Consider the following 72089-nt stretch of genomic DNA (forward strand, 5'->3'; position numbering starts at 1 on the left):
TAATCCTATTTTTTATGTTTGCAAATATATCAATTAGTAAGAATAAAAATATAAAAACACCACAAAGTAAATGCATATCCTATTGTCAGCATTTATTTTTTATTTTTTATATTTTATGCTTGCAAATATGAAAATCATCAGATTTCATTATTGAATTTAGAGAGAAATTGAGATGGGGAAGAGAGTGGAGTGAAAGGTGTGAAATGAAGTAAAAAATTTGGTGATATATATAGAAGAAAATAAAAAAAAAATTTGAAAAATGTGCGCATAGTCTAGCCTATAGTCCGCCCTCCCTGCAATGGAGCGGACTATAGGCCGGACTATGCAAAAATGTGTGCATAGTCCGCGGACTAAGGAGTGGGCTTAGGGCAGGGTGCTACAATGGCGGACTAAGGGGCGGACAATGCATCGTCCGTTCATCGTGGATGGCCTTAAGAATTATAAGCATCGTTAAATAAAATTCTATATTGAGTTTGGTTCAAAGATTAGATATCAAATTACACAATATTTTGAAAAATGATGAGGTAAAAGAACTCATTTTTATTTTGGGAGGTTGTATTAAAAATTTTGTTAATGTCGCTTTTAACTAGAAATTAAAATAGTACTCCATCCATCCCATTGAAGATGATCCATTTTTTTTTTGGTTTGTCCCAATTAAGATGACTCATTATTTAAAATGGAAACCCATTTATCTCTATTTTATCCCTCTCTCTTACTTTATTCTCTCCACTTAACACACAAAATAAAATTGCAAAAATCTCGTGCCGTCCAAGAAAGAGGTCACCTTTCTTGGGATGGAGGAAGTAATTGTAAAACAAGGTGGGCATGGAAGTGAGTAAAATCTCGCCGTTCAAGAAATGGGTCATCTTCTCTTCTTGGGCATGAGTTAAAAACGATACGACATTGCAAAGATCAGCGCTCTCAGTTTTCTTTTCAAATACGGGATGTCAATTTTCATTTCACATCAACGATCACATGGGGTGTTGATGGACTGCTGTCTCAATTAATGCCATGTGACGCACAATTTCTGTCTCGTTTCCAAAATTCTCAAATTAAGTAGTCCCTCATTCCATCGATTCAATATATTCATATTTTTGCGTGGGCATGGGATTCCGGAAGGAAATTGTAAGTGGAAAATTAGAAATAAAAATTACTCCGTTCATCCCTAAAAATTTGCCATTTATTTTTATTTCGTCTGTCTCTAAAAATTTGTCACCTTTCATTTTTTACCATTTTTGATAATAGATCCTCATTTCATTAACTCATTCTCTCTTACATTTTATTTTAAAACTAATATATAAAAATAAGATCCACGTGCCACTAACTTTTTCAATCCACTTTCTATTACATTTCTTAAAACCCAGTGCTGGATTTAATGGTGCCAAATTTTTAGGGACGAAGGGAGTAAATATTTTAGTAGGAGAGAGATAAATTTTTATTTTTAAATATAAAAAATAGACATATTAAGTGGGACAACTAAAAAAAGAGATTGACATTTTGAATGAGACGGAGAGAGTAATTACTATTCCCTCCGTGCCACAAAAGATGTTACAATTGTGGAACAGCACGAGATTTTAGAAGGTTTTGTTGTGCGTGCAGTGACAGATCTATGGGGCAGGAGGGGGCGGTCGCCCCCTCCGTGCGACTAATTTCTTCTTATCCGGACGTAAAGTTATCATGTCCGCCCCCTCCATTTGCTTCGACGTCGCCCCGAAAATCGAAAAAAATTATCATTTTCGCCCTAAACCAACCTAATAATATATATTTCGCTCCCTCCGTTTATCAATCCTGGATCCGCCACTGTTTGCGTGGTAAGTAGAGAGAGAAAATATAATTTTTATATTAATGTAAGATGAAACTTTTTCCAAAAATGAAAATGTGATATCTTTTATGGGACAAACTAAAAAGGAAAGTGTGACATCTATTATGAGACAGATGGAGTATCTTACTTTACTCATTTTTTCTCATTTATCACTTACTCCATCTGTCCCCAAAGAATAAGCAATTTGAGTTCGGCACGAGTTTTAATGTAAATTGATAAAGTAAGAGAGACGTAGAGAGAAAAAGTAATTAAAGTATTGTTAGTAGAGAATGGTCTCATTTCAATAGAAAGAAAACTTTTCAAAATTAGAAAGTACATATTCTTGGGGACCGGACTAAAAAAGAAATAGAGTATATTCTTGCAGGACGGAGAGAGTACTTTATCTATTTTTTTATTAAATCGTGTGATTCACAGATAAGACTATTTTTTATGAACGTAAGGAGTATCGTAAGATCCATAATTGACGTAATAAGATAAAAAGAAGAGGTCAATCAATTTACTAAAAATGGAGATAATAAAGTTAATTTTAAATGAGTGATAAGTGATAGTGCTTCAATACAAAGAAAACTGCAAAGCATATTCTAATAATATCCCTTTAACCGAATCACATGGTCGGTATCCCTTTCACAAATTGCAAGTAGCAAGCTTTAAGTATAATAATAGTATAGAATCAAGAAAAAGATGAGTTCATATTTTTGACTAAAATAGTTCACTGATGCACATTTCGCACAGCTAAGCATCATCCTTAATGTCAGGAGAATCTCAACTGCAAATAAATTTTAAATAAATAATATTCAAACATCGAATAACAAAAAGTAAGAAGAATTGTATAGCATACTATAGAAGTCCATTATTTCTCAAGATGCTTATCAACCTGCAATTTCACCTATACGAATTTGTCCAACTTAAGATTTACTAGTTCTTCATTTGTACGGCAAATATCACTTTTCGTTCACTTTTTCTTAATTTTCCATCTAATTTCTATACAGGGATAGGCAATAGTATTTCACTATAAAGTTACTTGAGCAAAATATAAGAGCATCTCCAATGGTGCATAGGCCAGCAATAGGCTAGCCATTCTCTCCCCTACCACGTCAGCAACACTAAAAAATGCACCTGCCATATCAGATTTAGGCCAGCCATAGGCCAGTCGCAATAAAAATAATTCAAAATATACTACATTTACGGAATTAAAATTACGATTAAAATACGAAATTAAATTTACGACATATATACGGGAAAATTAATCCATTCCATTAAAAAAAAGTACAAAGATTTTTAAAAAAAAGTACATGATTTTTTTTTTAAAAAAAGGGCTTCAACACACGAGCCCCGCCACTCTCTACTCCTCATCGCCGTCGTCCTCGCCGTCGCCGCCGCGCTGCCGCCGCCACCCGTGGTATCTCGAGCCCACGTCGGAACCCGCTAGCCGTGCCCTCGGGATTTCCAAATCAACCCGCATGCTCTCGAGCATCTCGTGAAGAAACATCTTCTCCGTGGGGTCAGTGGCGGTCCTCCAATCTTGGAAGACCTTGTACATCTGATCTCGCGTATGGTTACGCGAATGGAGAGTGTACTCGAGTGGGGGCGGGTGGGAGGGCGGAGGACCGGACCTCGCGGGGCGATAGGGGATCCGCCCTCGAGCCCGTTGCGCCCGCTTCTCGTCCAACCGGGCGGGGGCGACCAGCAAATGAAGGAGGGGATGGAAACTCTTCGAAGCATCCGGGGGAGGTCGGGATCCGCGGCCGCCGCCAGTGTGTAGTCGCCGCTATAGTTCGCCGTCGCTTCTTCGGCCACCCAACGTCGCACCCCGCCCGGAACTTCTCGGAGTCCTTCGCAACAGAGAAGCACTCCCCGGAAGGTGAACTCCCTTATACTTCCCCGCCAAGGGGAACTGACTCTCGGCTATCCTCCGGGCGTTGTCCTCATTCTGCCCACTAGTGAGCCGACGGAGGGCGTTGGCGTACACCCCGCAAAACGGCCCACCGCGGCCCTGATGCGCTACCACCCCTTCCGGACCTCCTCCCCGCTAAAGTTCTTCCCGTGCGGGCAAAGTGCCTCCTATAGGCAGCTCTGATCTTCGCCCACATGTTGACGATCCGCTGGTTGTTCGCAACCAGCGGATCGCCGCACACCTCCAACCACCCCCTGGCCACCCCGGCGTACTCATCCTCCGTCCACTTCCTCCGGCCGGGGGTGTCGTCAACAACGGGTTGCGACGACTCGCCGACCGCCTTGGCCTTCCCCCTCGTCTTCTTCTTCTTCGCCGCGGCCCGCCTCACCGGAACGGGAGTGTCCGCATCCCCGAGATCGATCCCCATATCATGCAATGAGAGAAGGTCATCGCCAGTGAACTGCGTCTCCACTTTGCGGTCGACGTGTGAGACGAAGCTCGTCAAAAATCAAGCGAGGGACGATATACCGTGTCCCCTCCCGGTGACCCCCTCGCATCCCGGGATGCATACCGTGCCGCATCCCCCCCGCATCCCGCCCCGCCACATCATCCCCATCATCTCGCTGCAAGATCATCTGCCGCTGCTGATTCTGGGGCATACCCCCACCCGGGCGGCTGACGCACGCCGCTCCCCCGCCCCCCGCCCGGCATCCCCACGGCATACCCCCCGGGTTCCCCTCTGCGCCCCCCCAGGCGCACCGGCCATCATCCCCATCATCCGATTCCAAGGATGTTAAACCCCGGGCCCATCTGCCCCCATCCGCATCCCACAGATACCGTGGGAGTCTGAGATCCACTCGTCGCTGGACTGGACTCGTTGTTGTGATCCATCGCTCGATGATGCTCTTGTACGTAAAGTTAGAGAGAGAGAAAACTCGTTAAAACAAGTGGTGCAAATGAAAATGAAACGAAAATCGCGTTTATATAGATTTTTAAAAAAAAAAAAAAAAACAAAACAAAAATCGGCGCTGGCCGATAGGGCCGCCACAATGGCGGCTAGCCGATCGACCTTCGCCGAGCGATTGGCCAGCCCACGCCGGTCCGCTCGCCGATTTCGCGCTCGCCGACTCCAATGGTTCGGCTAGCCGATCGGCCAGCGCGACTAATCGGCTAGCCGATCGCTAGCCGACCATTGGAGATGCTCTAATAGTAACCCATTTTTCCTTCTAGTTTTAAAATCATCTGTGAACAATATTATATTTTTTGTTTCCGTGATTTAAAATCTCATTCTATTATTTTGAGATTTTCAAATTTTCAAATTTAATTTTTCCTTTTCAATTTCAATTGTAAATAAATGAATTCAGTATTCAACTAAATCATCACATTCATATTCTGTTATTAGACAAGTACGTAAAAATAAGGTTCATGTTTCAGTATTTCATTTTATTTTTCTTCACACATTCAAACAATTTTTTAAAAATTTGTATTGAGTAAAATGAGACTATTTGCGAATGGAATAGTATTTTGACTGTCTTTAACACGACGAGTCTAAAAAGTAAAAATTAGTAGTAGAGAAATATAGATGAAAATTAAGATTCCAAACTTGGAACAAAATTACTTCGAACAAAGTTCCTCTTTCGATTACAAAAACAATACACTCAAACACCTAAATCAGATTTCGATGCAAACTTTATTCATAATTTGTCACAAATAGAAAGATGATCGAAAGCCACAACTCCTCCGAAACAAAGTGGTGCTATGTCATTTTCATCTAAACAAAAAGGGGTGAGGGATTCATCTACTACGCCTCCGACCACCGTCTCTATGTACAGCTCCGGTTGAATAACCTCAAATCTCACATCTATCCTCCGTTTATGATCCACGGATGCACTAAAATCAGCAACTAAAACAAAAATTAGCCACAAATCGTACAAATGTAGAGAGGGAAGAATACTGACTTAGGACTTGCTCGGCGGAGAGCCTTCTAGAAGCATCTCTACAGATCATCTTCCTCAACAGATCCTTAGCCTCCGGCGACACAGAACGGAAAATTTTCGACGGAAACCTCAAATTCCCCCTCACCACCGCCTCAAAAGTCTCCGCCGCTCCGTCGCCGTAGAACGGCGGCACGCCGGCCAGCATTATGTACAAAATCACGCCGGCGATCCAAACGTCAACCTTCTCACCGTAATCCCTCCCCATCAGCACCTCCGGCGCGACGTAGTAAGGCGTTCCAACCACGCCGCTCATCTCCGATTCGACGCCGAAAAACTCCGCCGATCCGAAGTCGGCGAGCTTGAGGCGCCCCCTGGAGTCGAACAGGATGTTGTCTGGCTTGATGTCGCGATGCGCAACCCCGATCCGGTGGCAGAAGGCGATCGCCGCCGTCAATTGCTTCAGAATCGCGGCGGCGTCGGGCTCGGAGAAGCGATTGCCGGAGGAGAGGCGGTCGAAGAGGTCGCCGCCGTCGCAGAGATCGGTGACGAGGTGGATGTGGTCGTCGTCCTCGTAGACGTCGTGGAGGCGGAGGATGTTGGGGCAGGCGGAGAGGAGGCGGAGGATCTTAGGCTCGGCGTCGAGGCAGCGGCGGTCGGTGGCGTCGGAGAGAGAGTGCTTGTAGATGGATTTGCAGGCGAAGGAAGCGTGGGACTGGGAGGCTGTGGAGAAGCAGCAGTAGACCACGCCGAATCGGCCGCGGCCGAGCTCTTCGCAGAGTTGGTAGTTTTGTTGGAGGCTCTCGTACATGATACTCTTGTGTTCACTTATTGTGTTTTGCAGAGTATTTTGAGGCTTATTTATAAATTGTTACTTTTGGGAAAGGAATAGGTGCGAAAAAACTGTGGGATTAGGCCATTCTCATCTTTTTATTTATAGCCTCGTATCACTTTTTTACAAATAACGATTACAATCCTTAACTATTTAACGGTAAATTAATAGGGTTTAGTGTGAAGAGAATGAGTGAAAAGTAAATGATGTATGAAATTGATGAAAAAAATTAGATAAATGATGTATGAAATTGATGAAAAAAATTAGATAAAGTATGAAATATAAACTTTCCATTAATAAAATGAGACTATTTATTGTGGGCATTCTCAAAATAGTAAAATGAGACTATTTTTTATGGACGGATGGATTATGAATCATCTCGAAAATGTAGATTAGATTGAATTATTTTGTCTTAAGATGTGCAAGAGGTTTACTATTCCCTCCATCCCTCTGTAGAAGAGTCGTATTTTTTTTTGGATTGTTGCACTGTAAAGTCATTTCCTTTTTGACAACATTTCTTCTCTTTTACTTTACTTTCTCTTACTCCTTCCATCCCAACTAAGTTGAGATATAACTTTTGGACACATGGATTAAAAATTGTACTATTAAAAAGTAGGAGAGAAAAATAAAATAGGAAAGATAAAGAGAGAGTAAAGTAGGTGATGGAATAAAGTGAGTGATTAGATATTTTATTTTTTGTCAAAAGGGAAAATGACTCAACTTAGTTGGGATATTTTAAAAAAGAATGCAACTCAACTTAGTTGGGACGGAGAGAATGCTTTATTCTTTTTTTATCACTCTATCTTTTTGTTTTCAACTTTATTTTCTATTTATTTAATTCAATCAAAATATAATTCTTTTAAATTACACGTCAAAAAAAAACACTTCTATTATACAAGGACAAAGGCGAGTACACGAAGCAAGTAAAAGTTGCACTGAATTCAAAATCATGAGTTGGCCGTTGGGGATGAAATGGACCACGTTTAAGGTTGGGCAAGGTGAGTTGTGCAATATCACTAGAAATTACTAGAAAATTACATATGGATAAAGAATGGGAATTTGGATTTTTATCCGGGTCAATTTATAGTTTTTTTTTATAAAAAAAAGAGGATAATCTTAATGAAATATTTCAAATTCTAGAAATTGTTCAGTTACTATGTAATGAATAGTCTGTTTGATATCGTTTTGACGTATAAACATCTTCACCCAATTACATTTATCAATAAATTAAGGATCACGTTGGAGAATGATAAGCCACTTCCAAATCAATTTATCCATTTTAAGAATTAAAAGCATCATTAAAATAGAATTTATAATGAGTTTGGGTTCAAAAATTAGATATCAAATAACAAAATATTTTAAAAATATGATAATGTAAAACCAATTATTACTCACTCATTCTGAAAAGTATAAAAAATTGGTTTGATACGAGTTTTAATGTATTATTGTTAAAATAAAAGAGGAATAAATGGTACTCATATAAGTAGTGTTAGTGGAGTGTGAATTCCATATTATTAATAGTATAAGGATTATACTCCTCCGCAAAATATTGTCTAAGTTTGACTCGGCACGAGTTTTAAAAAATATAAAGAAAGAATTTAGATTCTATATTAATATATTAGTTTTATAATAAAATGTGAGTGTAATGGGTTAGTGAAAAGTGAAACATATTTACAAAAAAGGGAAATAAATCAAAGTGAATAATATTTTGCGGACGGATGCAAATAGTAAAATTGGATATATTGTTTAAATATTATAAATTAAAAAAGTTCATACGGATAAAGTAGTTTTTGAGATGATTAGATAAGATTGTTTGGCATGATTTAAAAATGATACGTCATTCCACAGATCAAGCCCCCCTCAGTTCGGTGCGGATCACCTCCAACACTTAATAAAACATCACCTAATACACCAACAAGAAATTGACATGTGAACATTATTTATAAATTGATAAAAATACTGCCACTCCAGATTCCTTCGCCAAACACCCTTTCTCTCTCTACCTCTCATCCCCACTCAAACTTGCATTTTAGCAATTTAAACCGGACAACATCAAAATCCAGCGTCTTCAATTTCGCCGGCAATGATCTCCCTTGCTGGAATCCAAAGAGCCGACGACCTCCGCCGCGGGAAGCCGATGATGGTGACGAATCTATTCAATTCTCTCTCTACCTCTCATCCCCACTCAAACTTGCATTCTAGCAATTTAAACTGGACAACTTCAAATTCCGGCGTCTTCAATTTCGCCGGCAATGATCTCCGTTGCTGGAATTCAAAGAGTCGACGACCTCCATTGCGGGAAGCCGATGATGGTGACGAATCTGAATTCAAGCAATAAAATTGAATACAAAGAACAGAGGCAGAGAGATTTACAAATTCTATTCAAGATCTCTGCGTAAAACCAAAACTGAAAGTACTGCCACATGCACTCCTGAAGAAGATAATGCAAAAGCTTTGCAAAACAATGTTGAAAATTTTCCGTCTCTTTTCTTTTTACATATTTGTTCTCTTGTGCATTGTATAACCATGAATTTAATCATAAACCATCAATATAGTTTCAGATAGGAAGCAATGCTTGAAAATTAAGAGGGAAAAGAGAGATTTAATGGTGGTTGCCAATTTGTGAGGGAAGGGAGAGATTTACAGTGCAGTAAGGGTGTTTGGCGTGAGTAAATCTGGAGTGGCAGTATTTTTATCAATTTATAAATAATATCCACATGTCAATTTCTTGTTGGTGTATTAGGTAATGTTTTATTAAATGTTGGAGGTGATCCGCACCGCACTCAATTGGCTTTCCAAATACGCCACTTCAATTTTCAACTAACATCAACGATCACATGTTTGTTGATGATGGACTGCTGTCTCATTCATTGCTTTATGTCTCATTCCATGTGATGCCCAATTTCCGTGACATCTTCAGAATTCTGCTCTTTCCGACCTAATTATATTAAGCTATGTTATGACAAATTGGACAATTGTGAATCGAGAAACAAAAGAACGTAAATAGACACAAAATTTACGTGGTTCACCAACGTTGTGTTGGCTACGTCCACGGGCAAAAACGGAGAACAAATTGTATTATGACTGCGGTTTTCAGATACAGATTATGTGCTCTACTCCCATATATATAGGCACACTTTAGACAGACTGGGCCTAAGAAACATAATCCTATCCCAATCAGGAAACCTAATCCTATACAAATTCAAGGCATACTAACAAATCTCCACCTTGACTTGAATTCTCCCTTGCAGACGCATCATCATAACACCAGACGAACAAACTTCTCCATTCTTGCCTCAGATTTTCCCTCCACGGGCAACTAACAGCTCATGACATTAAGCAAGTCCAAACGGGACTGACTTGGTAAACATATCAGCAGGATTATCAGCAGTACCTACTTTCTTCACCTCAATTCTCTTCTCATCTCTTAGAGAATGATACCTCACATCAATATGCTTAGTCCTTTCATGATAAACTTGATCCTTGGCTAAACAAATAGCTCTCTGACTGTCACAGAACACAACAGCTTGATCTTGATGTAAACCAAGATCACCAACTAGCCCTTGCAATAATATTCCCTCTTTAGCAGCTTCTGTCAACGCCATATACTCTGCTTCAGTAGTAGACAAAGTAACTGCAGCCTGCAAAGTTGCTTTCCAACTAACAACAGAACCACTAAGAGTGAAAACATAACCGGTCATAGATCTTCTACTATCGACATTTCCAGCATAGTCAGGATCAGAATAACCAGTCACTAAACAGTGAGTATCACCTCCATAAATGAGACCAACATCAGACGTACCTCTCAAGTAACGAAAAATCCTCTTCACAGCCTGCCAGTGCTCCTTTCCAGGATTTCCCATAAACCTGCTAACAACGCTGACAGCATGCGTTATATCTAGCCTAGTACAGACCATGGCGTAATCAAACTCCCTACCGCATTAGAGTATGGGACTCGAGACATGTACTCCTCCTCAACTTCGGATTTCGGTGCAAGATCAGATTACAAATGAATGTTTGTGGCAGTTGGAGTATCAATAGCCTTAGATGCAGACATGTCAAATCTTGAAAGAATCTTCTCAATGTAGCTCTTCTGTGACAGAGAAAGCTTCTTCTTTTCTCTATCTCTTGAAATCTCCATGCCCAGAATTTTCTTTGCAACACCCAAATCCTTCATATCAAACTCAGCACTAAGCTGAGCTTTCAACTTCTGTACTTCAGACTTCGACTTCGCAGCTATGAGCATATCATCCACATATAGAACAAGATAGACCATAGAACCATCGTCAACAATCATACGGACTCCTGCTGAATCCCAGCTTGATCATGTAACTGTCAAACCTCATATACCACTGCCTTGGAGACTGCTTTAGTCCATACAAGGACTTCTTCAACTTGCACACATAATCCTCCTTACCCGGAACCACAAATCCCTTTGGCTGAGTCATATAGATATCCTCCTCAAGCAATCCGTGTAGGAAGGCCGTCTTCACATCTAGTTGCTCAAGCTCCAAATCATAATGTGCAACTATCGCAAGTAACACTCTGATGGAAGTGTGTCTGACCACTGGTGAGAATATCTCATTATAGTCAACCCCTTCCTTTTGCGTGAACCCTCTTGCAACTAGACGAGCCTTGTATCTAATGCCCTCATCTGGTGTAGTGCCTTCCTTCTTCTTGAAAATCCATTTGCAAGTGACAATCTTTCTCCCCTTAGGCCGTGGAACCAATTCCCAAGTCAGGTTCTTTAAAAGTGATTCTATCTCTTCTTGCATTGCAGTGAGCCACTTGGCACGCTCACTGCCTGAAATAGCTTCCTTATAGGTAGGTGGTTCATCTGCCGAAGGCTCATCTTCGACCTCATTGGCAACCTGCAATGCATATGCCATCATATCCTCAAAACCATACCTCAACGGAGGCTTCACATTTGTCCTCCTAGCTCTGTCAATAGGAATGCTTCTCTGACGAGCTTGTGGATGAACATTCGAACTAGAAGTATCAGCGGCTTCAGCAGTAGTGTGTTGATCTTCTCCACCTTAGAGTTGTGATTCACTCACATCGTGAGTGACTTGCAGCTCCACCTGTTCATCAACACCATCCAAATCCTCTGTAGCAATAGACTTCACAGTAGAGTTAAGCATAGAATTTTCATCAAACACCACTAAAGACACGAGTGTGAGCTAGTGTGCACAAAATAGAATAACAAGTTTCCTAGGTCCAGCAAATCCACTAGATCACAAGGTCTAGGAACTCACCGGTCGTTGGAAAATCTCGGTCGTCGGACACACAGATCACTTCTTCAAAACCCTCAACCACTTATACTAAAACTTAGCACAGGGAAGTAGGGATCGATCCCACAGAGATGGATGCGTAATGAACATGCTCAAGGATTTGGAAATTATTTTTGGGTTGAGGAAATTAAACTAGACTTGGTATTGAAATCTGCTACGCTAACAACTAGATCTAGGCAAAATAGAAAACATGCACGCAAACTAGAACCGAGACAATCGCTAGATCTAAGAAACTATTCTAAATTACCTAGATTTGGGAAATAAACTGACGGTGGGGACCATGGCTGAAAAACCAAGTACGGACAAAAAGCTGAGAAAACAACTAACTAAAGTACTAACTAACAACGACATCATCTTCTTCAAATCAAATTTCACAGAAGAAACAGGTATGAAACGTAATCGGAAAACAGAGCAGACTGGATTTTAACGATTTAATGAAGAACAATTAAGAACTAAACAGATCTACGGCTGCTAGACGAAGCAAAACAGAAAGTAAACAGAAAACTCAAATCCATGCACAACTCGACTTCCCCTGTTCAAATCCAACCTCGGATGCTAAATCCACTCCGGATCCAAGCATCCGACACAAACTCCAGCCAAAAAACATTCCATAACTTAAGATTCAACAAACAACCTCCGATCGACAACAACACCGCAGATCTACAGCCAAATTCCCCAGATCAAGCACCAAAGTGACAAAAACAGAGATCAGCATGCAACTTTGCCGAAATAAAAACTTTTGACAACAGGATCAACGTAGATCAACACGAGATAACACAAATATAACGAAAACTAAGAAATGCATAGATAATCAGTAACATCAACAACCAAATCGACTTCCAAAAGTGAAGTTCGAACGAAATAGAGTGCAAAAGAACCGAAAGTATATAGACTATATCTTCGCCCTCACGCGGACGGTGTTACGACGGACTTCCTCTGAAGATTGGACCCCTTAAAACCTAAACTACCCCAGAACTCCCATTTCCCAAGTGTGTGTGTGTTGTGTGTGAGCTAAGAGCGAAAAGTTGTATATGTTGTGTGTTGCATGCTCCTCTATTTATAGGCGTTGAAGTGGGGCCCAACGAGGTATAGATAGACTTTGTTGCCCTCAGCTATTGACTCCCTTCTTCTAGCCTTCTTTTCCTTAAATTCTGCTCACTTCTCCTTCATTCCTTCGCTAGTCCATTTCCTCCAACATCTCCTGGATCTAGCGATTCTGTCACACACCTGGCTTAAAAACCGTGTTAGACCCAGCAAAATATAGTGCTTTTCACCATATAACCGATGCATGAAATTAGCCTTATCAAACTGCTCACACTTAAACCATACTTGTCCTCAAGTAATAAGACAAGAAAAAGAATAAGGCGAATTTCAAGCAAGGTTATCCCCTGACCGACTCTTTAGACTCTAGACAGACTCCTAGACCTAGACACAACTTGAAACTAAAACACTTAAAGAAAAACACATAAACACATATGCATGAGCTAGCTTCAACCTTTAGGCAACCGTCCCCACAAGATTAAGGTCAATCCAACAGGCTGCACTCCTCCAAATAGGCCATTTCCCTTCCTCTACCTAGCCAATCTGTCAGTTCGTCAAGATAGCCTCTACTTACCCAATTATTGGATTCACTCGATCACTCATTCCTCACCAGGGATGTTAGGATCGATTCTCTCTTAAGTTATTGCCACACCACTGAAGCGTCGGGTTATGAGAGTTTCCTCCTCTTTTCCTAGGTCAGGTTATTATTGTTCCTGCCATTTAAACAACTTCCCCATGGACTTCAACCAGCTTATACCTCCTTCTTTTTTTCATTATTATTAATTTTTTTTTCTCTCTCTTTTTTTTTTCTCTCTCTTTGGACTTCGTCCAGCTTATTCTTCCAATTTCTTCTTCTCTCCTCTGGACTTCGTCCAGCTTATAACACCTTACCCTGGACTTCGTCCAGCTTATACCTTCATAACCCAATTCCCCTATTTTTCTCCTTCATGACTCTTCTCCCTAAGCATTCAGTGGCGGCCCCTTTACATGTGTTAGCTCGAAGTTATTTAAGGCTTATAACTCGCTTTTATAGTAGGGCTTCACAACTAAGTAAGTAAAGGCGTCCTCTATCGTTCTTGCTTCATTCAGATTGACTTGGCTTATTAAAAGAAAAGGCTTCTAAGTTGAAATACCTCCTATTTTCAATTACTTTCACTAAGGAGATCATGCCGTATTATATTCACTGGCTCATGCGACACAAATACTTGCATTGACTCCTCTCCCCCTCCCACTTCACTTAAGCTTGTCCCCAAGCCATCGTCGTGAAGGGGGGAAACAGGGAGATCAATGCAACACACAACAACAGTTTATAAAAATAAAAACTTCTCACACTTAGACCGAACAACGGGCTAAGTGGGAGAAGACACAACAAAACAGAAAATACAAACTTCTCACACTTAGACCAAGCATTGGGCTAAGTGGGAGAAAACATAAACAACAACACTTAACAAATAGACAACAAAAACAAAGATAGATAACTGAAAGCAAAAATTAAAAGTTACTTGGTCATGGGGGGTGATTCACTTCTGGGGCTGGCTCCCTCGAGAGCCAGACTGGGGTGGGATTCCGGGTCGGGTCATCTTCACCTTCTTCTTCGCCGGCTGCTCCGGCTCTTCTTCTTCCTGTTCTGGCTGGTCGGGTACTGGCTTCTTCATCATAGACTTTGGTTTTGTTGGGATTGACACTTGCTTGGGAACGGGTGGGGAGACCATCTGCTGGAGCGATTGAGGTGGTCGCTGGACGGAGGGGCTGCTCTGGACAGGTTGCTTGACTTCACTGCTGGACCTAGGAGTTACCTTCGACTGGGTCAAGGGGAGCGTCTTCTACATCCTCTCGCATGTTTGGATTCAGTTTCCGTTGTGCATCTCGATGAGCCTTTGCACCTTCTTCTAGACGGATGTGGTGCATACAAAGATCAGGGCTGATTCCCACTAAATCTGAGAGAGTTCCCCCTATTGCTTTCTTGTTTCGTTTAATGACTTCCAACAATTCCTTCTTCTGCTCCTTGGTCAAGTCGCTGTTGACTATTACTGGGAATGCCTCATTTTCTTCCAAATAAGCATACTTGAGGCCTGGTGGGAGTGTCTTCAGTTCCTTCTTTGTTTCATTCGTCTCCTGGGGCAAGGGATTCTTTTCTGCAATTTCTGGTAATTCTTTTCTCCCAGGCCCAGGAGAATTCTCCAGACTAGCCACGTGAGCCGATCCCTTAGATTTAGCTGACTCGGGATTTCTGCAAAACTCCATGATGGCCTCTGTGAGTTCCTCATCTGTCAACTCCGTTGTGTTCATTGCTGCACACCACCCTACAACTTCTCTGTCAATTAAGTGGCTCAGCTCCAAGTTGTTAATTTGTTCCTGTATCAATTCCATCTTAAGATATTCTTGGACCAGGGGGTTAATAACATCAATAGCATAAAGATTCTCAACATCTAATGGCCTTTTCATCCCCTCATCTATGCTAAATGTATATTTTTCCCCATTATAATCCAAACAAATTGTTCCATCGAAGACATCGATAATGGTCTTAGCAGTACGCAAAAATGGTCTCCCTAAAAGTACGCCACTAGACTCAGCAGACTCATTATCATTCATCTTGATCACATAAAAATCAGCAGGATATAGAAAATCATGCACTTTGACTATGACATTTTCCAACACACCTTCAGGACAAATGCAAGTTCTATCCGCTAACTGGATTACTACCTTGGTAGCAACCATCCTTACTCCTATCAATTTCTTATAGATCGAAAGCGGTAAAACATTGATAGACGCCCCTAGATCACACATAGCATGCTCGACCTTGATGTCCCCTAGAGAGATAGGTAATTTGAACATACCTGGGTCCGTGCATTTCGAGGGCATCCTTCTCTTTTGTATCACAGCAGACACATTTTCCCCGATCACAATCTTCTCATCTGGTTTAGTCTTCCCTGCAATGAATTCCTTGATGAACTTACTGCAGACATTTTTAGGGCTTGTAAGAATGGCAGGTTGATTTCCAGTTTGCTAAAAATCTCCATGAGATCCTCTGTAGCATCCTTCTTTTTCTTTGCTTCCCCCCGGTATGGAAATGGTTTTGCTCGCTTCATTGCATTTGTGGAACTCCCAGCCTGGGTTTCACCAACTTCCCTACTTCCTTCCTTGTTCACTACCTCAGGTTTTGGATCTAGGAAAAATGGGTCACTTGGTCGAGGCAGAGATCCCCCTAAATCTCCCTTCTGGAGGTCATCCTGAACAAGGACTTCTCTGGGTCTAGGGCTATCCCCTTGAAACACTTGACTTTCTTTCCCTTTACTAGGCTGTATGGGTACCTCCTCATCAATTTCCAGGGTCGGTCCTTCATAGCCTCGCCCGGACCTCAAGGTGATTTGACTAATGTTCGCTCGGTCCGGTGGTTCTGACGATAGTTCCCTTGATTCCCTTAATGGTTGTTGTACTGATTGCTAGACCCTTGATTCCCTTGATGATTCGGTTGGAAATTCTGATAGTTCCCCTGGTTATTTCTCTGGTGAGGTGGCACATAAGAGCTCCCTGGGTTGTTCTGATTCCTATTTCCCCAATTAGTATGGTCTTGATTCCTGTACCCCAGTTGCAATTGCCCCTCTTGACTTTTTCCTGACCAGTTGGACTGCCTCTGCGGAGGGTGTGCATAATTCGTGAGCTGCAGTGGGGGTGGCTGACCTTGATCATGGTCAGTCCATCTAAAATTGGGGTGAGTCCTCCATGGGGCATCCCTCTGTCTTCCCTGGTTCCAACTTCCATCTGGATTCCAGCTCCCCATCGAATTTGCTTGAGCTTGGCATTCCCCTTCACAGGGCTGACTGTAATAAGGCTGAAGTTGCCTCTCTTCTTGACCAGGGGGTTTCTCACTTTCTGCTGGAGCATGAGGGTTGTATTTCTCAATTGCATTCAGCAGTGCTTTCTCCAATTTATCTATCCTGTCTTCCACCTTCTTGTCATCTTGCTCCGTCACTGCATTGGCTGACCCCCTCCTCAATATGCTTCGCGGGTTATCATAGGCCTTCTTCGCCTCAATCAGCCTTCCCAAAGTCTCTCTGGCTTCACTTGCTTTATTCTTGGTAAAATTTCCCCCGCTCGAGGAATTCATCAAGTCCTTTGACTCAGGGTTTGCTCCTTCATAAAACAGATAGTAAGTCTCCGCTTCAATCATCCTATGGTTCGGGCAAGCATCCAACAGTCCCTTGAACCGGGACCAATAAGAACTCAGAGACTCATCATATTCCTGCTTGCACTCCTGAATCTCCTTCTTCAAGGCATTCGTCTTGTTGGAAGGGAAAAAATAATCCAAGAATTCCAGCTTGAAATCTTTCCATGTGTTAATCGAGTCTGGTGGAAGCCTCAGTAGCCAAGTATTAGCCTCCCCTTTGAGGGCAAACGGAACTGCACGTAAACGGTAGTCCTCCTCAGTCGCCTCGTTAGGGCGCTTTTGAATGCTACACAGCTTACTGAACTCGTTCAAGAATTCATAAGGACATTCGTTCCTTCGTCCAGAAAATGTGGGCAAAACTCCGAGCACATTTGTCTTGATATCAATAGACCTCCGACGCGGGTTTGAGACTATAGCATGGGCGGGTTCACCGTCGAGATGCGCGGTGAGTGACCCTATCTCCGGATCGGGATCTACTAAATGAGCCATATTTGGGTCTTCCTCCTCCTCAGTCTCGGAATGCTCTGTTTCTGTTGACGACTTCGGGTCTTCTTCTCCTGACGAATTCCACTCCTTCTCACTTTCTGATTCGAACGGAAATGGGTCCACTGTCCTCAAACCTGATCTGGTGGTGATAGTGGACGTAGACTCCTTGACTTGCCACTTGTATCGGCCGCTCCCTGACCCAGATGAACTAGCCCAACTTCCAGAATGGAAGCCCGTGTTCATAAACTGTCAAGGAGAACAAAATAACAGAAATTAAATTATTTACACCAAATCCTCAAACGCAATAACAATAAACGCCATCCTTCCCCGGCAACGGCGCCATTTGAAGACACGAGTGTGAGCTAGTGTGCACAGAAAAGAATAACAAGTTTCCTAGGTCCAGCAAATCCACTAGATCACAAGGTCTAGGAACTCACTGGTCGTTGGAAAATCTCGGTCGTCGGACACACAGATCACTTCTTCAAAACCCTCAACCACTTATACTAAAACTTAGCACAGGGAAGTAGGGATCGATCCCACAGAGATGGATGCGTAATGAACATGCTCAAGGATTTGGAAATTATTTTTGGGTTGGCTGCTGCCACGCATTTTTGGGTTGAGGAAATTAAACTAGACTTGGTATTGAAATCTGCTACGCTAACAGCTAGATCTAGGCAAAACAGAAAACATGCACGCAAACTAGAACCGAGACAATCGCTAGATCTAAGAAACTATTCTAAATTACCTAGATCTGGGAAATAAACTGACGGTGGGGACCATGACTGAAAAAGCAAGTACGGACGAAAAGCTGAGAAAACAACTAACTAAAGTACTAACTAACAGCGACATCATCTTCTTCAAATCAAATTTCACAAAAACTCAGAAGAAACAGGTATGAAACGTAATCGGAAAACAGAGCAGACTGGATTTTAACGATTTAATGAAGAACAATTAAGAACTAAACAGATCTACGGCTGCTAGACGAAGCAAAACAGAAAGTAAACAGAAAACTCAAAATCCATGCACAACTCGACTTCCCCTGTTCAAATCCAACCTCGGATGCTAAATCCACTCCGGATCCAAGCATCCGACACAAACTCCAGCCAAAAAACATTCCATAACTTCAGATTCAACAAACAACCTCCGATCAACAACAACACCGCAGATCTACAGCCAAATTCCCCAGATCAAGCACCAAAGTGACAAAAACAGAGATCAACATGCAACTTTGCCGAAATAAAAACTTTTAACAACAGGATCAACGTAGATCAACACGAGATAACACAAATATAACGAAAACTAAGAAATGCATAGATAATCAGTAACATCAACAACCAAATCGACTTCCAAAAGTGAAGTTCGAACGAAATAGAGTGCAAAAGAACCGAAAGTAAATAGATTGTATCTTCGCCCTCACGCGGACGGTGTTACGACGGACTTCCTCTGAAGATTGGACCCCTTAAAACCTAAACTACCCCAGAACTCCCATTTCCCAAGTGTGTGTGAGCTAAGAGCGAAAAGTTGTATATGTTGTGTGTTGCATGCTCCTCTATTTATAGGCGTTGAAGTGGGGCCCAGCGAGGTATAGATAGACTTTGTTGCCCTCAGCTATTGACTCCCTTCTTCTAGCCTTCTTTTCCTTAAATTCTGCTCACTTCTCCTTCATTCCTTCGCTAGTCCGTTTCCTCCATCATTTCCTGGATCTAGCGATTCTGTCACACACCTGGCTTAAAAATCGTGTTAGACCCAACAAAATATAGTGCTTTTCACCATATAACCGATGCATGAAATTAGCCAGACTGAGTGAGAGAAAACATAAACAACAACACTTAACAAATAGACAACAAAACAAAGATAGATAACTGAAAGCAAAAATTAAAAGTTACTTGGTCATGGGGGGTGATTCTTCTTCATCATAGACTTTGGTTTTGTTGGGATTGACACTTGCTTGGGAACGGGTGGGGAGACCATCTGCTGGGGCTGCTCTGGACAGGTTGCTTGACTTCACTGCTGGACCAGGAGTTACCTTCGACTGGGTTAAGGGGAGCGTCTTCTGCAACCATTTCATCATCTTCATTACCTCATACCTCATACGGTGTCTTGCAGTCAATGCCAGTGTGAGGTCCACGGTTGATCAGATAACAAGCCGTGTTTACTGCCTCTGCCCAAAACTTCCTAGTCAAACCGGCTTGGAAGAGCATGCATCTTGCTCTCTCCAACAACGTCTGATTCATGCGTTCTGCCACACCATTCTGCTGTGGTGTATGTCTAACGGTGTGATGGCGAACGATCCCTTCACTCCTACAGAACTCATCAACTCAGACGAACAAAATTCCAGACCGTTATCCTTTCTCAATCGCTTGATCTTCTTCCCAGTCTGGTTTTCAATTAGAGTCTTCCACTCTTTGAACTTCTTGAATGCCTCACCTTTATGTTTCATCATAAACACCCAAGTCATTCTTTAGTAGTAATCAATCATCGACACAAAATACTTGTGTCCTCCAATAGACTCAACACGTGAGGGACCCCAACAATCCATATGAATGTAGTTAAGTGTCCCCTTCGTTCGATGAACACCTTTCTTTGGAAACTTGCTGCGATGAAACTTTCCCAACACACAGTGTTCGCAGAAATCAAGTTTCTGCACCTTATGGCCCAAAAGAAAATCACGATTCGACATGATTCTCATGCCACGTTCTCCCATATGAACGAGCCTCATATGCCATAGCTTGGTCATATCCTTGGTTGCAACCTCGGATGATGCAATATCAGCAGAATTTTCTACGATGGAACCTCTCAGAACATACAAGGTACCCTATTTCAAAGCTGTCAGAACCAACTTCGAACCTTTCAAATACGCATTACTCCACCTTCACCTTTGAAACTGAACCCCTTACTATCAAATGTACCCAGGGATATCAGATTCTTCGTCATCTGTGGAACATGCCTAACATCGTTCAAGGTGCAGAAGACCCCATCATGAGTCCTAATCTTGATTGAGCCGATGCCAACCACCTTGCAGACAGCACTGTTGGCCATGGTAACATTGCCTCCATCTATCTGCTCATAAGTGTTGAAATACTCCCTGTGAGGACAGAGATGATATGACGCTCCAGAATTCAAAATCCACACATCATTACAGTGTGGCTGTTCATCCGCAACCAAGGCCAATTCTTTTCCGAATTTGTGTCATCAGCTTCTGCCACAGTCGCAGAACCGTTAGCATCTTCCTTCTTGCCAAAATTCTTCTTTATCCTTGGACAATCAGCCTTCCAATGCCCTGGTTCTTTACAATATCTGCAGATGTCATCTGGCTTAGGGCCTTTAGGACCTTTTGAACCTTTTGAGTTCTGCTTCTTCTATCCGAATTTCTTCTGTCCTTTACCCGTAACAGATAATCCCGATGGCAGATCTTCTGTGGCTGAACTCGTTGCCTGTTGACGATCCTCTCTGATGTGGAGAGCAGATCGAACATCCTCCAACGAAAGAGTTTCCTTGCCAGTCATAAAAGACTCAACAAAATTTTCGTAAGATTCAGGCAGAGACACAAGCAAAATTAAAGCAGCATCCTCGTCTTCTACTTTAACTTCAACATTACGCAAATCTAGCAAAATTTTATTCAAATTTTCCAGATGATCCCGAAATGGCGTACCTTCCTGCATGCGTAACCGAAACAAACGTTGCTTTAAGAGCAACTTGTTGGTCAGAGACTTCGTCATGTATAGACTCTCCAACTTCGCCCAAAGAGCAGCAGCCGTCTCCTGATCCGCAACTTCGATGATAACATCGTCAGACAGGCTCAATATGATGGTCGAGTGGACCTTTTCGTCTAGGATTGTCCACTCCTTATCATCCTCCGTAGCCTTCTTTATTTTGAGCGGCTCCCACAAACCCTGCTGCTTCAGCAGAGATCGTATCTTGATCTGCCATAAACCAAAACTATTTGTCCCGGTGAATTTGTCAACCTTCACGTTCAGAGCAGACATCTCGATTTACCGGACAAAACCCTCGCAGCGGAATTCAAAACCCTAGTTCGAAAACCAAGGCTCTAGATACCAGTTTGTTATGACAAATAGGGCAATTGTGAATCGAGAAACAAAAGAACGTAAATAGACACAGAATTTACGTGGTTCACCAACGTTGTGTTGGCTACGTCCACGGGTAAAAACGAAAAACAAATTGTATTATGACTGCGGTTTTCAGATACAGATTATGTGCTCTACTCCTATATATATAGGCACACATTAGACGGACTAGGCCTAGGAAACATCATCCTATCCCAATTAGGAAACATAATCCTATACAAATTCAAGGCATACTAACAAGCTAAAATTTTTGGATAAGAAAATAAAGAAATTATGTTAAAAATTGAGAGAAATGAAAAAAATAAGAAAGATACGAGAAAAGAAGATATACCTGATTTATGGAGAAGGAAGCACTTGTTTGTTGAAGAAGATGAACCACATACGTTATGCGAAGAAGACTGCTTCTTTGATGTTTTTATTTGTAGGTGTCAAATGGGCTTTGGGCTTATAATTTTAGTAAATAAAAGTAAAGCTATGTGAATTAATTTGATTGGAAGTTCGCATATTTATTTTGAAGATTAGAGATTTGAGATTGGTGTAATTTAAACTTTTTAAGTTGGTACATATTTCTAATTATTTGAAATACATTTTACAATAATTCTTGGATAAATTATAGTGGTATTAATTATTTGATATACGATTAAATATGACATGATTTAATACTATAAGTAAATAAATTACTGATATATATTGTGGGGTTAATGTATAATTTTGAAAAATACGTAGGTAAGATTGAAAAAGTTAAAAACTAGGTAATATGAAATATTTTTTTGGATTTGGATTTTGTATAAATGGTTGAAGTAAAATTACTACTCTCTCTGTTTCATAATAGTAGAGTCACTTTGTCATTTTGGTACGTTCCACGGCAGTGGAGTTCATTTCCATTTTTAGTAAAAGTCAACATATTTTTTCTGACTTACTTTATTCTTTCTTCGTCTCTCTACCTTCTTCATTTCCTACTTTACCTTTTCCTTTAATTAACTCACTTAACACAATTTTTCTTAAATCACGTGCCGAAATAGTAGACAAATATTAGTAAAAGATACTGCAACCGTCCCTTAATTGTCACACTTTGACCCGACACAGGTTTTAAGAAATGTAATGGAAAGTGAGTTGAAAAAGTTAGTGGATTGTGAGTCCTACTTTTATATATTAGTTTTATAATAAAATGTGAGTAGGAATGAGTTAGTAGAATATGAGGTCCACTACCAAAAATGGTAAAAATGACATGGGACAAACTTTGGGAGACGGACGAAAATAGAAAAATAAGACAAACTTTCAGGGACAGAGGTAGTATTGTATTTGATCACTATGAATTATTATATAGGGTCTCACATTTTACTAACTCATTTTACTCACATTTCATTTATAACTAATATATACAAGTGAGACTCATATTCAACTAACTTTCTTCACCCACTTTTCTTAACATTTTTTAAAATCTATGCCGCCACGAAATAAGACTCCTAATGATAGACGAATAGAGTAATAGATTTCAGAATATAAATTTCATGAGCAACCATAGCAATGTCCTGGTACTAAATTTACCTCTCACTCATATTGAATTGTTTGTAAAACTTTTCAGAATATGTATAACAAATTGCTCAGATATTAGTATTTCTTGATGTAATTGATTATATATAATCTGCTTTTGTTCCAATTTGTCATACTTATTTTGTCTCGTTATTTCTCTTGGAAACTAGGATTTAGAGTTATTATTACTTATTCTCTTTGTCCTATTAGAAATAAAATATTTACTTTTCGGTACATAATTTTATGTAGTGTTAAGTTTTGTAAGTTAAAAATGAGAGAATAAAGTAAGAGAGATGAAAAAGTAGAGATGATATTATTTCTATTTTAGGTAACGTTTCATTTTTAATGGAAAAAACGGAGTAACATTTCGCAACTTTTTTTTATAATAATTATCAACATTTGGCTTCAAATTTGAGTTTGGATTTGTATGTACCTTTTTATTTCTTCAATGAAAGAGAAAAATATCACAAAGGAAATTTCTCCCACTGACCATTCTTCGCTAGTACTTTTGACAACCAAGATCCACTACAATTTCGTTGGTAATTTATTGCAAGCGATATTTTTCCGTTACTAATTTGTTAGTAATTTATCACAGCAACATTTTTTCTGTTGTTATTTACTCGTAGACCATTCGTCGTTGCTAGTCTATTAGTAATTTATTGAATGACATTTATTCGTTGCTACTTACCAGTGAAAACTAGGGCGTTGTAATTTCGTTGGTAAATCATTGCTAGCGGCATTTTTTCGTTGTTAATTAATCGCAAACCATTCATCGTTGCTAATCTGTTGGAATTTATTATCAACGATATTTGTCTGTTTCTACTTTCCAGTGAATATTAGTCCGCTATAATTTCGTTAGTAATTTAATACTAACGACAATGGTTTGTTGCTACTTACTAGTAAGTATAATCCACTTCAATATTGTTGGTAATTATCACTAGAGACAACTGTTCGTTGCTACTCACCAGTGACCATCAATTCGTTGCTATATACACTACTAATTATGTTGTGTGATCGAAGAATCAAAATCCATCATAAATTTGCTGCTAATTCCGCTTGTAAAATTACTAATGGATATTTTGCCACCAATCCACTACTAACAGCAACATATTATATCTGCTACTAATTTTTGCTAGTAAACTGTGAGTTTTTTGTAGTGGATAAAGAAAGAGAGTAGGTGAAGGAATAAAAGAAAAGTGATCTAGTGTTTTATTTTTATCAAAAAAAAAAGAAATGACTCAACTTAGTTGGGACATCCCAAGAATGACTACAACGCAACTTAGTTGGAACGGAAGAAGTACTGCGTAAAAAAAATAAGATTTCTAATAGATGTCTCTTGATCCATATAATTTTTTTTTTGACTTTATTAAAAAGGTGTATAAAAAAAATTAGTGAAACATGCGTTCTATGTGCCACCAACCCGGTGACGGTAGGCGATCGCTGCCGTCAATTGCTTTAAAACGGCGGCGGCGGCAAGCTAGGAAAATGATTGCCGGAAGAGAGGCAGTCTAATAGGTCACCGCCGTCGCAGAGATCGGTGACGAGGTGGATGTGGTCGAATTTCTCATACACGTCGTGGAGGCGGAAAATGTTAGGGTAGGTGATGCGCTCGGATTTTGCACTATTTTAAGGCCATTATCTGGTCTGGTTTGAATGTCAAAGTTGCATTACATGTCCATTATTTGCATGTTTTATTCATTTTGGTATTTTAACGTGTTTTGTGATAAATGTGCAAAATAGAACTGAAAAAGGGCATAAAAACGCCAAATCTGTAAGCTGGAACTGAAGCACAACCCAGCGGCCCGCTGGACCCATGCCAGCGGTCGCTGAAACGAGCCCAAAGAGTTCTGGAGCTGTCCAGGCAGCGGCTCGCTGAGCTCGGTCGCGCACAACAACCTCTGTTAAAACTCATTTTTCCGGCGATTTTATAGTCCGATCAGGCGTGCTACATACCATTCTCTTCGTCTTTGACAGAGCTTCGCGTTGGTACCTTGATCATCTCAATCAAAGTTCTGTGGAGAAAGTTATTGCATTCTACCAAAGTTGCACAAAGTTGTCAAGTGCGGAATTTAGGCGGAAATTCAAGGAAGGAAAAAAGACATTACGTTGTGAAGCCAAATCTTTTCCTTAACGTATGGGGCACGAAAATTCAATATTACTCTTACTTGGAGGAAACTTTTTACCAAGTTTAAATCATTTTCCAGCCTATAAATACCCCATAACCTAATTCATAATATTAACCATTCCTGACACCAATTCATAGCCCCCTTTGGGGAGCTTCCAAGGCTCCTCCCTCTCTATTCCATATTTTAATTTTTTCATCATTCTTGGAGATTGAAGCAAGGCAAGAGGAGCATGAAGACTTCAAGAATCAACCTCAGGTTTTGTTTGTTTGTTTCACGTCTCGTACTTTAATTATTATATTAGTTCATCTGTCTATGGATTACTAAACAATATAATTTTGAGGTTTGATAGTAATAGACTTTTATGTAGTTCTTTTTATGTTTAATTTTCAGAGCTCGTAGCACTTGATTTTTCTTGAGCTTTTGTTCGACTAATTGGCTGTTACCTTGATTATTGTCAATCTTTGGTCAATGATAGCTTTGATTGGTTTATCTTTATGTGTTCATTCAATAATTGTGACATGTGATGCATGATAGGGAGAAATCGTGGTAAAACTTAAGTCGGATGAATTTAGAACTAATTAGAATAACTAAAGAATTGGTGAAATCTTTATCCTTGAAATTCCTCTAATTGTCTGATTCTATCTTCGTTACTTGTATTATTTTACTTTATTTATTTGTCTCTAGTTTTATAAATTTTAAACCCAAATCTCTGTTTCTCTAGATAGTATTTAACACTTAGTACATGATAGCCAGTTGCAATTCTATTCCCTGAGTTTGATATCCCAGTACTAACCTTTAGTTATACTATTTCTGCCTTGTATACTTGCAAGTAGTTGTAGTGCTAAAAAATAGTGCATCAGTAGGCGGAGAGGAGGTGGAGGATCTTAGGCTCGGCAGTGTCATTGGAGAGTGAGTGCTTGTAGATGGATTTGTTTGCGAATGAAGCGTGGGAGGCTGTGGAGGAACAGCGGTAGACAATGCTGAATCAGCCGCGCTAGAGGTCTTGGCAGAGTTGGTAGTTTTGTTTGAGGCTCTCGCACATGATAGTCTTGTGTTCACCTGTAATTGTAGATTTTATGGTGCTTTGAGCTTAATTATTTATACAGAGAGAGTTTTTTCACTTTTTGAAAAGGAATATTCCATTAGGTGAGAAAAAGTGAGGGCTTATCTTATTTTTATACTTCGTTCGTCATACAAGAGTATGTACTTTTGGTTGGGTACGAGTTTTAATGCATAATTGGTAAAGTAAGAGAGATGTAGAAATAAAAAGTAATTAAAGTATGGTTAGCGAATAATGAGTCTCACTTCATCAGAGAGAAAGAGTTTCCAAAACTAAAAAATGCATATTCTTGTAGGAAGGAATAAGAAGGAAAGAGTGCATACTCTTGCAGGACGGAGTAGTAACAATCATCTGTCCCAAATAACATAAATAATTTCTTTGTTTTCTAACACATGATTTCTTTGTTTATTTAATTTATGGGTTAAGTACAGAAAAAGTAAAGTACGTGAGAATAAAATAGATACTCCTTTCGTCCCAGGTTACTTGAGTCGTTTTTTTCCGACACCGGATTTAAGAAAGTTGTGTTTAGTGAGTTAAATAAAGTAAAGTAAAATAGAGGAGATAATAGAGTAAGAGAGAAAAAATAGATCAAAATAAAAGAAAGAATAAAGTATGTGTAATTAGATGTTTTGTTTTTAGCCACAAAGAAAAATGACTCAAGCAACTTGGAACAACCTAAAGTGAAATACGACTCAAGTAACTTAGGACATAGAGAATATGTTAAAAATGTGTTACTTTAAATGAGATATCCTATAACGGAAAACTGTCACGCCCGTATTTTCTAAGGATAGAAAACACGGTGAATCGTGACTAGGGGAGGATAAAAGAAGCGGAAAAAAAAGGGAAAAACAACAAAACTCGACCCATAGCTCAAAATAAATGGAATAGCTCGAATAAAATCAGAGTATTATCTCAACAATCAACAACTCCAAATGAAACTATCTTGACAATACACGAACTCAAAAGAAACATCATTCAGCGGAAGCATTCGAGAGAAGAATAATATTATGTATGAAGACATAATATATTCGGAACATTTAAAAGCAAACACAAATCTTCACTAGCTCTGCTCAACACCCACCACGCTCGTCACAGCTAAACCCTCAACCTGCACATTTTTAAAAACAAATGCAGGGCTGAGTACTTGATGCACTCAGTGTACTCATGCCGAAAATATTTTATAAAAAGTATTTATCATGCCACCATTGAGTGACCTTGGGTTTTAACTTTAAAAAAAATACCCAAGACACTAAAATCATTTCCATCGTAAAAGTCGGTTGATCAACCATTTTCCCATAGATGTCTACCATATCTGATCCATTGATGACAAGGAATGTGGCCACATTCCAAGTCACTAGACCGGCCGACCCAAAAGACGGCTCACGATCCCCATTGGTGTACACTAGCCTGAGTAGGGACTCACTCCCTAGTCAGACCCGAATTCGATTATCCATAGATGGCAAAAGCCACAGCAGATAGGTTCCATAGATAAAACAAAACACGGCATGACAAATATTCATATCATTTTCACATAAAAATATACTTAGGGCATTGCCCTTATTTAAAAAGAAAGCCCACCTCGTTCTCTTAAATCCTTCACTTGTCAATCCTTTCCGTTCTTAAATAGCATGCAAAAATTGCCCCTTCGATCTTAGTTAGAAGATTCTGATCTCTTCTCAAAAAATAAATGCTCTTCTTCCCCAAAAAGAAACATCTCTCTCTCTCTCTCGACTGTGTGCAACGACTTCCATCTCTCCCTCTTACTCTCTTCTTCTCTCTCTCAGCAATCTGATCGTCGCAATGCACTCTCCACATCGCCGCTGATGGCGCCGCCGGTCACCGCTGCTGCCCGATCTGCCTTCATCACCGAGCAGTCGCAATCTGCCCTTCGCCACCGCGGTGGTCACCACGGAAACCATCGCCTCTCTGCCGCTGATGCCTCTGCCCGCTCGTCGTTCAGCAGCTTCGCCGTTGCCCCTCCTTCGATCAACACCCATCAGCCTTGTCACCAAGAGACAAGCTCGCTGTCCCAACTCCTCTCCTCCGTCGGTCAGATTGCAGCATCGTTGGTTGCTGTCACAGTTTTACGCCATCGTTGCCTCATGTAATTCTCCGTCTTCACAGATGCTGTCCGTCATGAGCTGCCACCACAGCCGCTGCTGCTCGCTGATTCGCCCACCGTTGTTGGATCGTTGCCGCCCCGCTGAGATCGCCGCTGCTGATCGGACGTTGCTGCTCCGCCGGGGCAGCCTGTCGCCACTTCTGTCCAATCGTTTCTTCGGTTCACCAGGCAGCTCTGATTTACCCTGTGTGGTCCCGATCAGCCCCGCTGCATCGGGGTTGTTTCCATCGTAGTTCTCGCTGCTGCTAATGTGAACCGATCTGGAGTTGATGATTTTGCTAGTAGGCTACGGCTCTCTATCTCTCTGTTTTCTCTTTGGATTTTTAAAATTGATTGAATGACAAGAGACGTGGAGAAGAGATGATTTATATAGATAGTCTGGTTCCTATTTTATTGGTAGTGCAGATCATGGCCAAGATTTTCCGTAACCGATAATTTAGAGCGTGGTTTTCATCATATTTGTGTGATTGGGCTTTTCCAATAAACTGGGATCAAGAAAAACGAAAAATAAGAAGTCTTGGGCTTTGAACAAGTAGTTTCCTCAAGTAAAAGAATTGGGCTAGCAAAAGAATAATTGTTTAAGCCCAAATTGTAAAATCATTCTCTCCGCAAAAGAAACAAAGGCAAAAAAAATATATATATATTCAGATGCACAAACGATCCCTTCAAGAATTAATAAAAAGGTAGCAAAAAGTCGGGGTGTTACAAAAACACATCACTTTAAATTGATGGGATATTCTAAAAAGGAAAACATATCACTTTAAATTAAGTGGAAATGTATTTGAGATTCTTTATGCCCTTCCATTATTTTTTATATTTTAGGTTTCTTGTGTTTTGGTTTAATTTAAATTTTATATTTCTTTATAATTCGTAAACCATAATAAGGGTACCCGACCCAAAAAAACTGGGTACCCCAAAACCAAGTGATCTTACCTTAAAAGTATCACAAACATGAGAGTGAACCAACTCTTGCAACTCATACGTTCTCTGCGGAGGATGACGCTTAGATGGAACTCTTCTCTGTTTCGTGCAACACAATGAGCTCAATTCTTCAATATAGTACTCTTCAAATCCGAACATAGGTTCTTTTTAGCTAGACAATTAAGGCCCTTCTCACTGATGTGACTAACTCTTCTGTGCCATAGCTCAGTTGATCTATCACTCTCTGTCACATTTAAATGGTTCTTGAAGTTGAAGGTTTCATCAAGTACAAATTCGCATTCTTAGTTCCTCGAGCCACAACTAAAGAACTTTTAGCCAATTTTCACTAGCTTTCATTGAATGTATTATAGAATCCCTCATCATTTAGATTTCTTGCAAAAATCAAATTCAAACAAATATGCGGTGCATGCCTGACAGATTCTAAGTGTAAACTTTGTTCCATTATTAGTAACTAAGCAAACATTTCTTGTGCCAACAACCTTCACAAAACTATCATTGCCCATCTTTAACACTCTAATATCACTCGAAGTATAAGATGTGAATAACTCCTTCTTTGACGTGACATGAGGTGAAGCATTGATACCAATCACCCAACTCGTCTCGTTGGATGCTAGGTTGATTACATTTTCACCATAAACAATTAGCAAATCATCATTAGAAGTGGTAGTAGCAACACTATCAGATTTTTCTTCTTCCTTTCTTTCATATTTATCTCGGCCAACTTTGTCCTCTTTCTTCCACTAGAAGCATTTTTTCTTAATATGGCCAGGCCTACCAAAATGATAACATTCAATATTCTTGTATCTTGATTTGCGTCGACTTTTATCTTTGCCCTTTTTGCCTTTATTTTTGCTTCTCTATCTTCGGTAACCAATACCTTTAACTGCGATGAAGAACCCTGCGACAATCTTCTCACCTCTTCATTTAGCACACCATTCTTGGTGATTTCGAAAGTCACAATACCACTAGGAGCTTAATTAATAAGTGAAATTCTTAAGGTCTCCCAAGAACCTAGTAGAGTAGCAAGTAACCAAAGCCCTATGAAAGCGCAGGTTTCTGCAGGTTCGTGTGTTCAACTAGTCAGGAGGAAAGCTTAACTTAGTTGTGTCGTTGGCACGAAACCTAAAATCTATTATCAAAACATCAACCCGCTTCTACTAGCTAGTATAGTGGTGTAAATGGTCGAATCCCGCAGAGATGGATGTATGCATAATACGATTGTGACGACATTCTGGAAGGTTTGGTTTGCTACCATGCTTTGGGTTGATTTTAATCTAGACGTGAAAATGAAGAGAGACCTATACTATCCTATTCTGACCAGTAAGCTACTATCATATCGGAACATGGTTGTGTACGTAAACATGAGTACTGGACTGTTGTGGAGCATTTGAAAAGTGAGGAATTACTATAAATGGACAGACAAAAGTAACAGAGAATATCAAACTGCACTGACCAACTAACTACCAGATATGCAGAAAAAGTAAAAGGTGGCTAAAAGCATAAAGTCGTCCCAAAATTAGATGGTGAAATTGCCTTCTTCACCAAGTAATACAAAGTGCAGAGAAAATGAAGACACCATTAACAAAGCTTGAGTTAAAATTACTAATATTCAGATCAGGAATTAAATCCAAAATCGAGACGACTAAACATGCAAATCCTAAATTTACGCACTACCTAGCATGCAAGGTGACAGAAACTAAGCAACAACGAATCCTATACATTTTCATGGAGTTTAAACGATCAGAAATACTCTCACAAAAATTAGATCTAGCCTACGATACAAATCAAAGCATACAATTAACGAAATCAATGTGAAATTATTAGATCTAACTAACTAGGCAGCAAGTAATAAAACCATAACTGAAATTCAAGAGGAAACAAGTAGCAAATTCAATTTAAAACGAGATTCAAAGCATACGATCTTGAAACAAGAAACTAGTTACGATCCATGTCGAATGAATCACAGTGATGTTGTTCCCTTAATGAAGTTAAGAAAGGGATGTCATTCCCTTGGTTCAACTCATCCTCCAATTCTCCCTCCGTCACCTCATCTCTAATCCTCAAAGACCCCGACACCCTCCATTCCACCGCCAAGCAATTTACCTATAGTTAGAGGGCTTATTTTGAATAGATTTCACGAATGGTAATTTGGTCAATTTTTATATTTTGTGAGTTAAATAATACTAAAAAAGAAGAGAAAAAAATATAAAGCTAAAAGTTCTTATTCCGAAAATCCCGCATGCCTCGATCCCATATTCTGCGAATTTAATCCCAAATTTAGAAAGGTCATTGAATTTAATCTCAAACAGCAAATTGAGATCCATATTCTGAAAGTGTCTATATCCTACAACTAATAAAACACAACCAACGGGTCGCAGCGCAGTTGACAGCGCGGAGCTTCGGTGACCTTAAGGGCACAGGTTCAAATCTCGCCACCCATTGGAAGACATTCGGCCATAATCCGCAAACTCGATCGAGCAAGATTAGTCGGATTCCACCAAAAGCGTGTTTGGTACAACAAAAAAAAAACACAACAAATATGATTATTGCATCCGTCCCAACTGAGACTACACACTTTCCCTTTTAGTTTGTCCCAACTAAGATGACACATTTTTAATTTTCGTAACATTCTCTTTCTAACTAATACACTCAACCACTTTTTTTATATCTCTCATTAAATATTCAAATCACTTTCTTTCTTCATTTAATACTTACACTCACCTCTTTCACTTTGCATTCAACCACATTAACCAACAACTCATAAAATCCCTTGTCGACTAAGAAATATGTCCTCTTAGTCGGGATAGAGGGAGTACATAGGAGTATTAAATACAAACAAAACCATATGTTTACGAAGAAGCAGGTATAGAAATATTAGCTTCGGCTTCAGATATGACCAAATTATTTTGTATCCAAGCAAATGAATGTTACTTAAACAAGTGAAACTCTAATAAATACTATTCAAAATTACAACAATACATCTATACATATACATACCGAATACAAGTGAATGTCCCTCTATTACAAGTTCAAGAACTTGATAATTGAAATCAGTTGAATGTTGATCTATCTAAGAGTTCTTGTGCTACAACCTCCCACCCTCTACACTTGCACTGCAGATTTTCTCACTAAGAATGAATCAACAAGTGCAGATTTCAATTCATCTGGACCAAATAGATAATCCTTTCCCCCAAAAGTTTCGATAAGTATGTGATATGTTGCACGAAAAACAAACGATGTCGGAGCAGGATACATCTATATATTCGCTCCCAAATTATGCCCTACAATATGAATATGATGATAAAAAAAAGAAAAGTAACAATGTTAGAGAGATTTGATTAAATATATCAATTTGGAATATTAATTGAACTTGTGTATAAAATATGTACACTTAAATTTTTTTATACTAAATTGAAACAATGATGAAAATTTTGTAGATATAAATACCCTGACTATTTATACAAATGGACTTTAAAAGTCGCACAAAATATTTTCATTCAATTATCAAAATAAAAAATGTAGTATATTAGAAGTAATTTATTATAAGATGAGAGGCTATTAAAGTTGAGGTGTACTAATATGCTAACTAAATATTAATTAACAACATACTTCTATTAATAGCCTTTAGATATGAGAAAATTGCCACGTCGCATGCCGATTTAAATAAAAAAGTACAATTAAAAATCGCATAAGGGTATTGTTGGTATGCATATTTTACACAGTTTTCTCCAAACCGCAAGGCACTTATCTTTCCATGATATTTGATTCAATTTTATATTATTCTTGATAATATGTTACACAGTTTTCTCCAAACCGCAAGGCACTTAATTTCCTAATATTTGATGCAATTCGATATCAATTAAGGTTGAACTTGCTTACGTTGTTTACAAAATAGAAACCATCGATCAATGGAGATTGATGTTCCCAGCTGTCATGGAGATGAGTTAAATCGCCGAGGGTGAGAAATTTTTCAATCGTTAATTTTTGTTACTCCATGATTTTTGTTTTGTTTTACATTGTAATTTGACTTAACTTTGAAGACGAAATTTTGTAGCCATAATCTTTTAATTAAACCCATGAATCGTGAAGTTGTGAATCGATGTTCTATTAAAGCAATGTGATTATCGTATTGTTTATTTCCTTTTATTTCAGCGTTCATAAGTTGTGGTTCGTAATACCGTTTATCAATCCTAGTTTGCTTGGTTTTGTATTCGTTATCGCATTTTAATGAACTTTGAATTGCATTGTTACTTTTTGTTTTAGTGTTCATAAGTTATGGTTCGTGATACCGTTCATCAATCCCAGATTGCTTGTTTGTGTAATAGGTATTGCATTTTCAATGAATCTGGAATTGCATTGTTTATTTTTATTTCTTAGTTCATACGTTGTGGTTCATGATATAGTTAATCAATCTCGGATTGTGTTGTTGTGTATTCATTATTGATTTTCTATGAACCTGAAATTGCATATCTTTGTCTCTGGTTCCGATTCAACGATCTATATTAGTTATATAGATGGTACGGTGTCTTACATATTGCATTCATATGAACCTGTAATTGTATCCATGTGTTCCCGAATTAATAATCCTCGACATTATTTTTTACCTGATGTGTTTTACTTCAGTATAAAGCATTCATGTTTATTTTAAAATGCAATATTTGTGACCTTCAAATGCTAATTTTATTTATTTCACATGCGACCAAGTGAGTTGTGTACCGGAATGCCCTGACAATCTTAGATGAGGGGGTTGCTTTTTATGATGGTTATGCTCGCATTGATGGATTGCTAGGAATTGTGGTCGAGAAAAGGGAAAACATAGTCTCTAGTTAGCTACTAACATAATCTAAAAAGCATACTCATATGAATTGAAGTACCTAAAATTAGAAATGACAGGTTTTCGATTAACATGGTAGAAGTATGCCTGGGATAACCAAAATCAATCCTTCCATATTTTCTAATGCCAAAAAATAATAAAATACAGTTTATTCTTCTAATACAACACATTTCCATACTTCGAGACCATCTTATCCACCTCAATAGGTCCTTCATTAGCCCCTCCTCAAAGTGCATGGAGGTTATACTCATCATGGTATCAACGACCGTGTTATCGCTGTAGTAAACTATTGTGAACCGAACTTCGCACATAGTAGTTGGAACGCCTTTGAGATCTTACTTGTAAGATCACAATTACAATCTGCAAGTTTGGTCCCTATATAGGTTTCCATGTACCTCATTCTAAACAATATACAGTCGGCGCTATTGTTTTTAGTTCGCCACTTCATGGGAACCACCTTAGTTTTCGCTTTGGCCAACATGTGTCCATAGGTGGCACACTGGCTGCTCAAGTATGTTTACAAAATACCTCTCGTCTTCATAATGGATATCATGTTCCTCTTCCGGCTCAGTCGTGGCCTTTATTTTCACCCCATAATACAACTACAACAGAAACATAAAACAAATGCAATATACAATGCATTAGTATGCAATAGATGATCATAAAACATGCGACGTTTTTTCAAAGAAAATAAAAGTGAAATAATCACGAATGGTCTAGTATGCAGTCAGTTAGTAAAAGAAGTGCATAATCTGATGGATATTATAAAAAAGCAACTATTGTTCAATAAATGTTTATTGGAAATAATAATCCTGAAATTAAGCTTTACTGCAAACAAAACAAGTCCAATATTCAAATTCCAGTGCATAATTCTTTTTAATATTCAACATTGATCTCATTTCATATAAAATCCAAAACAAGCAACAATCATAGCACGATAATGCAATTAATTACTATAAAACATACAAATCTCCGGTACACAAGATAACATTTTACAACATGCCCAAACAAATTCATTATACCAAGAATACATATACAGGATCACAAACCATATCTTACTCGACTTCACAAAGAAGCAATAAAAGGAAGTTGTCGTATGCAATAATCTGCTTCAAGAAGTGCAAATGTCACTCAAAACATCAAGTAGGATATAGATCTCATTTTATATGAACTTCCAAACAAGCTACAATTAAAGCACTAGAATGCAATTAATTACTATAAAACATGCAAATCTGAATTATATAATCCGGAATCAGAACACAAAATCAATCAATTAACAAGAACATAGCAACATACATGAGATAAATCAATCGCCATCTCAAATCAGCAACAAATGCTTGATAAAAGTTGCAACATACAACTTAGAATTAAGGTTTTGATGGTGTGGTGATCTCTTAAAATGCATATTTGAGAACATAAACCAAAACCAACTCAGAATGAAAACATCAAATAAATGTGCCTGAAATAGTGCAAAAGCCGTACAATTGCGCTTCTTCTACAGTAAACACGACACAAAATTGTAATCGAAAAGAATAGACGAACCGTTTCACCTTAATTCGTCCAAAATTCCTTCAAAATAGATGGCGAAATCGCGATGGCTAAAATGCACACCTCCCGTCGCCGACAAACAACCAAAACAACCTTCGAAACCAGTCGCCTAAACTCTCAGACTCATCGTCCTCAGCAAAATAGGATGAAATCGACGCCTAGGGTTTTTCGTTGCTCATATCGGTTGGGAATTGGTGTTGATTTGCGTTGGTGGGGATAGTAATGGAGGGAGTGGGGAGAGAGAGACCCAACTCGTTTCCATGTCTGAATTAAAGGGATAATTAAATCTTAAACTGACAAAACTATCCCTGTACTCAGAGTCACACTTTTCTATTTCGATCCGTCCCCAATTAAGAGTTATACTTCATTTTTACCATAAATGGTAAGTAGGTCTCATATTCCACTAACTCAATTCACTCACATTTTATTATAAAATCAATATAAAAAAATGGGTTCCACATTTCACTAACTTTTTCAAACCAACTTTTTTTTATATTTCTTAAAATCCGTGTCCGGTCAAAGTGTGACTCTTAATGGGAGACGGAGAGAGTAATAAGTAATATTTACAACACAAAAATGCAATCCATATACTGTTTTAGGAAATCAATCACAACTATCTATTGTAAGATCCAAGGGCTGAAATAAGATGTACTTCATCCGTAACATAGTAGTGGAAACATTTCTTTTTAGCACGAGGCTTAAGAAAAATTGTGTTAAGTGAGCTAAGTAAAGAAAGAGTAAAGTAGGAAATGAAAAGGGTAGAAAGATGAAGAGAGAAAGTAAGAGAGAGTTAAGTAAGTGAGAAAAAATGTGTTGACTTTTACTGAAAAAGATAAATAAATTCACTACTATAAAATAGACTAAAATGACAAAAATAACTCTACTATTATAAAACGGAGGGAGTACTTTATTAGCAATCATGGGCACTCCCTAGTGCTCCCCAATTAAAGTAACAACATGAATCTGTAATTTAACAATCTAACTAAATAATAATTTATATATTCACTGTATTCACTTGCTCGATATTTCCAACTGCAAATGAATTGCAATCTCTATTCAGATCTCTGTTATCAATTCATTCTAGGGCTTTCTTTCCCGCGCTACACAGATACCGATTCCTAATCTATTTTTTATGTTTTATTTGCCGATTTCTGAATTGATTAAGATCCGCGGGCGACGGAATTTGGGCTGTCTTCCTGGTTGATGGTTCAACAAAGATCTGGTGGTTGCGAGTTGTATATTTTTTGAGGAAATAGAGATGGATTTGGATTTTAATGGAGATATCACGTGCCTCGATGCTGAACTATTGCAAATTCAGGATGTGTCGCCGTTGGCAATTAAAACCAATCCCTATGTTGCCGAAAAGCTCTTTGATCAGTGGCTTTCGCTTCCTGAAACAAATTCCTTGGTAATTGATTTTTCATTCCATCTTTTTGCTTGTAGTTTGTGCTTGGTTTAGAATCGTATGCTTTGTAAATTATATCAAAATCATAATAAACAAAAATAAATGCAGCTACTGTAAACCATTTAACAGATGATAGGGATTTCCGTCTTAATGTGTACAAGATGGTTGTTTAAGGTGTTAAGAGCCCTTATGGAAATGAAGTTGGATAAGTGATACTCCCTCCATCCCACGTTTCTTTTTTGCACGTGTTTTGGGAAAAATGATAAGAAATAGTTAAAGAAGAAAGAAAGTAAAGAAAGACACAGAATAATATAGAGAGTCTCTTCTACATTGTTTTCTCTTTAACTTTACTTTCTCTCCACTTTAACTATTTATTAATATCATTTTCCCGAAACAAGTGCGAAAAAGAAATGTGTAATCTAAGCTGGGATTGGGGATTAGTATATATTGGTATTGCATGGATAATAGTTACAGAACTGAACATAACTTTTGACTACCAGCATTGCGGCCTTTCTATTTGATCATATGCGGATCAGTGCTTTTGTAATGTTATAGCTGTTCTGTTTTGTTTTCTGCTTTTATGTATCAATAGAAGCTTCATGTGACGGCACCTGCTCTTGCTCATTTGCATAATCAATCATCTGATAATCAGTGTAGTGGAACCATTAATTATTTATGAGCAAGATGCATTCATTCTTAGGACACTACAGAATTAAATAAAGTGAGATAGGTGAGATTCTAGGTGTTCAATTGCAATGACTCTTTTTTTACATGGAAAATCCAATGTATTTTGGCTATGTAAACCATGTGCATGTCATCATTTGCATTTTGGTTGAAGAAGTCATGCTAGCCTAATTCAATTTCATTATAATTTGTGGTATTTTCTACTTGAACAGTGCAAGTGTGTAATAATCCCTCCGTCCTTCAAAAGTATGAATATTTTGTTCAGCACGGATTTTAATGTATAATTGGTAAAATAAGAGAGAGGAGATAAAGGGTAATGTAAGAAGTGTTAGTAGAGATTGGTCTCCACATCATTAGTAGTGAGTGTAATGGTATTTATTGTAAATAAAATGATGTGTAGGGGGTAATGTGTTGCTTAACTGTTTCAAAATTAGACAGAAAGTTCATACTTTTTAGGGACACACTAATAAGGAAAAAGTTCATACTTTTCAGGGACGGAGAGAGTAGTGTTCTATCTTCATATTTTCCATATTGTGACAATTTTCTGCCATACATTTAGTTTACATTACATAATTTGGGCTGGTATGTTCATATTTAGATAAATTGAGAGTGTTGCCACATTTTTGGAACTTTCAGACTAATTGGATTTTCAATAAAACCCTTTGATTCTGTTACTGTGTGTTGGATTTTAAGAACTAATTGTTCATACAAATTGGACTTTCAAAACCCTTTTCTTCAACAATGCAATTTCTAACATCATAAGTCAAACTTTCATCAGTTGCAGGTCATATCTAAACACTAAAGTCTAGCATTGGTCCCGTACATTTTCTCAAAAAAACTTTTTGGTCCTACACATTAAGAGCGTTAGCTTTTGGTCCTACACAATATGTTTGGTCCATATTTAACAGATTCGTAAAATATTAACAGTCAAAAGTGTTTTGACCTGATTGATGAGTTAAATATGGACCAAAACATATTGTCTTGGACCAAACGCTAACTCACTTAAAATGTGCAGGACCAAATAGGTTTATTGTGCAAATGTATGATACCAATTTTGGGCTTGAAAATGCGATTGACCGTTAATTGTTTACAGAACCGTTAAATATTGACCAAATATATTGTTTAGGACCAAAGGCTCTAACATACTATATGTGTAGGACCCGAAAAAGGTTTTTTGAGCAAATGTAAGGGACCAATTTTTGGACTTTAGTCCATCTAAAGCACATGTGATCAATCTGCAACCCTTTAGAATTTCAAATACCAAATTACTAACCATTTTTTATGTGAACAGTTTTGTCCTTTGATGTTTTCATGACCCTGGGAAGTCCATGGGAGTAGATTTCTTTCACATTCAGAGCAGTAAATTTTACTAGTTGTTACTTGGTATTAGAAAGGATGTGCCTGCATTCCTATGTAGATTGGGTATGCTGGATAAACTTATTATGAGTTACTCCCTCTGTCCAATGCTACTCACACTTTTCATTTAACAACGTAAATTTGAACATGAGTAAGTAGTGTAATTAAATTAGAACTTTAAGTGTAATAAAGCAATACTTAATAAGGGAACACTTAATTAACTCTAATATTTTAATTAAATACCATAATGTTTACTTTAAATAGAAATAGTGTAAATAGTTTGGGACAGTCCGAAAATGAAATGTTCAAGTAGCATGGGAAGTAGGGAGTATTTAACATTTCAAATCAGTTGTTGCTCTTCATTTACATAAGAGCAAGAGATTCCATGATTCGTAATGAGCATATAATAGGACAATAGTGTTCAGCCTTGATATGAGATGTTGGATCTGGAATAGATTAGATTTTGCTTTTCATTAGCAGATATTCCTGCTAAAACATTCATATGCATTGTTGCTTGGCAGGTGTAGGTTGAGATGTACACATTATTCTCAAGCTATGTTCCAATGCTCTTATAGTTTGGTAATGCAGCTATTTTCTTGTCAAATTATCGGTCTGTCTCCCCTAGGGGTTTGTAGTATTCTTCGAGTTGACAAAACATGGGAATAATTTGACTTGATTAAATTTTCCTATGTGAAGAAAAAATAAAAGTTTTTGTCTGTTCTTACTCTATGAAGTTGTATTAGTTGTTTTCAGCTTAAAATTGAATATTTACTCTAGACCCCTCGGGCTATATCTATAATTTACATTTCACAATTAAGTTCCTAAACTAGATACAAATTGCAAGTCTAATGAACTATGCCCCTTAGTGAGACATCGGCCACTAGTGGCTACATGTCCTAACTTCAGTAGTTCGTCGTTCAACTGATGGAACCCATCGAGCTCCACAGCTTGGTTCTGCCATGTTGCATGAGGTTGTTCGTGATACTGATTGCCGACTTGTTATCAGATGAATTACACCACAACTTCATCTGAGCCCTTGGTCCATCTTGAGCTCCACCAACATGGATCTCAAGCAGAGATAATCTCTACAATGGACAGTGCCATGCTCTGCTTCGGTTGTGGAATGAACAACGACCGATTTTTTTTTCTCTTCTTGTCATAAGCTCATCCAGTCTGAATCACAGTAGACCTTGATGTTCAAGTGTCCATTCTTCCAAAAATCAGAATCTGGTAAACTGTGGCTGTGACCTTCACCTTTCCCAAGATCATGCATGTAGTAGCTCACCATGCCCACAAGGCCACAACAAATGATATGTTTGTTGAGTGACTGAGTCATATATTAATTGACCCGCTAATATTTGGCAATCTTTCCTTGTCGACCCAACTTGGTTTCCTCTTCCTCTGCACTCAGTTTTAACTTCTGATCAATAAGTGCGAGTATTCACAGGCTTGCAACCCAACATACTTGTCTCCTTGAGAAAGTCTAGCACATACTTCCTTTGGACAAATCGATCCTTTTTGCCATACAAGCCACATCAATTACCCTGGCAGCAGTGTACTCTCCTGCGGGAGGCACTCCTTCACCAAACGTTGCCTCCTGATCTATTCCTGCCATTTTCCAGCAGCTGATGCTTTGATACCAAATTGTTTTGAGCCGAAAATTGAATATACACTAAAAAACCCTTGGGGTATATCTGGAATTTACATTTACACTTAAGTCCTTAAAGTAGATACAAATGCCAACGGTATTCCTGCACTATTTCTGATACCCGTATTGATTGAGAGTTGGCAGTGTCACTAACTGGAATGACTTTGCAGAAGTTCTTCATTTGGATATGGAATCAAAAAATTGGGATGAATGTTCTAGTATGTCTTTTCAGTTCTTCAGAATTTCCAAGTGCTGGTGGCATCAATTTATTTGGTTACATTTTACCTCAAAACTGCCCAGAATTTTAGGTTTAAGCTTTGTTAATGTTGATAAAGGAATCAGATGTATTTACATTTATCCTCATGTATAATATACAGGTAAAATCGTTGCTTAATAATAAGGGAGGTGGCCCATTGAATGCTTCTGGAACAGCAAGCACAAATACTGCAGCTAGCAATACATTGCCTTCTATGTTTCCTTCAGGTAGTACACCACCACTCTCACCAAGGAGTTCAGGCTCTCCTCGAATCATCAAGAGGGCAGGTCCTTCTGCCTTAGGCTTGAAATCGGTGAATGAGCCTGTGAAAGAGCTTATACCTCAGGTTAAATTAGTTGATGTGTTGTTATTCTGGTTCCAAGTTTTTGTTTTAGAATCCTACAGTCCCCCTCTTTCTGGGAAGTGAGTGAAGTATAGTTCATTTGATAAAATTTGTGATTATGCAGTTTTACTTCCAAAATGGCCGGCCACCACCTAATGAAATGAAAGAGCGGTGCTTGTTTAGAATCAACCAATTTTTTTATGGTCATGTGGATGGACTGCAAATACATGGTGAAATTTGCTAATTGTGCATGTGATGTAGTTTTAGAATGTTCACTTGTTCAATGTGTACTAATAAGTTGTAAATTTGATGGATTTTCAGAATTTAAACCAGTGACGAAGGAAATTTGCAAGCTCCCGTCTTTCTTTTCTTCTGTACTGTTTAAAAAGATTGATACTGAGGGTGCTGGAATTGTGACCAGGTAATGTAATGAAGTATTTCCCCTTTTGTCCATCTTTCTGTGACCTCTAGAGTCCAGCTATTACTCATTAGTCATTAAACTGCTGAAAATATATCTTGTAATGCTCCATGGTTAAGAAGTAAGTTCACCCGAAGGATATTACTTATTATTAGTTAAACTATGTGTAATGCTACATACTAATTAGTCGTTGAACTATCCCTCCATCCCATTAAAAATTACATGTTTTTCTTTTTGGTTGATCACACTAAAAGTGATACATTTCCTAAAATGGAAACTATATCATCTCTACTTTTTTCTCTTTATTACTTTATTCTCTCTCCACTTAACTCACAAAACAACACTACTTAAATCTCGTGCCGAAAAGGCAAAGGCTTCACATTTAATGGGACGGAGGGAGTATTAGAATTAGTAATGCTTGAACTACTCCAAAGGATTGATGTGAGTTTCAGCTGTAGCGGAACTAATGTAACACATTTCATGTGTCCACTTGTTGATCCATAATCTGACTGTTTAGTTTCAGTATCTATAAAGTCATCATGTTTTCATGTTTTTGGTACCTTCCATGCCCGTATCTTGTGCATTTCATATATGGTTTTTGGCATGCCCTTCTTGTTACTAAATCTACTGTCGTCTTATTTTTGGAAATTTTTTTTATGTTGGGTCCATCATTTATCTTGGATTGTTATTTGGTAGGATGAGGTAAACATTACATTGTGGAGATGTGCTTTGTCATGTACCATGACTTGTAACACATGAAATGTGCTTTGTTTTCCTTTCTCTGATTATTAGCATGTATATATTGTGTTTACTTTTAATAATCAATTAAAATATTGTAGCAATTGTTGAACCAATATATAAGGGAATTGCCATAGTGAAAAATTAAGTTTGGTATACACAATCGTAAAAGAAAGCCTTATCCTTTTCATTTGTTTTAAATGATTGGTTCACTATGTTCCTCCACTCTTAGATTATCTTAGAAACCAAGTAAGCTTCAAAGTCTATAAGTGTAGCATTACTTTTTTGGCACTGGTTTCAAGAAAGTGGAGTTTTGTTAGTTAAGTGGTGAGATAAAGTAACATAGATAAAAATGTAGAGGGGAAAAAGTAAGAGAGTGAGTGCCATAAAAGGAAATGACTCACTTAGCTTGGGACTTCCAAAAAAGGAATGATTTGAATCATTTATAGAGGCAGTACAAAATACCACGTAATAACTAAAGAGATCCTGATAAATCTGCTAACAACCAACAAGCTACCCCCACTTACTCCCTCCCCCCCCCCCCCACCAAAAAAAAAAGAAATGAAAAAGATGCTTGGATTTATATTTAGTATTAGTAGTGCAAGAAAAGAAATGCAAAAGCCAAAAATATGTCACTTCCATGTGAAATTACCCTCTTCTTGAGCTTAAACGTTAAGTTTGTAATTACCAGCAAGTGGCAACGTTTTCTAGTGGAAACTTGTTCATCATTACACTTCTGGACAGTAAGATGATTGATGATTCTATTTCTCTTGTTGTCATTTGATGTAAGAAGTAAGAACTCTCACCTGGGGCTTATTTGTCCAAACAGAGATGCATTTGTTGATTATTGGATTAATAGAATGTTAACCAAGGATCTGGCAACACAGTTATTTACAATCTTGAAGCAGCCAGAGAACAGGCACTTGGTCCAGGTTGAACAAATTTCTTAGTATTTTTAAATCTTTAGTGCATAAATTGAGTCAGCTAGTTATTAACAGCTTCGGTATGTGTTGGTAATGTTATTACCTTGTAATAGGATGACTTTAAACCTGTTCTTCGAGAACTTTTAACCACTCATCCTGGGTTGGAATTCCTACAGGGTACGCCTGAATTTCAAGAAAGATATGGTATGCCATCTCTCGATTTTGCACTCATTTATTGTTATTGAATCATATTGGTTATAATTACTTGTCATTTCCATTTTTCCAAAAGTTCTTATTTGTGCTAGATCCTTGAATACGATTTCCTATTGCTTGCTTCTGCTCTTAAATTTACTGATTTGCACTACAAATCAATATCTTTTTTTGTTTTAAATCACTGTTGCTCAATTTAATGTACTGGACACTGTTTGGCCTCTGTTGGCTGTTAGCTCAACAATATTATGTTAGTATCAAGCACATTTACCTGATGGACAGATCTTATCTAAACCTTCTACTAGGGTCCGCCTTTTCTTAGTTTGTTTGATCACTTTTACTAATATGAGCATGAAGGTCTAGATAGCAGTAACACTATGTCTTGTTAGATCTATGTGACAAATGCTACAGGTTCTAGAATCATTGTTCTCTTTTTGTATGAATTTTGGTTTAACCTTGTTGGGTAACTTTATTCTTATTAGAAATGGGCCACTCACCCGGGCAGGGAGAGAGTTATCCACACTTATATAGAGGAGATGGGATCATCACCAAGTCGATGTGGGGCAAGATTTGAGAGATTTCAACAATTTTTTTATCTAGTTGAAAGTTCTATAAAGTTTTACTACTCCCTGGGTCCCACTGAAGATGACCCACTTTCCTTTTTGGTGTGTCCCAACTAAGATGACCCATTACTAAAAATGGAAACACATTTATCACTACTTTATTCCCTCTTATCTTACTTTACTCTCCACTTCACACACAAAATAAAGTTGCATAAATTCCCGTGCTGCCCAAGGAAGGGGTCATCTTCCTTGGGACGGAGGGAGTAATATATTGTGTACCTTTTCTTTTCCTCTTCCCCTGAACAGATGTTCTAAAAGTAGCTTATTGAATTTTGTTTAGTGGTCTTCTCATCTTGTTTTCAACATTTGCTTGAACGGAACATATATGATTTCTAGGGCATGGAATTTTAATGATTCTCCAGCAGTACTTCAATGTCTATCTACTTGCTAGAAGTTCATACTTTTTGGACTGATATTAAGTAACATCCCTTTTCATCTATTTACAGCTGAAACTGTAATATACAGAATATTTTACTATGTGAATAGAGCGGGTAATAGTCGTCTTACACTAAAAGAGCTGAGACGCTCAAACTTGATTGCCGCAATGCAGCATGCAGATGAAGAAGAGGATATCAATAAAGTCTTGAGGTAATTAAAGAGTATCTTATTTTTTCATATGACTTATATTTTTCTTGTCCATCTGTTTGGTAATGAATCATGATGATCTTCTTCTTGTTCTTTGAAAAGTGAATAAAAGGTAACTTATGGATGTTCAAGACTATCATTAGATTGTAGTCATTGTACATGTATTATCATTTGTAACATTATATATCATTTCTATCAAGCATGTATATTGGACTAGGGGCATTGTAGTTGCTTTGGTGTCCACTATTTTGCATATTACTAGTGTATATTTGCTACCACATTCTGTTCCCATTTCTTCAGGTACTTCTCATATGAGCATTTTTATGTGATATACTGCAAGTTCTGGGAACTGGACTCGGATCATGATTTTTTGATCGACAAAGAAAACCTCATCAGATATGGTAACCATGCACTTACCTACAGGATTGTTGATAGAATATTTTCCCAGGTTTGCTGTTCCCTCATTCTTCTTACTATTCGAGATGAGTTGGGTTGCATGCATTGGAACATTTGATCCATTTTTTATGTCTTGAGTATCTTTTTAAGCATTGTTGCTTGAATTTGCAAGGTTCCGAGAAAGTTCACCAGTAAGGTTGAAGGAAAGATGGGATATGAAGATTTCGTCTACTTCATATTGTCAGAGGAGGATAAATCATCTGACCTTAGTCTTGAGTATTGGTATGCACAAGATCTAAGCTGTCAAATAAAAAACAAGTCAGCACAATAAAATATCCTTGAATGTTTGTTGGGTTCTTTCTATTATATCATGTACAACCTCTGTCCTATTAAAAATGAAACATTTTCCTTTTTGGATTGTCCCATTAAAAATGAAACGTTTCCTAAATTGGGAACAACATCATCTCTACTTTTTCACCCTCTTACTTTACTCTCTCCTCACTATCTCACTAAACATCACTACATAAAATTGCCGAAAAGCAAATTTTTCATTTCTAATGGGACGGAGGGAGTATGATTTTGTCGGTGTGACCTCCATGTTGCTAAAGGCTGGATAATCAGGAAAATGGAGCCTGAATCTTTTGAGTTCTTTATACATGTGGGTTGCAGGGTTGTGAGTTTGGGTGCTACTGAGCCCTTTCACGAAGAAACTAACTAAAGATTTTACTTATTTCGGTAGTATCTAAATAGTGGATTCTGGAAGATGTAATTATACTTTTTCATCCAACGAGCACAATACATTCATAGTTAATCCTGTAGGGGCTCAATATCAATGACTCGGAGAGCAAATCCTGAATTTGAGTGTTTCTGTGATAGGTTTTAAATGTTTCTTAGTGATGAGTAGTACCTTCTGTAAATGCTCAGATAGTACACTTGGCATTAATGTGTTAGGTGTTCTCTTTTAGCTCAATATATTTGGTTGATGATTTCTTTAACTTTTATATGCAAGTCAATAATGTAGTCCTTTTCAGGTTCAAGTGCATAGATTTGGATGGTAATGAAATTATAACGAGGAATGAAATGCAATTCTTTTACGAGGAGCAGTTGCATAGAATGGAATGCATGGCCCAAGAGCCTGTGCTTTTCGAAGATATATTGTGTCAAATTGTGGACATGGTTCATCCAGAGGTGATCTTTATTGTAGATTGTATATGACTTACTTTTCTTACATATCTCTGTTGTGCTTTATATATATTAAAGTTGGTGGCTTTGCATTTTCTTTGTTTTGAAATTTAAAAACTTAGCTGAAAAGTCCGTCTTAGCCTAAATTCATAATGGAGACTGAAAGTTCCTGTATCATCTTCACAACTTCAAATGCATATGCTTTTTTCCCATTCTAAAGTAGTCACTGAATTGTATCTTTATTCACCCAACTTGAATAACCTTCGGACAAAATCTAGACCATTTTAGGATTTTAATCTGGCGGGAATTCTAAATAATATTCTGATATTAAGCTACTGAGAGGCACCTTAAAAAAAGATCTAAAGATGATCAATAAACTGAGGAAGTTTATTTGTGATCTATTCACTATTCATGTTTATACAAGCACCAACTTTGAAGCTGTATGAATTTTATGACATCTGATTACATTCAAATTATGACGCGCAGGATGAGAGCTATTTTACACTGCGAGATATAAAAGGAAGCAGACTTTCTGGCAGTGTTTTCAATATCCTGTTTAACCTTAATAAGTTTATGGCTTTCGAGTCTCGTGATCCTTTTCTAATTCGGCAGGTAAAATGCAAACTTTCAATTCCTATTGTATTTATATCATGCTGCAATTTAAAATATGGTCCAAGAACTGAAATGTTCATTCCTCTTCTCGACTATTCAAACTGGCCAGGAGCGCGAGAACCCTAATTTGACTGAGTGGGATCGATTTGCTCACCGGGAATACATTAGGCTCTCAATGGAGGAAGATGCAGAAGATGCCTCTAATGGAAGTGATAATAATTGGGATGAACCACTCGAGGCTCCTTTTTGACTTCTGTTTGGTAAGATTCTTGTCAATTTAATCAGAGATTTTTCTGATATACTCAGTCTCATTCAAATATGTATTTGTGCTTTGCTAGATTGTTATTCTGGTGACTGCCATATATCTGTCACCAGGATAGTGGAACTGCAGAAATCTCTTTTCATGTGTACGTTTAGTTTGCTTGAAGTAACGTAATATCAAAATCTAACATGCGTGCTGACATGTGACAAAACAATAGGATTTGTCCTCAGAAGGGTTATGCATAACTTCCTTGGCATTACTAATTATGTAAGGTTTGCATATTATCAGGAGCCGAGCCAACTATAAGTTCCTCGTATATAGCTGGCTACGGAGCATTATAAACTATATAGAGAGGGATTTAGCCATCCTGCTCACTCTCACTCGCCCCGCTGTTACATTTTGGAGACTTGTTTTAGAAATTTTGAGCTCTCGCCTTCCGGTAGAAATGTTGCCGTGTTGCACAGGGAAAGGCTCGGTCAGCTTGCGCGGTTGTTGATTTGATGCCAACGAGGAGTATATAGATTATGTTAGTCCAGAGTCTTTTTTAGCACTTGGTTCTTGTGAGTTGTAAGAATAATTTTTAGTACTAATTATTTCATTACTAGTTTTTGCTTGTTTTTCTTTTTCTTGATTTCCTCGTCTCTGTAGTTTGTTGTTCCCCCTTTTTTAGAATCCATTTCCCTTGTGTTGGAGATTGAATTTTGATGATATTGTTTTTTATATCAATGCTTATCGACTATGATGGCGAACTGGTGTTTGTAAATACGATATGAAATGAAGGCTTTAAAAGTGTGGAGTTGCATTCCTTTGTTCTATCCAAACAATGGACTTGGATCCGAACAAATTTATTTTCTTCTGTTTGCATAACATCGAGATTTTAGATTTAATTTTTAAATTGAAACACTAAATCAAATACTGGACAAATTTAAGATTTGCAACAAAAATCTAATTTCATCCTAATAGATTACTTATCCTGTAATTAAAAATATCAAGGAAAATTGTTATGATTTTGAATTTATATTACTCAATACATGTTTATTACTAATAATAATAATAATATAATCAATAATTTTAAATTTGTATTAAGATTCTATTAATAAATTAATTTGAAAGATAATACTTATAATTATTAGAATATTTTTTATTTATTATATAATGCATGATATAAATAATTAGATTTAGATTTGTTTAATATGTTATTAGTTTGCAGCATAATAATAATAATAATAATAATAATAATAATAAATTAAATAATAATAAACTTAATTATAATTATAAATATTTATTGATAACTTATTTAGATATAATTCATAAATTAAAAATGTAATCAAAACATTCTTGATTAGTTATTAATGTATAATTAAATAATAAAATAATAGTAATTGTTATTTATTATTATATACTCTATGTATTCCACAGTAGGAGTTATATTTGGTGTGAACATGAGTTTTAAGAAATGTAAAGAATGGTATGCTGGAAAAGTTAAGTGGGTTACTGAAATGTGCGATCTACTTACCATTTATGACGAAAGTCAAATGTGACTCTTATTATGAGAAGGACCAAAATGACAAAATATAACTCTTATTGTGCAATAGAGAGGGTAATTTATAGTTCAGATAATTATAATATAATTATTTAATATATTATTAATAATTAGCATAATAATAAGGATAACAACTACTCCTTCTGTCCGCGAATAGGAGTCACATTTCTTTTCGGCACGAGTTTTAATAAATGTTAAGAAAAGTGGGTGGAAAAAGTTAGTGGAATATGAGTCTCACTTGTATATACTAGTTTTAAATGATATGTGAGTGAAATGAGTTAGTTAAATGTGGGCCTCTTTACCATTTGTGATAATTATGAACCGAGACTCTTATTCACGAACGGACCAAAATGAAAAAACGGGACTGCTATTCGCAGACGGAGGAAGTATACATAATACTCCCTCCGTCCCCAAGGAATATGCACTTTAGGTTCGGCACGGATTTTAATGTAAACTTGGTAAAGTAAGAGAAAGGTAGAGAAAAAAAAAATAATTAAAGTATTTTTAGTGGAGAATGAGTCTTACCTCATTAAAGAGAGAAGTCTTTCCAAAATTAGGAAGTACATATTCTTGTGGACCGGATTAAAAAGGAAATAATGCATATTTTTGTGGGATAGAGAGAGTATAATAATAATAATAATAATAATAATAATAATAATAATAATAATAACAAATTATTACTATTATTATAATATATAATGGAGTACATAAAAATTAATTAATTATTTTTATAATAATAATTAATAGAAGAATGTGCAGAAATAGTGGAGGAAAAGTTAGTTGCAAAACTAAAGCTACGATAAAAATGGCGTTGATCGGAAACAATGGTAGGTAAGGGGTAATATATCGCCATCGGATTCAACCAAATAATCTTTTAACACCGAGCGAAGACAGACCATTTTTTCTATATGTGAGAAAGTATTGATGCATGGAAGCGAAGGAATATGAATAAAACCAAATTGACTAAAGAAGTCAATTTTTAAAAGACTAAAAGAGTATATTACACTACTTCCGTATTTAAAAATATAAACCTTTGAAGCGACATGAGTTTAATGTACAATTGGTAAAGTAAGAGAAAAGAAGAGAAAAATTGGTAAAGTAAGAGAGAGGAAGAGAAAAATTAGTCTAGTAAAAGAGAAAGAGAAAAACTAATGGAATTAATGTTAGTGGATTGTGGGGTCCACTTTATTATAGTGGTATAAGTGGTATATAAATTGATGTATAGGACTTTAAAGGTTTCAAAAAATAGAAAGTTTGAAAATTTCTATTTTTGAGAGACAGACTAATGTACTTCAGTTACTCCCTGAAATTGGCGACCAATGTGCTTCAATGACGGCCTTCTTGGTTGTGGCTCTTCCTCTTCTCCGATGGTTGCATCCATGGTCAGTGGTCTATAGGAGAAAAGGCTCATGAGACTTATATAGTGATTTCAGTTCTATATGAACACCAATGTGATATAATTATACTCCCTCCGTCCCACAAAAGATGTCATACTTGTGGGACGACACCGAATTTTAGGAGGTTTTGTTTTGTGTGATAAATGGAGAGAGAAAATATAATTTTTATATTCATGTGAGAGAGAACTTTTTCCAAAAAAGAAAATGTGACATCTTTTGTGAGACAAACTAAAAAGGAAAGTGTGACATCTTTTGTGGGACGAAGGGAGTATTTGTTTATTTAGTTTCAATAGCCAACACTCTCCCTCAAATCCTTCAACGTGAATCTTGGTGGGGTTAGACTTTTTTTTTAATCGGTTAGACCACTAGCCCAACTTTAGATTGAACTACAATACCAGGGAAATAAGGGATTTGACAGAAATTTTGATTCTTTTTATCTTCGTATGGGGTCTCGCTAAAGGACAAGGGGTTTTAGACTATCTCATGGTAGATTGATGCGGTCCTCGCTAATTGCGAATTCTAATTTATTAAGAATTAAGCGGGTTGAAGATTGAAGAGAGGGATTTTGCATGTGTGTCGTATGCACGTGTCCCTCCTTTCAACAAGATTTATAGTTTCCCACTTTTGCAACAAATATTACTAAGTATAAGCGGCAAGAGCGTGGTCGAACCACAGAGACCATGGACCTACTCGAGATTGTTTCTACGACATGTTAGCCACCACGCCTTAAGCACTTGAGCATGGACTTAAACACTAGAGTGAGAAACTTGAACATTAAACTGGGTTTGAGAGCTTAAACTATAAATCTAACTAAGAAAACATGAATTGAAATGTAATCTCGACGACGGAGATGTCAATTCCTCCGCCGAAACTACAGAGCTAAACTACATGATCTAAACATCTAAGCTACCAATTGCGAAAAGCATCCAAGAAACATGATTAAATAACATCATCAACATGAAAATAAATCAAAGCTTAATAAAACTGGAAATAAACTGAGATCCAACGGCAGAGTCGTCAATTCCTCCGATGAAACTCGGGATCTCAGTACAACGTCTCAAAAGCAGTAAAGAAAGCAAAGATCCAACATCGGAGTCATCAAACCTCTGCCGAAACCATTAAATCTAACTACAAAGCGATATGGTGAAGGAGCTTATAAGATGGAGGCGTCAATTCCACCGTTGAAACGACAAACACATTGTAAATTTACTCTAAAGTCTTGAAAACATGAAAATAAATGTAATCCCGACATCGGAGTTGTCAATTCCTCCGTCGAAACTACGGAGTTAAGCTATCAAAACTAAGCTAAGAGAAGGGTGCATTAAGCGCTTATTAGAGATTCCTACTTAAACTACAGTAGTGTTTAGAGATGCCTCTTCATTGTGGAAAACTTCTATTTATAGAGCGGCTTCAATCTTCAACCCTAAGACAACTTCTCGTCTGATTTGACCATTTTACCCTTGCATTAATTTAGGATCTTTATGTCTTCGTGCGGTCGTGTGGTGAGCTTCTCTTGATCAACTCAATGCTTCACTTGATCAACTCAATCATCTCATGTCTTCGTGTGGTGAGCTCCTCTTGATCAGTTTGCACCATCTACTTGATCCAGCTTGATCAATTAGCATGGCCGCCTGGCATTGTCATCCCATCTAGGCCCTCTTGATCAGCTTGTACCATCTACTTGATCCAGCTTGATCAATTAGCATGGCTGCTTGGCATGGTCACTTCATCCCCACTCACTTGATCAGTTTGCTCCACTTTTTGGCCATTTTTCGCTCATTTTCCGAGTTGATCAAGTTGTTCCTACACTCTGCCACTTCAACACTTTTTAGCTCCGGCACACTTAAATTCACCACTTTTTTTGCACATTATCAACCTGGTTACTGTAATAAACCCCTATAAAACCATGCTTGTAACGAGCCCTATCAAAGATATAGCGTCATCATTCGCTAGAATCGAAATATCTGCAAGACTAGGGTCACAATTTGTATCGATTAAACAAACCGTTGCAATTCTCAGGTGATACAGGCCCAATTTTTTTTCGATTGGTTTGACCGTTGGCCCATATTTAAGCCGAGATATACTATTCCCCCCGTATCATAATAGATGTCACACTTTCCTTTTTAGTTTGTCCTACAAAAGATGTCACATTTATTTTTTTAAAAAAGTTATCTCTCACATTTATAAAAATATACTATTTTCTCTCTCCACCTAACACACACAAAACAACATCTTCTAAAATCCCATGTCATTCTCCAACTATGCCATCTATTATGGGACGGAGGGAGTACTTGTTAGTCATTTTTTACAGTTTCAGCCCAGATATACTGCTGGGTCCGTTACATTTGGCCCACAGTCGGCGACTCGCTCTTATACCATTTTAGAAATTCATGGTTTCTATCCTAAAATCAATTGGTGATAGGAAGAGAGGCCTATTCGCGACCCGCTCTTATACCATCATAGAAATCCACGAGTTTCATCCTAAAACTAATTGGTGATAGGAAGAGAGGTTCATGAGAGACTTATATAGTAATTTCAGTTCTCTATGAACATCGACGTGGGATTATCATAATTGTATATTAGTTTCAATTTCCAAAATCAACCTATTAATTAGATAAAAAACGTCTTACCAATGAAGTTATATTTCATCGGCAATCGTAACATAACTATATGTAAGCTCTCAAAAACTTTGTTGTATATGTAAAGAAGGGTCACGCGAAAATTAATTTTTATTATTAAAATTAGGGTCAATTTTATAAATGGTTACAAAATTAACATAATTGTATGAAATTTGATAGTAAATTTTGATTTGTTCCTTAATCATTAAACTCCATACTTTATACATTTCAGGTTTAATTCAATTTTTCACCTTATATATATTTCCACTGTTCCACATCACTGGAAAAATTGAGCGAAAGAGTAATTTGCAAAAGAAATTTATATCCAACTCCCAAATAAGCTTCAGCAAATCAATTCTTTCAATTCTGAGAGAATTCTCGCAAATGAAAAAATGAATCTTTCAATTTCAGCTTCAGATTGTGTATGAATTAAACGATACTCCTAGAAGTGAATTATATAGGTCGTGTATACTTAGTTTACGAGATGTAAATTTTAGGATTATTGGTTTGGGTCCAGTTCAAATATTGTTAGTTTAGGTCATCTTCTGAATCCTCTAATTGGGATAAGTATGTAAATATTATAATATAGGTGTGATTAAAAAAAAATCTATGTGGCATTTTAATTGCCACATGGAATAGATTTAAGTAAAAAAAATTGTACTAAACCTTAAATGATTATAAAGTTTAGTAACTAATTTGAAATACATTAAAATTTAGCAATCAATTTAATACGATTATGATAGTTTAGTACCCATTTAAAAAATTAGCCCTTAAAATAAAAAACACTTGCGCTATTGCAGATAACATATAAGGAATTGTATTTATAGTGAAATTAAATGAAATTTTTAATGCTTATGAGATTCAAACAATGGATGTTCATTCTTACTTGAAATATAGATGCTCATTTGAACATCTAGCAATAAATATGGGTTTATTAACGTAAAAACTAATTTTTATAGTAGAAAATAAAAAATATACTGTAAACATTGCACTAAATATAAAAAGTTCACTAGTGAAATTAGCTGCTCCATATTTGGACAGTATGAAATTTTAGTACACATGAATAATCAATGTTGATGTGGAACAAGGAGTTGTTGGTGATGTTCACATCTCTCTTCCAAATCACCAATTCCAATTGCATTATTTGATGACTTTGCTTTTCTATACATAGCATAGAGTACTAACTGTGACACTCCAAGTAAAAACCCCATGCTATGCGGTACCTTCATTTATGTACAACACATTATGCTATATTTTCTTTGTAATCACAATTTGCATATAGAGAAGGTATGATATATTATGTGCTACTACGCCGAAGTAAAAAAAATGTGAAGTTAATGAGCCAAACGAAATTATCTATCTCAAATATTTTTGTTATTTGCTAATAATCAATGGGTAAGTCACAACTGGTATCCAAAATTTAGTATTTTTCAAACTAAAAGAAATCCACAACTTAAAGTTTTCATTTAAAAAAAATATCAACATTGAAAAGCGTGATTATGTCACGTATTACATAATCTAGCAATAATTAGTGAGTGTCTTCACTGTAAATTGTATTTAGAAAATAATTTTCTGACAAAATGTGTTTATGCTATCCCTTATTCTCATTCATAATTTATAGTCCCTTCATCCAAAAAAAAAATTTCAATCATGGACGACACGAGTTTTAATGATAAATTAGTAAAGTAAGAGGGAGAGGAAGAAAAAGTGGATAAAGTATGAGAGGAGGGAAACAAAGTAAAAGAGAGAATGAGAAAAAATAAATAAAATATGAGAAAGTTTCCATTTTTGAAATGGAGTATATTAACATCTCAAAATGACAAAATGAGACTATTTTTCATAGATGGATGGAGTATTTAATGTTTAGACAAATACTAGAATGGGAGTATTTAATGTTTTAACAAATACTATTCTGATCATTGCAAATTAGTTAGGATTATTAATACATGTCCCACCAGGCAAATATACATTCAAGTTTCAAACTATTGACTAATTATTCATAGTTAAATTCTTTATTTAAATTGATACTTTTATAATGTCAAAAAATACTAAATACTACTTCATATTAAGATAACTTCTTAAAATTTCCAATAAATTCGACACAATCTAATTTATTTTGTATCACTTATTATTTAAATTAAATTTTTTATTTAATTTTACCTCATGTGAAAACCAATTATGTGTTTATATAAATTAATTTATTGTAATTATCGTGTCATGTATATGCATACAAAATAAGATAAATATAAATAATGATTAAAAAAAGCATTACAGTTATACCGAAGATCATTATAACAAATTGATTAGAAAATTCTTAATAGTAAAAAAAAAAACAATCTTAAATTTCAAATGATAATAACATTCCTAGTTCAATGCCTCTAAATCACTGTATTTTTCAATATAAAACTACATTTAGAATCTCTATGATTTGGGTCAAGTGATTCATCACTCCGTCATTGGATAAATCAAAATTTTTAAAAATTTAAGATTGTAAATTGGAAACATAGGTTAAGGATAATATTTTAAAACAGTTAGGGTCAGATACTATGATTAATCGATAAGCAATGAATGTGGGATAATCTAAGTTTTTTTGGAAGCATGTAACCGAAAGAAATGTAATTTGAGATGGCAATGTAAAATAAAGAAGAAAATAGAGACTTACAAGGAGAAAAATGTCACGAACTAGCATCGCGTAAGTAGCCCAGGTCAGTCCATTGGCGCATAGGCAAATTGAAAGCAAGAGTGGCATGTATTCCACACTCTTTGTTATCACCACTTGTCTCTGAAAAATAAATAAATATATTGGAGTTTTATTGCAGATCAGATCTAGCCCTTATGTATGTATACTCCATTTGATTTTATTATTATGTTAAATGTTATCCTATTTTTTAGAGAAGAAACTAAGTACATGTAGGAGTAGGATTAATACCAAACTAATCTTAAATGCTAAATATTGAATAACATTATTATAAGATACTTTCTCTGGATTTTAATGTAAAATTGGCAAAGTAAGAGAGAGGTAGAGAGAAAAAGTAATTACTCCAAGTATTGTTAGTAGAAAATGAGTCTCACCTCATTAGAGAAAAAAAAGTTTCCAAAATTAAAAAATGCATATTATTGTGGGACGAACTAAAAAGAAAGAGTGCATAATCTTGTGGGATGAAAGGAGTAATATGAAGTTCATTATAATGAACTAATAACAAAGTTATAATAAACTCATAATTTTTAAATTACGTAAGATGACGCTATTGTTATGAAGTTATTATTTTTAAATCTTTGAATTTTCTATAATAATCTACAAATAAAATTGTAATGAACTTCATGCTATTTTATAATGACGTGTTTAACGTTTAGTGTTTAAAACTAGTTTGGTACTATAATACATCCCGGAGTAGGAGTATTATTATCCTATAATGGTACATGGAAATTTCTGTTGACATCTAAGAAAGTAACTGAGAAAAGTTAGCTATTCGAAAATGAACATGATCAAGTTCAAAAATAGATATTTTCATACTCACTCCGTTTCTAAAAAATAGACAATATTTGAACACGAGTTTTAATACACAATTAGTAAAATAAGAGAAAGATAAAAAGAAAAAGTGATTGGAGCATTGGAGCATTGTTAGTGGAGAATTATATTCATCTTATTAGAGAATTTTTTTTTTTTAAATAGAATCAGTCTACTTTTAGAAAGAAAAAAAAAATAATCCTAAATAGGTCTATTTTTAAAAGACATAGAAATTACAAAACAAAAAACATTCGTATTGAAAAAGCAAGCGAGAAAGCAAAGTCTTACTTTTAAACTCTATAAACTAATTTTGTAAAGTTCATCTCTGTCAGCACTACACAATCACATTTGTCCTTATCTTACGTCTCGATCACGTTAGATTAGAAAAAATGAAGTTATAAAATATTTATGTTTGATTGCACAATAAAATAGTACTCCCTCCGTTTCGCTATAGCTGAGCCGGAACTTTTAAACACGCAGTTTTAGAAATAAATGTTGGGTGTGTTAAATAAATAGATAAAAAAGTAAAGGAGAAGAAAATGCAGAAAGAATAAAGTATAAAGTGAATAAAGTAGAGATAATAAAGTAAGAGAGAGTAAAGTAAGATAGAGAAAAAAGTTATCAAATATGGAAATGACTCAACTATAAAGAAACTTCCAGAAATGATAAAATGACTCAACTATGGCGAAACAGATAGCGAAACAGATGAAGTAGTTAGTAAAGACTATTTTTACTTGATCTTATGCAAAAATATGAAAAATGAGTAAAACAGTAGCTAATTTTCATACCATGATAGACAAAGGCGAAGCGTATCGAAGAATGTTGAAACACGCACACAGAAACCCAGTGAAATTAATGCTTGATTCTCCCTCCAATTCAAACCTACTCACCCAAATCGCCACCACCACAAACCCTACATCCATCACCGCCGCTATCGCCGCCGTCCTCGCCTGAAAACCACTCATTGATATTGTAATTTTTTGTTTCAGTAAGCATTTCATCAAACATTTGGTGTGCAGAGCTCGAAAATCCAAACATCAAATAACAAAATTGAATTTACCCTGATCTTAGGAGGAGCAAATGCGAGATAGAGAAAGAGGTAGACGGTGGATATAACGATGCCAGATCCATTGACTGTAGCTACAAGCAACGCATCTGGTTTGATGATTCCGTAGTAAGTCCACAGCGATGCATTCAACACCATACATATGTATGGGAAGCTCGAGAAATCTTCCGTCGATCGCTTTTTGACTATCCTCGCGAATGTTCCTCTGCAAAAAATACGAATCGGAATCCTCAATTGAAGATATTTCAATTGATGTTACGAGATTGAAAACTGAACTTACATAGGCGAAAGCAGTATTAGAAATGCGGAGATGTTACCTGAGAAAAAAAAAAAAAAAAAAAAAAAAAAAAAAAAAAAAAAAAAAAAAAAAAAAAAAAACAGAGATGAAAAAAAGAATTTTAATACTCCTGCAAGATTTGTGTTTTGTTGTTAGTATGAATTTGGGTTGTGATTTGATACCTAAAATCCCCAGCATAAAACTGAGCTCCACCATTGTTGTTTGCTGGAAATACACACCAATAACTCCGTTTGTTTATATAACCGCCGCACTCCATTTATAAGCATTGTCTCATTTTTTTATTTAAAATTTTTCCTTCTTATATTCAGATGGGAACTATCCTGTCCCTCAAAGTTTAGTCAGTTTTTCCATTTTCATTTTTTCCACCTAAATTTATCTAATTTTATTTTTTTATCATTTTTAGTAATAAATTTCATGTCGTACTAACTCATTTCTATTCATATTTTATTATAAAACTAATATATAAAAATTGAACTCATATTCCACTAACTTTTTTAACTCACTTTTCATTACATTTCTTAAAGTTTATGTCCGGTTATAGCAAGACAATCTTTGTGGAACATAAGGAGTACTATATTTTTTTTATTGAATTATACATTATTTTAAAAATGAAAGACTATGTTCTGTACATAGATGTGATCATTTAAAAAAAAATAAAACTTTAAAATTTAATATTTTAAGTTCAAACATGATAATAAGATGGATCAGAACTTGGCGAAAATGTTCTCTATTATCCTTTCAAGATGGCAATTACCCAATAATGATTGAATTAAAATATATTAAATATTTTTTAATCGACGTGTAGTTAAAAAAAAATTTCTGACACGTGGGAAAATGGTGAATCAAAACCAAAGATCTAGCTTATCGCTAGATGGGGCAAATGCCCCTGCTCATAATTAACTACGTATATATAAATATAATTTGCTATAACATTTTTTTTATTAATCTTTCATTAATTGCCTCTTCATGAATATTTAAATTATCTTCAGGTATATTTTTCTCCATTTTACTAAAGAATTCTGGCTCTGTAAGGATCTAGTATCTACAGAAACTATTAGAAAACAATTTAAAAAATGAATAAAAAACAATAAGACAGATTTACTGAGAATCAGTCTCACGTTGTAAGTGGTGAGCTGTGTGTTTTTCAATAACTAATTAAGGTCACTCAAACTAAGATAATCTCAATAACTTTAATATAAATGATAAATTGTGTCAAATTAAATAAATAAATGAAAGATAATCTCAATAGCTTTAATGTTAATGATAACAGGTCAAATAAATAAATACGAGTACAAATTAAAAAATTTATATATTAAGATTATTTCATATATTATGTCCGTAAAAACACTATAAAGTAATTTTCATCCAAATTTCAATGAAGTACACATTAGTTTGCATTTGATAATATAAGTAAATTTTATTTTAAAATAAAAAAAATACTTCTCCATTCATAAAAAATAATCACATTTTGCCATTATATGATGTCCAAAAAAAATGTTCTTATTTCAAAAATGGAAATTTAATTTCTTTTATACGTTACCCACTTCATTTTCTCTCTTACTTTACTGATTTCTAATTAAAACCCTTGTCGTCTAATAATGAACCTATTTTTCGTGGCACGAGTTTAATGCGTAATTGGTACAGTAAGAGAGAATGAGACTAAGTAGTTGAAATTGTATAGTGAATGATGATGCTCATAAATGATAAAGTAAAAGAGTGGGAGAAAAATGTTGTTATAAATAGATATGGACTAATTTTATTGGATGCAAGTAAAAGAAAATATGATATATTTATATGGAACAGAGCGAGTAATTGTTGACAAATGTTCTTAAACAATATGCCTTTACACAAAAATATAACATCAATATATCTGAAACTAATTTATATAAGAAACTGAAGTACATGAAAATAATTATAAATCAAATAAAAATAGCGTTTTAAGGTTGAATTATAAGTTCAATTGGAAAATGAATTGTCTGAATTGACTGAATTTTTCTCGCAAAGTCACCGTTTGTAGCACATCATGTTCATGCTCTATTTTATATATTGCGCAGACCTTAATTTAAGAAATCAGACTGAAATTTATATTACTTAAAATTAAAAAACTAAATGCATAACCAGCATAAATGTTGTGTGAAATTATCATTACATATTTTGTATATACATGAAAATATACTTCCTTTGTCCCATAATAAATGACATAATTGAAGAATGACACAGAATTTTCGGAGATGTTGTTTTGTGTATTAGGTAAAAAGAAAAAATAGTATATTTATATATATTTGAGAAGGAATATTTTCTAAAAAAAAATGTAACATTTTTATAGGATATTAAAATAAGAAAATATGACATTTATTATAGAATGAAGGCACTATCGTGTTATCGACCAATATGAACTACTACTAGTTAAGTAGCAATAGATATATATTTGGTCAGTCGCATCACATGTTTAAGCATATATGGCCATGAAGTCAAAGATTTACACATTTTCTTTTATACTATCATTATTACAGACAGGTAGAAATTATAAATTTATATGTATAGAAACATAGGCAGAGTACAAATAATGAACTCTAAGTAGAAAAAAGGAATATAGAATTTGCAGATAATTCCAAACACCCTCCTGGTCAAATGAAGGACCATTTATTTCTCTCTCTCCGTCTCTAAATTAAAAGCACTCGTGCTTGACATGAATTTTATTATATAATTGATAAAATAAGAGAAAGATAAAAAATAGTGTAAGTAGTGTTAATAGAAAGTGAGCTCCACATCAGTATTAGTGTATTGTAATGATATAAGTTGTAAATATTAGTGTCCTTACCGACGCTTTAAAAAGTGTCCTTAGTGGGAGTGTGCCAAATATAATCAAGGACGCTTTTAAGTAGTGAAAGTGAGGGGTTTTGCACGTGTGTCGTGTGCACGTGTCCCTCCTTTCAACAAGATTTATAGTTTCCCACTTTTGCAACAAATATTACTAAGTATAAGCGGCAAGAGAGGGGTCGAACCCTCAGAGACCATGGACCTACTCGAGATTGTTTCTACGACACGGGGTTGGTGTTAGCCACCATGCCTTGAGCATTGGAGTATGGACCTAGACACTAGAGTGGGAAACTTGAGTTTTAAGCATGAAAACCGAGTTGAGAGCTTAAACTAAATCTAACTAAGGGAGCATGGAATGAAGTGTAATCCCAGCGTCAGAGTTGTCAATTCCTCCGCCGAGACTACAGAGCTAAGCTAAATGGATTTAAACATCTAAATTACCAATTGCGAAAAGCATCCAAGAAACATGAAAATAAATCAAAGCGGTAAAGAAAGCAAGGATCCAACATCAGAGTCTTCGATTCCTCTGCCGAAACCATTAAATCTAACTAGAAAGCATGGTGTGAAGAAGCTTCTAAGATGGGGGCATCAATTCACCGTTGAAATAGCCATGACACTGTAATCTACATTAAAATATTGAAAACATGAAAATAAACCAAAGCTCCATAAAAACTAGAAATAAACCGAGATCCAACGGCGGAGTTGTCAATTCCTCCGATGAAACTCGGGATCTAACTACAACATCTCAAAAGCAGCAAAGAAAGCAAAGATCCAACATCGGAGTCGTCAATTCCTCTGTCGAACCCATTAAATCTAACTAGAAAGCGAGGAGTGAAAGAGTCAGAGGCGTCAATTCCATCGTCAAATCTACCAACACACTGTAAACCTGCATTAAAGTATGGAAAACATGAAATTAAATGAAAACTTCATAAAACTGGAAATAAGCGAGATCTAACGCCGGAGACGTCAATTCCTTTGCCGAACCCATTAAATCTAACTAAAAAGCAAGGTGGTGAAGGAGCTTCTAAAATGTAGGCGTCAATTCCACCGTCGAAATGACCAACTCACTGTAAATCTACACTAAAGCATTGAAAACATGAAATTAAATGTAAACAGGAAATGAAATAACCAAAGCTTCAATAAATTGGAAATAAGCGAGGTCCAACGCCGGAGTCGTCAATTCCTTTGTCGAACCCAATAAATCTAACTACAAAGTGAGGTATTAAGGAGTTTCTTAGATGGAGGCGTCAATTCCATCGTCAAAACGACCAACACACCGTAAATCTACTCTAAAGTCTTGAAGACATGAAACTAAATGTAATCCCGATGTCGGAGTTGTCAATTCCTCCGCCGGAACTACAGAGCTAAGCTAAGAAAGTGGTATCTAAACTAAGCTAAGAAAGCTTCCTACCTAAACTAAGATAGCGTTAAGCCTCTCTTTCCTTGTGGAAAGCTTCTATTTATAGAGCGGCTTTAATCTTCAACCCTAAGGTATCTTCTCGTCTGATTTGACCATTTTACCCTTGCAGTAGTTTAGGATGATCCAGTAGATACCTCTTCATGTGTGAATTCCTCTTGATCAACTTGAGCAGCTCATATCTTTATGTGGTGGCTTGATCAGCTCATGTCTTCATGAGGTGGCTTGATCAACTCATGTCTTCATGGTGGCTTGATCAGCTCAGTGCTCCTCTTGATCAACTTGCACCATCTACTTAATCCAGCTTGATCAGGTCAGCATGGTTGCCTAGCATGGTCATCCCATCTAGGCCCTCTTGATCCGCTTGTCTCCAACTGATCAATTTGTCTTCAGATTTGACCATTTTTTGCTCATTTTCCAAGTTGATCAAGTTGTTCATGCATTCTGCCGCTTCAACACTTTTTAGCTCCTGCACACTTAAATTTACCACGTTTTCGCACATTATCAGCCCGGTTAGTATAAAAAATCTCCTAAAATCAATGCATGAAACTAGCCTTATCAAGTAGCGTCGTGAATTCATTAGGGATGCTTTTAAAATTGAGTCTCCAATTTATTCGGGACGCTTTTAAAATTGGGACGCTTTTAAATACATTTAGGACACTTTTAAATAGCGTCTCCAAATACATTTAAGACGCTTTTACATAGCGTCTCCAATATATTAAAGACATCCATAAATGATTTCTCTAATTATAATAATAATCTAGAATTGATATCCATTACATATATAATACGTGAAAGGTCTGCATACATATAAATTGCTATAGACCAAAATCAGAACCAACAAATTTTCATTTCTCTCAAAAAGGCTAATTTTTACAGTCATAGTAAAACATATACTAGAAAATGCAGTCTTCCATCAACTCAAACAAGTCCAAAACAAGACAAAAGAAACTAGACATTCATCTCTAGTCTCGGTCCAGCAACATAAAAAAATGAGTAGTGGAAAAATAACACATAAAAGAACAAGAGTTGACTCCATCATGATATACAATTCTCAATAACAAGAACCAACCAATAACTATATTAATGCAGTAAATAGAGGCAAAGGGTAATAACATTATACCGTGAAAACAAAGTAAGTGGTGAGTCCATCATCTAAGACTTTTTGGCATTCAGTCTTGATAAAGGTCAAGTCATCTCCTTTCTTGTTCTGACCGGCTTAGTTACAAATGATACGTATTCCCAATTTCAAAGGCAAAATTATAATTAAATTTTCTCTGTCTACACATTCCCAGCTTGGTTTGATTGCCTGCTATTAGAAATAGACAAAGTGTTACATCATGCAAAAATAAAAATGTTCAGGAAAGATGATATAATACTATTATCTGAAAAGAGATAGTGTGCATGTACAGATACCTCTATCTGAAGAGATATATATATCACATATTCATATAATAATGTGTACGTTTAAACTTTATATATCTAAACTTGACAATGCATTTGTGTTTCTATAATAAGAGAACATATGTAATTGGATGTTAAACACTATGGATAAGCTTACCTTGATAAAGATTATCATCTTTGATATTTTCCTCTAAACCTTTGACTGAAACAACACTTAAATATGAACAAGAAATACATATTTTTTAAACAACAAATATCATCCATGCAATTAATAACATGTTAGTGTTACCAAAGTTGAACCTAATATCATGTTATATCCACAATCAAGTTTATAAATATTGTCTCTACAAACAGACAATGCAAAAACATGCCAATATTAGAAATCAGAAATCATTAAGCTTTTGGTACCTGCCAAAACTGTAGTCAAAGATTTCTATCAGCTTCATCAATCACAATGTATTGCATATTCCAAAAATTGAACATATAAGTAAGGCAAGAGTCATATGACCACAACAACAGACTACACTCAAAAGGATGTACTGTCTTGGGAAGTTCTACTTTTAAAATTTGCAACAAAGATGAAGTGATTTGTGACAGGAACTAGAACGATGTATGTAGCAAGTAAAAAACTACTGATGTGCATGACTTTGTCATTTGTAGTAAATAGGATTCAGCTAACACATGGCTCATCAGGAGCATCCTTCTTTAGGTATGTGATAAGACTCGTTTCATGCATTGGTTTTGGGTGAAAATTCTGTGTTTTTGGGGGGCTAATCTATATTTCTGGGTTTAGGTGCGTAACAAATCTGTCAGACTTAAAAGTTGTTGTTACCTAACCTGGCAGATGCAAAAGAGATGAGATTGAGGTGAAATTCAGATGCCGTCGTTCGGACCAGGGATGATTAGAAGTTGGCGACAGGAGCAGAAAGGAGCAAAGAGAAGATATTTAGAGCATCTTATTCAAGGGTACAAGTGTCAAATTACCAAAATGATGGCCTAGGGATTAGAGCCTCACCTATATAAAGAGCTCAACCTTAAGGAAGAAGGCATCACTTCTACACACACTCTCTTAGCTCACTTTTGGAGGCTCCTTGTTCCAGTCCTGTTTTTCACACTTCAAATACTCGTTTCACTTGCTGCGCACTTGGAGATGGGGTGATTCCTGGCCGCCGTTGTGGTTCTCATAATTTTGCTGTCGTGTAACACCGCCTTGTGAAGGCGAATAAACAATATTTACCTTGCTTTGTTTAGTTTGCTTTCCGTTTTAAGTACCTGTTGGTTTTTAGTTTCGTAACTTTGGTTTCTGACTTTGATCTACTGGATTCGAACCTATTTCTCATTATTATGGAAGTTTATGTTGGTTTTTGTTGGATCTCGCTGAGTTGATGTTTATATCTTGCTTTTCGCTTTTGTTGTTGTTGATTGTTGGATGTTTGGAGCGGAGATCTGTTGGTTTATTGTTGGAGGCTGTGGATTTACGTATGGAGATGTTTGGATCTGTTGAATTGTGGTGTATTTGAGTTGGAGTTTCGTAGATCTGGTATTTGCTATTTACATTCTGCATGATTATGGCTGTTTACTTTCTATTTCTTCATCTGCTAGACCAGTAGCGTAGATCTGTTAAGTTTCGGCTCTAATTTCTCGTTTTATGTTTAGATCTGAAGTTTACTCTGTTTTTATGGTGTTAAATGCTCTGTTCTTTCTGATATTCTCGTTTGATTCATGAAGAAGATGAAGTTTGTTGGTAGTTAGAATCAGATCTCCTTTTGTCAGTACTTTCTGCATGTCCTTTTGCTTTTCTGCAGTTTTTCCAGACCCTGGTCGTTTAAGGAAATTGGTCCCCACTGTTCGCTTTGTCTTTGTTTGTCTAAATTAGGAAAGTCTGTCTAGTCCGTCATTTCCAGTTGTTTTAAAAGTTTCAAATATTTCATTTCTCAAAGTCATGCATGTTCCGTACGTTCTCGTTTCCTAGACCCAGTAGGTAGAGTAAAGTAATTTTTAAATCTCTCAGACCCATTAGTTTTAAGTTCTCAACCCCAAAAATTGCGTGGCAGCAGCCAACCCCCCCTTTTCCAAAACATCCCAAATGCAGTTTCGTAACACGTCCGTCCTCGTGGGATCGATCCTTTACTTCCCTGTGCTAGTTGTAGTATAGTGGGTTGAGGTTTTTGAAGAAATAGAGTGCATCCAACGACCCCTATCTGATAGTTTCATGATCTTCTAGACCCTAAGATCTGGTTGAATCTTCTGGACCTGTTAGATTGAGATTTACGAAAAACTGCACTGCACGTTCATAAGTCTTCAAATGGCGTCGTTGCCGGGGAGGGATGGTGTTATTTGTGTGTTTGCGAATGTTTTGGTGTAAATAGTTTACTTATTATGTTTTCTTTTGTTTCTTTTTTTAGTTTATGAGCAAGAGCTCCAGGTTCGGACACTGGAACAACTCACCTGGTTGGAGAAGCGCCCAGACGAGTTGGCAGGTTAAGGAAACCATATTCCCAGTTACCACCAGATCGGGGCTTACAACAGGGGATCTAGTTCACCTGAGTTCAGAGAGTGACGAGGAACCGACCTCGACAGTTAAGAGTGAACCAGAGTCAACCTCAGAAATAGAGGAGGAAAACGTTGAAGACATGGCCAACGCGGTCGACGATGACACGGAGATAGGCTCACTCACTTCCCATCTAGATGGCGAGCCTGCCCAGGCTATTGTTACTACCCAGCGACAAAAGGCGATCGACATCAAAACGAACGTGCTGGGCGTTCTATATAATTTCTCTGGGCGAGGAACGAGTGCCCCTACGAGTTCCTCAATGAGTTCAGTAAGCTTTGCAGTATTCAAAAGAGGCCCAACGACACAACAGAGGAGGATTATCGCCTATGCGCTATTCCATTTGCGTTGAAAGGAGAGGCCAACACATGGTTGTTAAGGCTGCCATCAGAATCCATCCTCACTTGGGGAGATTTCAAGAAGACTACTTCTTTCCTTCGAACAAAACCAATGCCCTCAAGAAGGAAATTTTGGAATGTAAGCAAGATTATGATGAGTCCATGAGCCATTATTGGTCGCGTTTTCAAAGGATTACTCGATGCCTGCCCTAATCACAGGATGGTGGACACTGAGATCTTCTATCTGTTCTATGAAGGAGCGAAGCCTGAGTCTAAGGACCTGATGAATACCGCGAGTGGAGGAAATTTCACCAAGAGAAGGATGAGCGAAGCCCGAGAGATTCTAGGAAAATTAATTGATGCAAAGAAGGCATACGATTCTCCTCACACCATCTTGAGAAGAGGAAGTGTGGATGCAGTAACTTTGCAAAGTGAGGATAGAATGGATGCTCGAGTGGACGCAAGGATGGATGCTAAAATGGAGCAGCTAGAGAAAACGATTCTGACCGCCTTGGAAAAAAACAACTCACCCGACCCGATGGAAAAAGATAAGTAGTCATCAGGTCCGGAGGATGGATACAATTGTTATGGTTCTCACGGAGGGATGGATTGTCCAGCCCAAGTGAATGCCGTGGGAAATTGGAATTAGAACAATCAAGGCAGTAATTGGAACCAGTGAAAATTAAAGATGCTCCATGGAGAGACATCCCATGCTTCAGATGGTCTGATGGGAATCAAAACCTCCAACTACAGAATCCTAATTCAGAAGGAAACCAATCCAACTGGACCGAGAGGAATCAAGAAGGACAGGGCAATTGATATGAAGCTCTGGTGGAGATTCCGAGAGCAATCTTCACTCTGGGCCACACACATATATAGCAAATACTGCAGGAGAACCTCGCCCCTTGCCCTCTCCACCTCGAGTGGAAGCAGCCCCAGACTCTCGAGGGCCTGGACTGTCGCCTATCCGCATATCCTCTGGGTTCTGAGGAAGGGGAATATCCTCTTCTGGGATGATATTTGGCTCGGGGATCGGCCCCTTAGAGAAATATGTATGGATGACCGAGGTAACCCGCAAGCCCGGGTCTCGGACTTCTGGGTGGACGGCCAATGGAACCTCCCCAAACTACAATTGCTCCACTTCCAGGCCGGCTTGCCTCGGCAGGTGATTGAGAAAATTATTGACACCCCCATTGTCCAAGACGAGCAAGATACCCCGAGGTGGAGCCTCTCCAAATCTGGGCAGTTCACTCTAGCCTCAGCCTGGCAGACGATTAGATCGCAGCGGCCTATCATCCCGGCCCTTGAGGAAACTCCAATGGAGGAAAATTGAACTTGCCTCTAAATGCTACTGCTGTCCTTGGCGGCCGGGAATAGAATCCCCCCAACACCTTTTCGTGAATGGCTTCGGCGCTATGAGGGTTTGGCGGGATTTCGATACATGGTTTCCCGGTGTGACGAATCCCATCAGACACGAGGTTTCGATTCCGGATAGGCTGGAGTGCTGGGTAAAGCGCACAGGACAGATGGAGAAATCACACCTCTGTCGAACCATCCCCTACCTCATCTTATGGTTCCTCTGGGCGGAATGGAACAGGTGCCGACACAATGAAGCTCCGTTCAGATCGCAGAATGTAGTTTGGCAAGTCCAGATACATATTCGGAAGCTTATGGATAGTGGGAATCTCAACCGTAAACAGAGGGATGATGTGAGCATCCCCTGGCCGAACGCGATGCATTCGAATCTCAGACGGCCAGCCCAACTGGCCCTCCCGGTCAAATGGAATCCACCGGATAACCCCTGGCTCAAACTCATCACGACGAGAAGATTCTTAGAAGCAACGGGCCATGCAAGCGGAGGAGGGATCATCCGGGATCATCGTAGGAAACTCCTCCTAGCATTCAGCACGCCGTTGACAGCAAAATCCGCTCTTGAGGCAAGTGCTAAGACGATTATCCTTGGCATCGTCGAGGCTAAGGCCTTAGGAGATCACATTTGGGTTGAGACCAATGACCCACAAGTGATCCCTCTTGTAAAAGCTAGCAGCTACGGCCCGGCCCAGTCTAGACACGACATGGCTAGACTCATCACGATGCAAAAGGAGAGTAACACCGCTTTCCACCCCATGTGCCGGAAAAGAAACAAGGCAGCAACTTACCTTGCCAAACAGGGCGAGGGGCTCGCAGCCCCTTGTAGCTATGATGAGTACACGACACCTAGGCTGCTAAAGGCAATCGTCCGTCTGGAACAAATGGGTGTCCCCTACTTGAGTGAAGAGACTGATCGGTGAGCAACCTGCATGGAAGGCGCGATTGATCTTGCTTTTTCTATTGTCTCATCTTCGTTTATTTAGTAAGAGAATAGGCTGGTGTCCGTCCCGTGTGTGTGGATTGGACACTGAACTACTCTTGACTGTCCCCTTTCCGGCACGTCACTTTTGGGCGGAGCCAAGTATTGTACCAAGCTGATTTCTGATATATAGGGATAAGGGACCCACGAACCCTCCACCGCTTGGTGTTTTTTAAAAAAAAAAAAAAAAAAAGGACAGGGCAATTGGAATCAAGGAAGCCAAGGGAACCAATCCAACTGGTCCGGGAGGAATAAAGAAGGACAATTCAATTGGAATCAAGGAGGGCAAGGAAATCAGTCCAACTGGAACAATAGGAACCAAAATAACCAAGGAAACTCATATGTACCCCCACACCAGAGGAATAACAACTACCAAGGGAACCAAAGGCCCGGTAATCAGTACCACAATAATCAAGGAGTTCAAGGAAATATCCGTCCAAATCAGGGGAGTGGACCAAATCACAATCAAGGGCCAAGTGGCAGTCAACCGAACTCCAGACCCCAGAGGAATCTAGATGAGATGGTTCACGACCTAGTCAGTTCTCAACAACACATGCAGAACAACTTACAGGCCAACAATGACGTGGTCTACAAGCTTCAGGATGCTCAGCAGGAACACAAGGCTGCAATGGATCTGATGTCGAAGCAATTATCTCAGATCGCGACTTCCCTGAGCGATATGCGTGGAAATGAAGGAATGATTCCAGCCTCGGTAAAACCACCAGACATGGAAAATATCAGCCAGATTACCCTGAGGTCTGGAAAAGCATATGAAGGACCCAAGTTGAAAGTGAATGATGAGACACCTGTGTCGATAAGCGAGGATGTCATCCACCCGGTCCAGCAGAAAGAAGATACCAGAAAAGAGGAAGCCAAAGCAGAGGATGATATCCAAGCTAGTGATTTGGGAGGACCGTTACCTCGAATGGCTGACCCATTTTTCCTGGACCCAGAGCCTATGGTGGAAATTGAAGAGGTGAAAGAAGAAACTAAAGAACCCTCTAAAGAAGATCCTACCAACTCAATGAAGCGGGTAAAACCTTTTCCCTACCGAGGGGATGTGAAGAGTGGTCGAAGAGTAAGCGAGATGTGTTTAAAATAAAATCTCCCGATCCAGAGAATCCACTAGACACCGGGTCTAGGAACTCAGAGAATCTTGGGTAACTTGTCGTTGGGCACACAATCAATTCCTTCGCCCTTCAAAACCCTCAACCCGCTATAGCTAAAAAGATTAGTACATGGAAGCAGGGATCGAATCCACAGAGACAGATGTGTAAGAAAACATGTTCAAAGACCTGGAAACTATTTTTGGCTGGTGCCACGCAATTTTTGGGGTTGAGCTTTAATTCCTAGATTGGGTAAATGAAATATTCTACTCTAACAGCTAGCTCTAGGCAGGGACATGCATAATGACTAAAGGCAATTGAAAAGATTACTTGATTGGGTAAACGACTTACTGAGCTAGCCTAGACAGACGAAAAGCGAAACGTGGGGACCATTTCCCAAAACGGCATAGTACGACTGAAAAAAGCTGCAAATTAACTAACCTAAGGACGAACCAACAACGACATCATCTTCTCTAATTTTTATCACGACCGATGAAAAACAGAGCAAATAAAAATCAAAGCAGGGGCTAACAAAATTAAACTGATGGACATAAAAAACGACTAAAACTAGCACAGATCTATGACTACTAGATGAGGCAAACAAGTAAATAGAATTCAAAACATCATAACCATGCAAATGTGAACAGATCTATACGTCGGATGCTTCATCCACTCCGGATCCAAGCCATCCACAACAATAAAACACCATTTCCATCTCCGATATTCACAAATTCAACTAGATTTAACTGATCAACCACAATCTCCAAGCAATTCAAACTCCAAACTCAAATCAACCAACAATCTCCACCAAAGCAAACAAATAAAAAGACAATATCATAACTGAAACCAATATAGAAATATCCATAGCAAAATGCGAAGTGTCTAGCGAAACAATAACAAAGCATAACCGAGCATCGAACAACAAAGACTCGGGGAAATACAGAATGTAAAACGAAAAACAGTAAAGGATTGTATCTTCGCCTCCGCAGAGACGGTGTTACACCACAACTAGATCTGAAAATGCACTCCCTAGAATGTATCCCCTCAAGCGTGTGTAGAGAAAAGTGGAAAAACTAAGCTAAGAGCCGAATGGAATGAGAGAGATGATTTCACGTTGATCGCATGCTCTTATTTATAGTGGATAGAGCTTCTAGACTGTTCCTGTGATTCCCATTTTGCCCTCCGATCGGATGCTCCCCAGTCTAGTAACTCCTCCCCCTTCCGCTCACTTTTCCTGCCAGCTTCTTCCTCCAGGCAATCTTCGTCTTCTTCCTGGGGCTGGCGATTTCTCTACACACCTGGCTTATAAAACCTTGTTAGACCCAGGAAATTACAAAATTTATCCCTATAACCAATGCATGAAATTAGCCTTATCAAACTGCTCACACTTAAACCATACATGTCCTCAAGTATAAAGACAAGAAAAAGAGAATAAGGCGAATTTCAATGCATGGTTATTCCCTGACCGGCATACTAAAAAAAAACTCCTAGACCTAGACATCCTATTGACATACAAAAGAAACAAACACTTAAGAGAATAAAACACATAGGCATGAATTAGTTCAGATTTTTAAGCATCTGTCCCCACAAGTTTAAGGTCAATCCAATAGTCTACACTCTCCAAATCCTCCTCTTCCCTTCTTCCACCTAGTCGGCTTGTCAGTTTGTCCAGATAGCCTTTAGCTTCACCAGTTGTTGGATTCGCTCGATCACTCATTCCTCACCAGGGATGTTAGGATCAAACGCTCTAAGTTATTTTCTACCACCGATGCTTCGGGTTATGAGAATTTCTCCTTCTAACCTCCTTTCTTTCTCTCTCTTTTTTTTTTTAATATTTTTTTCTCTCTGGACTTCGTCCAGCTTATACCTCTTGTTCCTGGACTTCGTCCAGCTTATACCTCCAGAATATATATATATATATATATATATATAGAGTTGTGATCAATGTCGAACCAATTTTAAAGACCGAACTAGAGACCAAATCTGGGCCATTAGATCTAGTTTTTTTGATGAGATGTCTTTGCTGTGAAATTTTTTTCTGCTTCATTAGATCTAGTTTTTTCTGCTTCATTCTGTACGTAATACCTTGAAACTACAACATGTTTTTACTTGCTTCCAGTAGGTTTTGAAATGATTCAACATATGCTTCATTCAAATTCATTGACGTGAGTTTTTACTTGATTAACATTTAAATATGCAATTTATTCAAGTAAGTTTATTACTTCATTCAGAAACGTTATTACTTCATTGGATAAGATTTTTACTTCATTCCAGTAGGACTTCAAATGCTTCTACACATACTTCATTCCAATAA

At 37.4% G+C, this 72089-nt stretch overlaps 3 protein-coding genes and 2 long non-coding RNA genes across 11 annotated transcripts; 1 reads left to right on the plus strand and 4 right to left on the minus strand.

Moving 5' to 3' along the window:
* Nucleotides 1–5285: 5285 nt before the first annotated feature.
* On the minus strand, nt 5286–6550 carry LOC125186138 (phosphoenolpyruvate carboxylase kinase 1-like). Of its 2 annotated transcripts, none has more exons than XM_048082472.1 (2): nt 5675–6549; nt 5286–5619 (listed from the first exon to the last, which is right to left on the minus strand). In XM_048082472.1, the coding sequence occupies exons 1-2, from the start codon at nt 6459–6461 to the stop codon at nt 5411–5413; spliced, it is 996 nt and encodes a 331-aa protein (XP_047938429.1). In that variant the 5' UTR covers nt 6462–6549; the 3' UTR covers nt 5286–5410. The 2 variants fall into 2 exon arrangements, with proteins under 2 accessions (XP_047938429.1, XP_047938430.1); XM_048082473.1 differs by having other exon boundaries at nt 5370–5606; nt 5675–6550.
* Nucleotides 6551–27138: 20588 nt separating this feature from the next.
* On the minus strand, nt 27139–28698 carry LOC125186300. Its single transcript, XR_007170411.1, has 2 exons — nt 27851–28698; nt 27139–27380 (listed from the first exon to the last, which is right to left on the minus strand). It is a non-coding gene; the product is annotated as an uncharacterized LOC125186300 (long non-coding RNA).
* A 5518-nt stretch (nt 28699–34216) lies between these two features.
* LOC125187088 lies at nt 34217–35971 on the minus strand. Its single transcript, XR_007170561.1, has 2 exons — nt 35721–35971; nt 34217–34772 (listed from the first exon to the last, which is right to left on the minus strand). It is a non-coding gene; the product is annotated as an uncharacterized LOC125187088 (long non-coding RNA).
* Nucleotides 35972–36719: 748 nt separating this feature from the next.
* LOC125188755 (serine/threonine protein phosphatase 2A regulatory subunit B''beta-like) lies at nt 36720–48085 on the plus strand. 5 transcript variants are annotated; one of them, XM_048085800.1, is made up of 13 exons: nt 36720–37126; nt 41189–41413; nt 41535–41640; nt 41732–41831; nt 43396–43498; nt 43603–43693; nt 44769–44910; nt 45208–45355; nt 45476–45585; nt 46335–46491; nt 46972–47097; nt 47207–47357; nt 47577–48085. In XM_048085800.1, exons 1-12 carry the CDS (start codon nt 36977–36979, stop codon nt 47345–47347), a joined length of 1599 nt encoding a protein of 532 aa, XP_047941757.1. In that variant the 5' UTR covers nt 36720–36976; the 3' UTR covers nt 47348–47357; nt 47577–48085. The 5 variants fall into 5 exon arrangements, with proteins under 5 accessions (XP_047941757.1, XP_047941759.1, XP_047941758.1 ...); XM_048085802.1 differs by having other exon boundaries at nt 43666–43693; nt 47648–48085; XM_048085801.1 differs by lacking the exon at nt 47577–48085 and adding an exon at nt 47436–47570.
* A 5824-nt stretch (nt 48086–53909) lies between these two features.
* On the minus strand, nt 53910–58047 carry LOC125187685 (bidirectional sugar transporter SWEET17-like). Of its 2 annotated transcripts, none has more exons than XM_048084312.1 (6): nt 57951–58047; nt 57772–57808; nt 57486–57696; nt 57214–57375; nt 55580–55699; nt 53910–54140 (listed from the first exon to the last, which is right to left on the minus strand). In XM_048084312.1, the coding sequence occupies exons 1-6, from the start codon at nt 57982–57984 to the stop codon at nt 53985–53987; spliced, it is 720 nt and encodes a 239-aa protein (XP_047940269.1). In that variant the 5' UTR covers nt 57985–58047; the 3' UTR covers nt 53910–53984. The 2 variants fall into 2 exon arrangements, with proteins under 2 accessions (XP_047940269.1, XP_047940270.1); XM_048084313.1 differs by having other exon boundaries at nt 57316–57375; nt 57951–58003.
* Nucleotides 58048–72089: the final 14042 nt, after the last annotated feature.

The sequence above is a fragment of the Salvia hispanica genome, chromosome 5 (assembly GCF_023119035.1).
Source record: "Salvia hispanica cultivar TCC Black 2014 chromosome 5, UniMelb_Shisp_WGS_1.0, whole genome shotgun sequence".
In the NCBI taxonomy this organism is placed as follows: domain Eukaryota; kingdom Viridiplantae; phylum Streptophyta; class Magnoliopsida; order Lamiales; family Lamiaceae; genus Salvia; species Salvia hispanica.

Bases quoted from the DNA above. Each gene is read 5' to 3' on its own strand.
- LOC125188755 (XM_048085800.1), top strand. From the start codon at position 36,977: ATGGATTTGGATTTTAATGGAGATATCACGTGCCTCGATGCTGAACTA. The intron at 37,127-41,188 runs GTAATTGATTTT...TATAATATACAG, and splicing joins TTCCTGAAACAAATTCCTTG to GTAAAATCGTTGCTTAATAA. The intron at 44,911-45,207 runs GTAATTAAAGAG...CCATTTCTTCAG, and splicing joins GATATCAATAAAGTCTTGAG to GTACTTCTCATATGAGCATT.
- LOC125187685 (XM_048084312.1), bottom strand. From the start codon at position 57,984: ATGGTGGAGCTCAGTTTTATGCTGGGGATTTTAG. The intron at 57,809-57,950 runs GTATCAAATCAC...TTTTTTTCTCAG, and splicing joins TTTTATGCTGGGGATTTTAG to GTAACATCTCCGCATTTCTA. The intron at 54,141-55,579 runs GTAAGTCTCTAT...ACATAAATGAAG, and splicing joins TTCGTGACATTTTTCTCCTT to GTACCGCATAGCATGGGGTT.
- LOC125186138 (XM_048082472.1), bottom strand. From the start codon at position 6,461: ATGTACGAGAGCCTCCAACAAAACTACCAACTCTGCGAAGAGCTCGGC. The intron at 5,620-5,674 runs GTCAGTATTCTT...TTTTTGTTTTAG, and splicing joins CTCCGCCGAGCAAGTCCTAA to TTGCTGATTTTAGTGCATCC.